The 72,089-nt window shown below is 38.6% G+C and overlaps 1 protein-coding gene across 1 annotated transcript; it reads right to left on the minus strand.

The window, feature by feature from the left end:
* Positions 1–1,361: 1,361 nt before the first annotated feature.
* Positions 1,362–45,184, minus strand: ZBTB8A (zinc finger and BTB domain containing 8A). The gene is made up of 5 exons (XM_010976065.3): positions 45,043–45,184; positions 35,392–35,495; positions 8,049–8,872; positions 5,920–6,089; positions 1,362–2,040 (listed from the first exon to the last, which is right to left on the minus strand). The coding sequence occupies exons 3-5, from the start codon at positions 8,869–8,871 to the stop codon at positions 1,708–1,710; spliced, it is 1,326 nt and encodes a 441-aa protein (XP_010974367.1). The 5' UTR covers position 8,872; positions 35,392–35,495; positions 45,043–45,184; the 3' UTR covers positions 1,362–1,707.
* Positions 45,185–72,089: the final 26,905 nt, after the last annotated feature.

Raw genomic sequence — 72,089 nt, forward strand, 5'->3', positions numbered from 1 at the left:
CAATGCATACTAACCAGTCTTGAAGCAACTGGAAATTTACCATCAGGGGAATCTTGAAGAAAATCTCAGAATTACGTACCATAAAACAAAATGGTTATTCATCTATTTGTAAAAAATATTTAAATAAATGAACCATTTTAGCCCACAAATTGTTATCAAGGACAATCATTAATTAAAGAATAAGAGAAAATAACATAAAAAGTATCTGGAGGTATGTCATGGCAATTAAAAATACAGTATAATACATGGAGCCTCTATCAAAATTAAATAAAACAAGCTTAATTGTGATAACCTCCCAAGACCTTTGTGAAGGTCAGTTCTTTACTTCTGGTATTTAGATTTTATCTTTATAATTTGACTGTAATTTTGAAATGTTTCATAATTCCTATAGGGGAGGAGTTTAAACTCAACTTTGTATCCTAGGAGAAAAGTTTGTTTTGAAAAATTATATAAACAAGATAAGCAAAAATGTTTAAAGAACTTAAAGAGAATAACGTGTTCAGATAGTTTTATATATAAAATTTACATATAAATAAGAAAAACATCAATAGATACTGTAGGGACAATACTTAGCACTATTTGAATAACTCTAGTTCAGGATATTATATGTTGTTGAAGATGATTAAATTACTCTTCTTTCATACTTTCTAATTTTGATAGGCTTCTTTTTATAATTATTGCAGATTGGTGAGGTTTGACTTCATTTCTTCATCATTTCAGGAGACAATACAGGGAAAGACAGATGAAAGACAGTTTAAAATCAAAACCTGTCCAATCACCAGACCCACCACTTAAACTTTCTGACCTTTATGTCTTCATTTGCAAATCAGAGACAACAATATTTACCTTGCTGATTAGGTGGGAAAATGTGTGAGAGAGCACTTTATAAATAATATAGCAGTATAGAAATACTAGAAATTATTCTTAAGAACTGGTAAGAACCTCCAGTTTTCTTTTCTTTTTCTTTACAAAGAGAGCTATATTGATAAATCTTCAAAAACTACCTTGACAGTATTAGTTTTCTGCTTTAAGAAAATGATGTCTGTATATAATCTCTGATCAGCCTCTTTTAGGTTTTTTTTTAATACTGACTACATAAGAGTAATTTTTAACTTAATGACAAAAATGTCAAATATGAATGATTTCAAATATTTTAGATTTGTCTTCTGCCATAATCCTAAAGTATTTACGATACTGGAATAATGATAGGTCGTTTAAGATCTGAATTTAATAGAAAGACTAATTAGTTTAGTCAGGTAGGGTACCAGACCCTTAAATGTGCTCTTACCTGATTCCCTATGAAAATTCAATATTGGTAATTTATATGTTTTTGAAACACCTTCAAATTATCTTATATAAAATTTGGTTGTGGTGAATTTACTTAAAATATTTTCTTTGAAAAGTTTGCTAAGTAGATCTTCCAATTAAAAAAAAAAAGATATCTCTGTAATAAAAGGAAGACAGTTAACTGTTCATCCATCATGCCAGCTCAAGCTAGGTCTTTCTCTCCAGTGCAGCAACAGATTTTAGGGCAACAAAGTTCAGAATGGATACAATGGCCTGTTCACAAAGCATGCAAGTGGTATCAGGTCATTACTTTTAAGTCAGTTTGATAATCTGTTAACCAGACTGTGACCATGGAAAGCGAGAGATACGGCAAGTCAATGTAAGTTGCAGACATGCCAGCTCTGTTGGTTCACATTCTAGCTACCTAATGTTGGGCTTTATTTCCTTTTCTTCTTCTTCTTCACTGTCATCCACCTGTTGTATGACCAGATCAGCCGACCCATCTTCTACAATCTCCACGTATGATCTATTCTCATCTTCACCCAAGTGCCACCTGGAATCCTTATCTCCATCTGATGGGGACATGAGATGCTGTTCAGCTTCCAAATCAATGGGGAGACTGTCTATGCCAACTTCAGCAAGGCACTCGTTACAGAGTCTGTAGCGCCTGGTTCCTTCCTGTACCACTTGACCTGTTAGATCAGTCACATGGCGTTTGCATTTTCTGCAGATTAGTTTGCATGCCTGGTGAATCTGTGCAGAGATTTAAATAGTGTTAAAGATTTTTCAAAAGCAGGACAGTTTGATATTCTAAGTACCAGTTCATAAACTTAAGATGTTCAAAGCCAAGCATTAATATTAAATTAACATCTAGTCATTAGAAAAAGATCACAGGTTTTTGTGATAAATTGACGTTACAGAAATATTAAACACCAGCTTCATCTGAAAAATGTCTGTTTTTATGATTAATATTACATACTTAATTTCACATATCCTTTAATCCAATATTTTTATATCTGAGGCAACAAGGGACACCTTCCCAGAAAAATAATAATTGCAAACAATATAAGCCATGTACTATTCTAAGGATTTTACATATCTTACTTCAGGGAAAAAAGCTCATTTCATGGGAGTATTAATGTTTTGTTATTTTGCTAGAGAAAAAAAATCCCAAATTAAAATTTATCAAAAAAATTTTTTTTGATATAAGGATTACTTGCTACTTTTATTAATGAAAGATCTAGTAGAAAGAGGACTGGACAAGGAATTGGAAGGCAGGTTCTAATCCTGGTTTTGTCATTGGCTAATCTTGTCATTGACTGATCTTGTCATTTACTAACATGTATCTTGAAGCAAGTAATTTAAAACATTATAAACCTGCTTCAAGGGTGACTGTCAAATTATTTAACAACTGGTCAAGTATGGGCACCACCCAAACAGAATAGAAGCCTGACTATCAGAATGGACACTGGTTACAACCACCCACTATGGTGGTTCTGCTACCTGTCAGCCTATTATTAGCTCTGACTGCTTCCTTATTACTAATGGGGATACATACCAGGTTTTGAGGATCAAATGAGTTAACATGTGTGAAATGCTTTGGGAAGAAGTTGTAATTGATGAATAATCATATATTATAGTTAGCAATAAATAACTGTTCAATAGCTGTCAAAGCAGTAGATTACAGATTCTAATCTAAAAATTATTACAATTAATTAATTGTATAATGCCAAATTAAGTTTTCAGCATATTCATTTAGATAAAGTCAGAATGGTATGAAAGCAGGCCAAAGTACAAACACAGGTAGTCTCAAAAAGCTCAAGGAAACTAATGCAGTCTGGTAAAATATCTAAGAAAATGTATGGAACCACTACTCACTATAGTTACTATCTTCTGCTTAACCACTGACATATTAATCAGTAAATGTTGAAAGTACACAATTTGAATGTAGCTTTATTTCTCCTGAGATAGTATCAGTATTATGGTTATCCTATGTGGCATTGACACAGATTCATGTTCATCACCCACCTGCCCAATACCAATACAATTATGAAGACAAAGAAATTAAGTGAAACACTACAATGTTAAAACTGAAAACATCATCATGAACTTATTTTAAAAATACATATTTTCTAGCTCAGAAATAATCTAAAAAGAATGATGTCTTAATAACAATGAGCACCCTAGGTGTCCAAATTTTGGTTTCTAATTTCATTCCCCACTAAAAGGCACCAAAGCTCCTTTGAGAAGTGGCTGATTCCAGTTTTGTGGCAGAGGAAGTTCGATATGAGCCTCAGGCTCTTTTGGAGCCAGAGAACAAGGACACTTAAAAAATGTAATGGAGGTGTAACAAAAGGACACAAGAGCCAGCTTCAAGTGTCCCTACTACACAAAATTTGAAAATCTAAGTATCAAAAAGAATAATAATTGTTATGGATCCAAACGCAATGAACCAATGAAAATTCATGAGACTATATGCTATTTAAAAAAGTCAACCAAAATTCATGTATCATTTGAGGCTACTATTAAGTCAACTCTTTACTTAGAACATTGGTAATTAAAGGGAAATAATTAACATTGATCCTGCTTTTCCTATAGGAACCCTATTTCAAAGTAACCAAATAGCCCCAGGTGATAAAGGAAAGCTTTACTTTATAGAATTCTAGCTAATAATATAAAAGGAAGGATAAAGTTGATCATTCGACAACTCCAAGTAAAATCAGTAATTTGGACTGAGATTACTAATTGGTATTAATACCATTAAATGAATGGTTGATGGGGAAATGGATAATCATATACCACTAAAATCGTTCCACAGAGATTCCTTTCTAATCACAAGGCAATGGTGGGATCATGGTATCATCACCCTAACCCAGTGATCAATCCTAACAACATGAATGATGGGTCCACCATATATTATGTGTCTCCTAATGTGACACAATATGAAGTATACAATTTTGTCCTTGATGAAAGTATTTAACTAGAACCCATTAAGACTTTAGATAAAACTTATAGCTTATAGAAAATGCATGGGGGATAGGAGAACAAGCTAAATGACACCATGTAGAAGCAAGCAGAGAAATCCAGAGGTAGGATATTTTGTAAAACAACTGGCTCAATATCTTTAGTAAGTCAGTGTTATTAAAAACACAATAATAAATGGGTGTGGGGGGTACTATGCTAGCTTAAAAACATATTTAAGGGACCTAACAATGAGCTGAGTTCTGGATTGGATTCTGGCTTGGACAAACCAGCTATAAAAGATATTTTAGGAGACTATGGATAAAATTGAACTGTGTAATACATAAGATTTTATTCAGATGGAAAGGTATAGATTATTCACTAAAGAAAGGTTACAAAATAGCATGCACAGTATGATATTTTGGTAAAAAAATGTAAATTCACCTGATAAAGTGTTAAGAATCGTGATGTCTAGGTGGTAAAAATATGGTATTTTTATTTTCTTATTCTTCTATTTTCTTTTTATAATGCATATTTATTGCTTTTGTAATAATAAAAGGTTATTTTAATTTTAAAAAATCTGGTGGGGAGGGTATAGCTCAAGTGGTAGAGCACATGCTTAGCATGCATGCGGTCATGGGTTCAATCCCCAGTACCTCCTCTAAGAATAAATAAATATTAAATAAACATAATTACCTCCCCCCACCAAAATAAATAAATACATAAATAAAATAAACTGAAAAAAATCTAGTTTTAGAGATTAATGAAGGCAGAGAGCATGTCTGTTTTGTTCACTGCTGTATACCCTTAGAAAAGGGTCTGGCACGTGGTAGGTGCTCAATGTATCTTTGTTGAATAAATAATTATAAAGTAATGCATCAAGTGACCCAATATCCTTCAAAACTAAAAGAAGCTCTATAAATGGGGTAAAAGTATGAGTAATAGAACATAGATTTTGGAAAAAATTCGTGCTGCAAGATCAACAGCAGAGTAATTCCAATGTCACCACCATAATAAACCACCAGAGCATCAAACAGAAAATCCCTGAGATTTTTCTGACTACTGACAGTCCAGTCCGTGCTCGGGAGTCGCTCTATTGCCCACCTTACTCCTTTCCTTGAGACCAGAGAAACTGGAGAGACTCTAGAGGGTAGGGTGGAGAGAGGTCAGACAACAGAAACTAGCCTGAGAGCCTACCAGATAAGGATTCAAGAACCACTAGTAGATGCTGAGTATCTGAAGTGGTTCTGACCTAGACCTTTAAAATATTTTTAAAATTTATATTGTCTTTGGCATTGAAAAGACCGGGATATGAAAACACATTAGGAGGTGGGTATAGCTCAGCAGTAGAGTGTATGCCTAGAGTGCATGAGGTCCTGGGTTCAATCCCCACTCCATTAAAAAAAAAATTAAAAACACATTAGGTTTTTAGTGAATTGAAATGGATATTCAAAAGAATATCTCTTACTTCAAGGTTTCATAGGAGAATAAAAATCTCTTTTAAAAACTAAAATTATGCATTATGTGCAAAGTGAAAACATTAAATTGGAAAAATTTTTTAATATAATTGTAGAGTTACGTGAAAAAATTTCCCTCAGTAACTTAGATTATCCTAAAGCAGATAAATGCATGTATTTCCTAAGAAGTAAAATAATGAAAAATCATACATACTGTTCGAAAATGGCTACTTAGATGGTCTAGCCGGCTAAATCTTTTCCCACAAGCTTGACAGGGGTAGGGCCTTTCTCCTGTGTGACAACGAAGGTGGCGTTTGAGGTCTGCCTTCCGCTTCACCACATGTGTGCAGTATGGGCACTTGAACCTCATCCTGGGCAGGTCATCTGTCAGGAGACAGTTTGATTAAATCATATAAAACTTAGTAGTCACAATTCTAGTAACACCAAGAATCCAAAAGGGGCAGATGAGTCCAATCTCAGAAAGGCAGGCAAAAAGCAGAAGAAAGAAATTTTATAAAGACTAGATTGTCAGTGTAATCCGAAGTACAGAACTATAACTTCAGGATTTGAAATATTTATAAAGTCTGGGTAAATTTAGACTGTCCCACTTATGTTTTTATTTAATGTCATAGGGTCACTAGATTTTAAATGTAAAGCGGTACTGGATTTTAAAACTGTAGACACAATTCAAAAATAAAAGTATTTAATGTTTAAGCTTTTAAGTAACCTGTTTTATTTACTATATTTATTCCCCTGCCTTTACTTTTTATACAGTTGTACTACTTTTAAAGGTGAAAAAGTTTCAAGGCTCTTGTGTTTTAAAACTCCTACATATTCAAAATGTTAGTTGTGGTTGGAGGCAAGCCTCATCAGTTTAACAGCTGTTAAATTCAGCTGTTCATTATTGAAGTGAGATTTAAATAACCTAGAATTATAAAAGTGCAGAGCCCAAGAAAAGATAACTTTTTTTGCAGTTTTAAAATACAACAAAGCTTTCCCATTTTTGCTCTATTATATCTGTCTGCCTTGGTCAATGGCAGAGCTCATCAGGGTTTTCAGTAAGCTCTATAATATGATGTAATTTCATATATTTTCAAGTCAATATCCTACAGGAAAATGTGATTAGTAAAAATCAATCAGGTTACCTATTATTTTTAAGTATGCTATCTACAACCAAATTATTTTCTAAAATTTATATGACAACCAGGAAAGTGTAAATATTGATTGGCCTTTAGTGATATTAAGGATTTGTCAATTTTGTGCAGGTACAATAATAATGGTATTGTAGATTTTTTAAAGACTATTTTAAGGACACGTTCTGAAATATTTACAGATAAAAACATATGATATCTGAGATTTGCTTAAAAAATGGGAGGGCTCAGGGGTAGAGGCACAGATGAAACAAGATTGGTCATGAGTGGGACTAGGTAATGCGTGCATGGGGGTTAAATATACTGTTCTTTTTACTTTTATATATGTTTGGAATTTTTCTAAAATTAAACAAATCTAAATATATACTCTAAATCTTATAGCCTACAGGAGTTTAATTTTATCATAATTTTCCTTTAAGTTCACATGTAAACTATTAAACATTTGCTGACTGAATGATTGGGGGGAAAAGCTGGATGATATGTATTTCTTTCTGGCAGTGGGATGTGATTAGGTTTAGACCCCTCAATGTATTGCTAATCCCTGTTCTCTACTTCAGTTTTATGGGAGTGAAGGGAGGCTAACTCTGAAACTATCAACCTATATAATCTCTCTGCATTTTACTACTATTATAAAAATGAGATGCCTCACGCTGTTGAACATAGAATTATGGTATCAATGTTGTATGCTGTATGTTAAGTTTTTCAAATTATGTATTTATATCTTAATAACTTCAGATTTAGTTTAATTTCTTTTACTGGGTCTGTGAACCTTTGCAAATATGCATGGTTGCTGTATTTAACTTTTCTGTATAAAAATACTCCTCCCAAGTGGATACACAGGGGAAAAAAAACTATTTAAAGTGAAAATACATATCTTAGGGATTGAACCACTTAGAAAAGAGCTTTAAACATTTAACAGTAATCTAATCACCCACAGCTACAGTTTTGAAAAATCATGGATTTTGATCCTCAGTTGTTTTGAGTTCATTAAATTTATCCAAAATTACTTTTAACTTAAAATTTTTAAATTTATGTTTTATGAATAGATTTCATTAGAGAAGTATGACTTTAAAAAAAATCACTTGGTTCAACTGCCCATAACACCTAAAAGTAAGGGCATGTTGAGATAGGACTGATTTGTATAGGAGTCTTGGGGGGACTGATTGAGGGGACTGATTCTCTTTTTGGGTACCTGGAAAACTTCTCGATGTGACATCAGATCCTTGACCATACTGATAGCCAATAGGAGTAGAGTCCATTTCTGCATCCATCTGTGCCTGTTCTTCAGATTGGGAAATGTGGCTGGAAGAATCAGATGTTCGTGCCTCTCGTTTGCTTGACTTATAATGAGCCATTTCAGAAGGCTGTGACAACCTCAAATGTTTGGACTTTTTAATGGAATCTTTCCTTTGTTCATGTTTGGCCAGAGGCTGTTGAGTATTCCTTTGGGAAGCTGGATGGTAATTATACTTACTCCAGGATTTCCCACTTATTACACCTGTTCCTTGATCTGGGCTTAGATGAGGACGTGGAGAACTGCTTCCATCTTGCCAGCCACCGCTATAAAAAGTGGAACGCTCTAGACCATTAGAATTGGCATCTTTATCAGAGAGGCTGAAATAGCGATCTTTTTCTTTCTCGCTAATGTCTAACGAAGATTTAATAAAGGTCTTACATACACTAATGACATCAGTCATTTGAAGGAAGCTAGCAGCTGACATCACTTCTATGACATTCTGACCCGTGAGAGAGAGCCTGCCGGAATAGACGAAGTCCAGGATAACTGTGAAAGTGTCGGGGGAGAAAGCCTGAAATGTAGCTGTGGTTGGCTGACTCGTCTCCTTGGAATTCTGAGAAAGAAGCATTTTAAAGTAGCCGCTACTAGCAAATAATACATTCCGATGGGCTTTGAAGACCTTGCCTTCAACCAGAATACTGCAGTCACAAAATACGTCTTGCCTGCGCTGCTCATTCAGCTGTTGCAGGAGGTGAGACTGATGGGAGGAGATCTCCATTCTAAAGAGGAAAAGACATGGTGGTTACCAAAACCGGAGCAACACTGCTTCTCTGAGATGAGTCAAGTAAAACAAGAGTCAGAAACCTCATCTTTTTTCCATTAAAAACACTTTCTTCTTAGAGAACATAGTCTCCATGACACAGAAGATAATAGGTTTCAGTATATCATGTAGTACTCTACTGTTAGTTCTTTGATTTTTTAGACAATTATCTATTTAGTCACCAAACATGAATGAGTACCTTCTTTAAGTCTGGCCTTCTGCTACAGGCTGAACTAAACAGGCTTAATTCTTACTTTTGTGTAGTTTTTAATCTAGAGGGGGTATCAGGCATTAGACACTCATATGAAGTTATAAATGACAAGTTAAGTGCTAAGACAGAAAGAGAGTGCTCTTCGTATGAGAGGGTAAACTAACTTAGACTGGGCTGGAGAGGGTTAGGGAATACCTCTCTGAGAAAGCACATTTAAGCTGAGACCTCAAAGGCGGCTAGGAATGAGCCAAGAGAAGAATGAAGGGGGAAGACTTCTGATTCCAGCAAAATGGCGGTCTAGAAAGTGCTGAAACGTTCCTGCCACAAACCTCTAGAGATGCTGGCTAAAATACAGCCCAAACTAAAAGTGTATGGCTGGGTCTGCAAAAAAGAAAGAGAAATCCCTAGATGCCGACATTGGGGAGGGAGCAGAGCCGGAGCAGCAGTACAGCCCAGTTATCACCAGTCATGGAAACTGGAACCCTCTAAGGGTTCAATCTTAATGAAAAAGGACTTGTAAACTTTGCCCCTGAGTGTAGGGAAAAGACACAGTTTGTCTCTGCAGGGTCTTTGTTTGGGAAGAAGAAAGTCCCTAGGTGAGATATCAAACCCAAGGCTGTGCTTTGTGAGGTTCTAAAGTCCAAATTTATTTTACCTGCTTGGTGTGGGAAACTTCAAGCTGAAAAACTAACATGAGAATTAGTGTTGGGCTGGTGGTATCCATAGGAACACTTTGCAGAAGCAAATGCAAAACTGCTTCTGAAGGAAGCTCTCAGAACCCAAGCAGGTGGGAAAGCAGGTCTGCTTAAGCTGAACCCAGTCATTCGCCTCTCTCTACATAGTGGATATTGGAGTTCCAATATCGTACCACCACGATGTCTAATACTTCCTATCTTAAAAACAAACAAGCGAACAAACCTGCCTTTGATTTCACGTCTACTTCTGGCTACTACTCCATTTCTCTGCTCCCTTTACACAAAGTTCACTGGAAGAGTTTTTGGTCTTTTTTTTTTTTTTTTTCTTTTTCTGTCTTCACTCCTCCCGTTCTAATCAGGTTTTCATTCCCATTCATCAAAAACCATTTTTTTGAAAGATCCATAGTAACCTGCATGCTGTCAGATCCAATGGTCACCTCTTTGTCCTCATTTTACTGATGCAGTGGGTCACTCTCTTTAGCCTGAAACACTTGTTCCACTTGGCTGCCAGGACCCCATGCCTTCATGGTTCTTCTCCTATTGTCCACTCCTCAGTCTCCTTTGCTGGTTCTTCCCTTTTCTAAACTTGAAAGTGCAATGGGATTCAGGACATGGGGCCCCCAAACAGGGCACCTTGGCATATTGAGTATTTTGAACTGAAGGAGTTGAGTAAACAGCAGAAACAGGAATGTCACTCTGACACCCCCTCCCTGCTCCCCTGCAACAGATCGTAAAACCCTCAGGTGAGAGGTGTCTTCCCTATCCCCAGAGGAAAGGAGCATCCTTAACTCAGAAGACAAGGGACACTGAGAAGAATCTGAACAAACCGGCTTTGCTGAGTGTCCCCCAGTTTACTATATTTACCTCTTATTCCTTAATCAACCACATTCTTCCATGACTGCTCACTCTTTTTTTTTTAAAGGATGTTAATTTTTTTTATTGAAGTATAGTCGATTTACAATGTTGTGTTAATTTCTAATGTACAACATAGTAACTCATTTATAGCTCCCTGCTTTTTTATGGGGGGAGTAATTAGGTTTATTTATTTACTTATTTTATTGGAAGTACTGGGGATTGAACCCAGGACCTCGTGCATGCTAGGCACACGCTCTACCACTGAGCTATACCTGTCCTGCCTTTCATATTCTTTTCATTATGGGCTATTGCAAGGTATTTAATATAGATAAACAACAAGGCCCTACTGTATAGCACAGGGAACTGTATTCAAGGATGTTACTTTATAAATTAAAAAAAAATTTTTTTTGAGAGGGGAGGTAATTAGGTTTATTCATTTATTTTTTGAGGAGGTACTGGGGATTGAACCCAGGACCTCAAGCATGCTAAGCATGAACTCTACCACTTGAGCTGTACCCTCCCTCTAATGATGTTAATTTGTTATGTTTCTTTTTTTTTTCCCAAAAAGTTTATAAACTTTTATTCTCTGATTTTTGCTACTAAAATGTCCTAAGAGGACATGTCCTGGAGAATTTTTTTATGTTTCTCACGACTGTCCACTCTTCATTAAGCCTAGTATAAAAATACTTGGGTCTGTCTCTTTGGGTCATTTCCTTTTGAAGGCTTCTGTGTCACGTAAAACTTATATTGAGTAAATCTGTCTTTGTTAGTTTAATTTTCAGACGCAGCCAGGAAGAAGGTCAAGGGAAATTTTTCCTCCCCTACAGCTGGAATGTCCCAGGGCTCAGGCTCAGACCTCATCTCTGCTTATATCATTCCCTAGGTGAGCCCATCCAGTCTCATGGTTTTAAATACAACTTTGAGCTTATAACTGACAAATTTACACATCTAGCCCCCAACCTCTTCCCTGAACCTCAGACTCATATATGTTTATCTGCATCTCTGCTTAGATGTTTAATAGGTATCCTAAGCTCAACATATCCGGAACCATACTCTTCATTCACCCTCATCTTAAACCTGCTTTTCCTAGTCTTATCCGTCTCAGGAAATGTTAAGTCCATTCCAGTTGTTTAGACCAAAAACATTAAGAGTCATCTTTGACTGTGTTGTCAGTTTAACTTTCATAACAAATCCAAAATCCTACTACCTCTGTCCACTACTGCTGTTACCACTTTGATCCATCCATCACCTATCACCAACAGCCTCCTAATTAGTCTCCTTGCAACTTCAGTCTAGGCTGAAGACAGCTGCCAGAGTGATCCTTCTAAAACGTAAGTGACATCATGTTATTCCTCTGCACAAAACCCTCCAGAGGTTCCCCATCCAACCCCAAAGTTCTCATGACCTAAAAGGCCCGCCATGATCTGTATTCGGCATGATCTGCATTCTCCCCTCTCCCGGTACCTCCCTGCCCACATCTTCTCTGCTCTACACACTGCATTTCCAGCTCCAAAGACCTCTGCTCCTTCCCAGACATTCAAGGCATGTTCCTGCCATGCAGCCTTGTACTTGTTATTCTCTGTGCTCAGAAATTCTTCCCCCCAGGAATACACATAGCTCACATTCTCACTTTTTTTTTTTTTAGGTCTCTGCTCAAATGTCACCTTATTGGAGAGGCTTTCCTTTGCCATTTTATACAAGCACCTCCTCCTACTCTCTATCCTCTTATTTGTTTATTGTCTGTTTTCTCCTACTAGAATTTAAGGTTCAAGAGAGCAGAGACTTTGCCTGTTTCGTTTACTTATGTATCCCCAGCTCCTTGAACAGCACTTGAGCACACAACAGATGCTCAATCTTGCTGAATGAGTAAATCAAAAATATTAAAAGATAGAAGGAAATTACTTTTTGTGAAGAAGAATCAGCATGTATATAACAAGCAGGGAATTAGAACCCCAGGAATTTCAGAAAAATAGAATAAAAATCTAACAGGCTATTAAACAAGTATGTTTTAAAATGGTCAAAGAGATAGAAGGTGATATAGACTAGCATATAGTTGTGTAGGAACTAGAAACAGGTAGCTTGACTTGGAATCCTAACTCTGTCACTTGATAGCTGTGTGACCCTGGGCAATGTACTTAATCTCTGTTACCTTATTTATAAAATGGAACCAAAAATAGCACTTATTTCACAGCATTACTGTGAGGATTGAATGAGTTGAGGTATGTATAGCACTCAAAACAGTATTGGGCATGTGGTAAGTACTTCACAAATGTTAGCCATTCTCCTTTACTTTGTTTTATTGTTATCTATATGAAAAGGGGGGGAAAAAGAGGTAGGTTTGAAGAGGAATCAAATGAATTTAATATATGAAAAATATAATTAATGAAATTAAAACATTTTATGTTACAAGATAGCTGCCCTATCTCCAGCCACATGTCCACATTCCCGGCAGGAAGAATATGAAAAGACAAAAGGCAATTACCAGCCCAGTCTATCTTCTTTTTTATCAGGAAAAAAACTAGTTTTTCTGGATGCCGCATCCAGGGAACTTAACACTTGCAAATCAATGGCCAGAACCATGTCACCTGGTTTTTAGGTGTGCACTCCCACTAATGGTATATATATCAGTTTCTACTTCTCAATTTTTATCAACACTTAATATTATATTATCAGATGTTTAAATTTTGTGGATATGCAGTAGTATGCTACTGCTTTTATTTGTATGGATTGAACAACTTTTAATGTTTTTTGACCATGATTCAGTGAATTTCCTTGCTTATTAAAATGCTGTTAAGTAACACTGCATAACAACTAACCACAAAAACAATGTTATACAATAGTAAGTATTTATTTAGCTTACATGTATGTGGGTTGGCTGATTTAGGCTGGACCTGGATGGGACAGCTTGTCTGAAGTGGTTGTGATAGTACATGGACTTACATCTTCCTCCTGAGACCAGTGGGCAAGCCTGGACAAGTTCTTCTCATGACAATGGCTGAAGTACAAAAGCCCAAGTGAAAATACATGATGTCTCTTACAGCTTAGGCTTGCAACTGGCACATTGTCACACATATTATGTTCTAATAGACTAAAGCAAATCACATGGCCAAATCACAAGGGGAGAAGAAATATCCTCTGGTCTGTTAGTGGGAAGAACTGCAAAGTCACTCAACAAAGGGTGTGAATATTGGTAAGGGGTGATGAACTGGGGCCAATAATGCTATCTACACAATACCCTTTCTTATTTTTTAAATTGGGTCATCTTTTTCTTACTCATAGATATCCTTTATACATCCAACATCCTAATCCTTTATCAGTTATATGCTTTGCAGATAACTTCTCCCATCTGTGGTTTGTCTTTTTAACTCCATTTGAGGTGATTTTCATTAAAAAGCAGCTTTTAGATTTAATAGAGTCAAATTTGTCAATTTGTTAAAGTGTTTTCTATATCTTGTTTAAGAAATCCTTATACCAAGGATATAAAGATATTTTTTAAAGTTCTACTTTTCACTTTTGGGGCTTTAATCTACTATTGATTTTGCATACTGTATTCTAACTTTTTTCATATGGATAACCAATTTTTCTGGCACTATTGAACTGCCAGTCTTTTCCCCTTGGGTAGTAGGTTGAGTACTGTCTCCTCAAAATTAATGTCTACCTAGAACTTCAGAATGTAACCTGATTTGGAAATAGAGTCTTTGCAGGTATAATTAGTTAGGAGGTCATACTGGATTAGGGTGGGCCCTAAATCCAATGACTGTGTCCTTATAACAAGAGGAGAGGACACATAAATACACACAAGAAAGAAAGCCATGTGAAGTAAGAGGTAACAGATTAGAGTCATGCCTTCACAAGACATGAAAACCTGGAGCCACTAGAAGCTGGACAGATCCTCCTCTAGAGAATTCAGAAGGAGAATGACCCTGCTGACACCTTGATATCTGACTTCCAGCCTCCAGATTGAGAGAATAAATTTCAATTGTTTTAAGCAACCCAGTTTGTGGTACTTGTTGCAGCAGCCCTAGGAAGCTAATACAAACCACATGGAATTGCCAATATGCAACTGGTTTTGACCAATAAAGACAGTACTTTCACACAGTAGACCTAAACCTTGGATTTAAAACAAATGAGTGAAAGCAAAAAATATTTATTTCTGTATTAACAGAAGAAGCCGTAGCTATTTAAAAGTTGTTAGTTTAATTGTTTCAGTGGATGCTTCTGTTTACGGGCCTGTTATATAATTTCCCTCTTGTTAACTCATTATTCTATTCCTACTACTCCCCTTACTCACTCAATACCTTTTTCTGGTAATAGCTCCCCAATTTTTCTTAAGAGGATCACCCCTTCACCTCTTTGGTTCTTATGGTTTGGGAGATACCATCATGACTTAATCACTCCAGAGGTCAACCTGTGACCTTGACCTGGCAGATGAGAGCACTGTGGTTCCCATGGCCAGTTATTGGTTTGGGGATGGACACATCAAACAAGCAAGAAAAGGAGGTTCAATCAAACCAAATCTTAGCATGTTTATTGAAGCAACTACAAAAGAAGACCACTTTTATGAGGATATAAGCCTGGAGCTACTGTAGATGTTCTGCCACCACCAGGAGGGAGCTTGTAAGAGGAATGATCAACACTGAGGAAAGCAGAACAGAGAAACAGAAAAGCCAGATCCTATCGACACTCATTTTTTCCTAGACCAGACACGGGTCACTTATTTCTATTAAGGGCCAGACAGGAAATATTTTAGGGTTTGTGGGTGTGAGAATGTGATTTATAATAAATATATATTTTGGACTTGGTCCATGGTTCCTGGCTCACAGTTCCTCAACCCCTGGAATTTCCTAAGCAATAAGAGCAATGGGAGCATCTTTTGTTATATTTGGTCTTTTGTCTGCAATTCCTGAAGTCACTTCAGAACCATAAAAATGAAAAGGGTACCTTGCTATTTATAACAAGCCCCTTTCAAACACAACTGAGTTTACGCTAGTAAGGTGACTTTTGGAAGTCCCCTAAAGATTGGGGGGGTTGCCAGGGGAACCAACTAGGAAATTAGATGAATTAGATTAGAGGGTTGGAACTTTCAGTCCCACCTTGACCTCTGAAGAGAGGAGAGGGCCTGGAGGTTGAATCAATCACCAGTGGCCAGTGATGTAATCAATTGTGCCTATGTAATGAAGCCACCATAAAAACCCAAAAGGATGGGGTTCCAAGAGCTTCCAGGTAAGTGAACCAGAACTCAACCAGCTGCTGGCCCCAAACTCCATGGGGACAGAAGCTCCTGTATTCAGGATCTTGCCCTATGTAACCCTTCATCTGGCTATTGATTCATATCTTTAATATCTTTTGTAATGAACCAGTAGCCTAGTAAGTAAACTGGTTTCCTAAGTTTCGTGACCACTCTAGCAAATCAATCAAGGACGGGGTCCTGAGAACTTCTGATTTATAGCCAGGTGGTCAGAAGCATAGATAACAACCTGACTTTTGATTGGCATCTGAAGTGGGGGCAATCCTGTGGGACTGAGCTCTTAACCTGTGGAATCTGATGCTATCTTCAGGTAAACAGTGCCAGAACTCAGCTGAATTAGTGTTGGGAGAATTGCTTAGTTTGGGGGAAAAACACATAGATCATAGTGGGTCACAGATCTCTCTCACAACTACTCAACTTCACTGTTACATTGTTCAGTTCTGCCACCAGAGCACAAAAGCATCCAGACAATATGGGAATGAACAGTCATGGCTGTGTTACAATAAAGCTTTATCCAGCAATTCCACGCCTCGATATATAACCAAGGAAAACAAAAACAGTAATTCAAAAAGATAAATGCACCCTGTTCATAACAGAATTATTTACAATTGCCAAGACATGGAAGCAACCTAAGTGTTCATCAAGAGATGAATGGCTAAGGAAGATATGGTATGCATGTACAACAGAATACCACTCAGCCATAAAAAGGAAATTTTGCCATTTGCAATAACACGGATGGACTTGGAAGACATTATACTAAGTGAAATGAGTCAGACAAAGACAAATACTGTATGATATCACTTATATGTAAATCTAGAAAACACAACAAACTAGTGAATAAAACAAAAAAAGCAGACTCACAGATACAGAGAACAAACCAGTGATTACCAGTGGGGAGACAGAAGTGGGAAGGGAAACACAGTGGTAGGGAATTAAGAGGTACAAACTATTATGTATAAAATAAGCTGCAAGTATATATTGTACAACATGGGGAATATAGCCAATAATAATAATAACTGTAAATGGAGTATAACCTTAAAATGAACAAAATTAAGTAATTTGCCCTAATATATACAAAATCACATAGCTTGTATAAGGCAAAGTCTGGATTCAAATGCAAAAGTACTAATATTCTACTTTCTTTCTACTTTATAAAATACTTCTCTTATTCTGTGTTGATTTGGATTTAAATGTGCTATTTCATTTTTTTGCTTTAAAAAATCAACAGAATAAAAATAATTAAAACGTTTACTTATTTTATCATAATAATGATTAGTAATTTAGAATTTAAAGTAAAATAAAGTAATTTAAATGACCTACCAAAAAAAGCTTTGTTTACAAAATCAGCCACAAGCTATCTTTGCCAACCCCAGCCCTAGATCTAGTCATGTCTTAAGCTATATCTAGCCTTAGACTTTTCAGTTACTTGAGCCAATAAAGTCCTTTTTCTTAAGCTAATTTGAGTTGGCTTTCCTTTTAACCTGTAACCAAAGAATCCCAATTTATAAGTTATATTTGAAGATTCTGAGTTCTTTGGTAATTGTCATCCAACTATTAGTGCAACTTTTCTTTAAAATCCACTCTTAACCCTGAAAGGAATCTAAGTTGGCTTCATAGAGGAAAGATTAATTGATGTCCAAGTCATTGCCAGTTCTTTTTCAGACATAAAAGTGTTACATAAACACTAATTCTATTCTTAAAAGTTTTAGTAAAAAGTTAACTCCTTGGGGATGAGGCAGATTTTTTTTAGCTTAAGTTTCCATAAGAATTTGCTTTCCAGGCACTATGTAGACATTCAAAGTGAGCATCAGTATTGTTAAGAGTTGCAAACTGTAGTCACTGTGTACAGATTTCAACAGGCTCCTCACTGAGAGTTGATAGGGAGTAGGAGGATGTTAACAGTGAAAGTAAAGTAGAAAATTATCTTCTCCTGACTAGAGAGACTTGAGCACTGCCTTTGACAAATAGAAGAAACAACAGAGGACCTCTGAAAGAAAAGGCTGAGAGCAGTGGCAAATGACTTCAGCAGCAGACTGTGTCAAAGGGCCATCACAAGAATCTTCCCTAAAGTGAAATACCCCAAGTTGGCAGCTGAGTTTCTAGTACTATATATTCCAATACTGAAAAGGAAAATATAATTTAAATATAGGATTGAGAGTGACTTCCAGGGGCTTATGAAAAGACTCCAATAGATAAAAGGGAAAGGGCATTTCAAACACAAACACACACACACACACACACACACCCCTAGGTAACACACGTATGGCAGGGAGGAGAAAGAATAATCAAGGATGACTCTTAGCTTTATGGGCTGAGCACTGGCAAAATGGAGTTGCAATTTGTTGAAGTGGGGAAGACTGGGAGAAAAAACAGGTTGTAGGGACTGGTATCTGGAACTCAACTTTGGACAAGTTAAGTTTAACATGTCCTGTTATTCATCCAATAAGAGAAAGAGTGGGCAGCTGGATATATGAGTAGAGTTGAGGAAATACAACCAGGCTGGTGGTATAAGATTGGGACTCATCAGCCTATAGATGATATTGACAGCCATGAGGTTAGATGTGATCACCAAAGGAGGAAGCCACATATAACAGAGATGAGTCCTTGGCACTCCAACATTTAAAGAACAGAGAGATGAAGAGGACCAAGCAAAGATACCTAAGAGGAAAGCCAGGAAGATAGGAAGAAACATATCCTGGAGGTGAAGAGAGTGTTTCAAGGAAGGGGTGATCAATTGTGTTAGTTTTGGTAAGATGAGGACTAATAGTTGACCACTGGATTTATCAGTGTGTGTGTGTGTGTGTGTGTGTGTGTGTGTGTGTGTGTGTGTGTGTGTGTGTGTGTGTGTGTGTGTGTGTGTGTGTGTTATGGTGGCTTTAAGGAAGAATGGCGGGGGAGGGTATAGCTCAGTGGGTAGAGTGCCTGCCTAGCACACAAAAGGTCCTGGGTTCAATCCGTGGTACCTCCACCAAAAGTAATAAATAAACAGATAAATCTAATTACCTCCCCCATCAAAAAAATTTAAATAAAAAAAGGGGAGCATGGGATGAGAAACAAGCACACACAATTCTTTTCAAAGAGTTTTGCTGTAAAGGGAAAGAGAATAAGGGAGGAAGCAATAAGGGGAAGTAGAGTCAAGGCTGAAGAATTTGAATATTTTGGAAAGAAACAAAAACTGAAGAAATACATTTCCCGATGAAGCAGGAAGGGGCTGAGAACGCACTAAAATGGTTACCATTAGAAAAGATAAGTGAGGGGTTGGGAGAGAGGGTACCCTCTTTACAAGAGGAAGAGAGAGTGAAAAAGTGTACAGTATGTAAGGGAAGGGGATGATATGGGAGCTCATTATAGATGACTTTGAACTGTAAGTAAAATGTCACTATTTGTAAAAATGATGAGGATGGGGGAAATGTGGTAGAATTACGGTAGTTAAATATAAAAATGTCTATTTGATTTTCAATCTACTCTGATTTATACTTTTTACTCGAATCACAAGATTAAAGTATCACAACACAAGCTGAGCTTAGCAGATACTCAATAAATATTCAGCTGATTGGTGAAAACTGTTTCATTGCTAGATTATAGCAACTGACAGGCAGGAGAAGTTGCCATTTTTACCTTAACCGACCCATCTATGGCTGAATAAGTTTGTTCTTTCCTCTTGTCAGGAAGCAGAGCTCTCAAAACTAAGGCAATGGTTTTGGTTTCTGGACTGATCCTTTACCTATTGCTTACCTACTTAAGCCCCACAACTGCCCTTCTGTATTCCTCTCTCTTCTGACGGGGCTGAGAGTCTGCACCCTCATGACCCAGGATCTCTCATCAGTTAGCTTCCTGTGGGATATGCTGAATGGACCATAATGGAAATCAGAAGACCAGAGGAAGAGAGAAATTTCCAGCTTCTAGCTCTCAAAGTTGCTGGTGTTTTCTGCAACAACAGCAGGATGCGATGATCGGGGACAGCAGCTCAGGCCGACGCAGATTATTTTTGGTGGTTCCAGCCCTGATAGAGGTGGCAACTCTTCAGCAGATACAAGACTGACTGTGTCTCCAAAAGTGCAGCAGGCAATTTACTCTTGTGGGCTCAGCTTCAAGGACTTGTGAACTCTGAGCCCTTGTGATTAACAGCTTGTGATCTCTGAGTGTCATTTCCTTCTTTCTTTTTGTTCCTCCATCCCCCATCCTCATGTGAGCCCTTCCAGGCCTTCCCACAGCTTGTAATTTCCTATATTACTTTATCTGTATCTGGAATATCTAGAATGACTTCCTTTTTCTGGATAGGACTCTTACTCTATAATCATGGCAACAGAAAGTGTCCCAGGAAAGAGACCCTCCAAAATAGGATTTGGGGACTGGTTTGCTCACTGTTTGAGCTTGAACAGAGTGATGACCTTTTGCCAATGGAGATGGAAATACTGGTAACTCATGTCATGTAGTCACACTATGATTACCTACCTTATCACCTGGGTTTGCTTAGGGTGAAGTCCTATTGACTTTGGGAGACCAAGTGGCTGCTGCATTTGGCCATCATGATGTAATAATGACTACAAGGACCTGGGAGGCTAGCTGCTTCTGACTGTATTGGAGCACTTACAGAAAGGAAATGACAAGCTCCAATCTTTAAATTCAACTCAAGTCACCATCAGAGAACCAGAGAACTCTGACCCTAAAGGAATTTCTTTGTGAAGCCACAGGGTGCATATACTAAAAATTAGACCCCAAATGTAACTGAGTGGGTTGCAAAATTACAACGTGAGTTGATTTTACATCCTGACCAACAGCCTTATGTGATGGGTATTGATTGTGAAGGAGACCCTCAGACTTGGAATAGGAACATTTAAATAGATTCAGATAATCTGGGAAACTTGAGCCTCTAAATTCCCATGAGCCTCCCTTGCCAGGGAAGCAGCCTCCCCTTCTTTGTCTAAGGAGACTAGCCTCCCCTTTCTTGAAGACAGTAGTAACTCATCTGAAGCAATTACCTTCCAAGGTGATGCCAATTTTCCTCAGACACACCTCACCACCCTTCATTGCCACCACACCATACCGGAGTCAGATCTCAGCATTTCCCAGGAAAGGTAATTCAAAAATACCATGCAGGAAGAGATAGTTAGTTGAAGTACTTAGGAATGGCTCTAAAAATCTGTTTCACAGGCTAACCACAACTTGAACTCAATGAGACTGAGATGCCAAAAATTCTGGCATAATGTGGAGGGAGAAACTCAAATGTCCAGAGGACACTTCACTAAGATATGATGGCTATCCTTTGTAGGATGGGGATGACAGAGGGAGAGGTCTTCACTGAAACGGGGATGATGAGATCCCAGAGTGGCAAAGGCCAAGTGACAGTGGTCAAATGTCAGAGACAATGTGTAAACAATTACCATAATGTGCAGAGGGGGTAGATCTCTGGTGATGGCTAACTGATCATGTTGTCTCTAGGAACTGTCCAGATGAACACTTACTAAAGTATTAAATTGGCCTATATAACAAAAAACCAACCAACCAACCATCAGAAACTCTAGGCCTATTGGGCAGCAATCTGATCTGGTTTACCATATTGGAGCATGACAGGCTACCATCCATACCTCAGACCTAGGCTGCTTTACAGAACTGGATTATAGAACATTTAACTGAAGAGGAGCAATACACTATCCACAAACACACACTAGACATTTCCTTCAAGTCTTCCTCAAAGGGATCTGAAGTGATGTCCTAGTAAGTCATTACTAAATGAATGGAAGTGAAGCCGTTTACTAGGATGACAGAACACTGGGAAAAGGGAAATAAGTATCTAGAGCTCTCAGGGATTACTAGATATTGGTTCTGCAATGGCATTAATTCCGGGGTACCAAAAACACTGTTGTGATGCACCAGCCAAAGTAGGGGCTTACTGAGATCAAGTGATAATGGAGTTCTGGCCTGAGTCTATCTCATCCTACGCCCATTTCTCCAATTTCTGAAGTACAGTGCCAAAAAGCCCTACTTAGCGACTGGCAAAAGCCCCAAATTTGCTCCCTGATCATGGTGTGGGGGATATTATAGTAAGAAGGAACAAATAGAAATTCTTAACTTTCCCTCCCCACCAGGATAAACCAAAACCAATACTAAATCTTGCAGGTATATGCAGAGATTAGTGCCATCATCACAGGCTTCAAAGATTTGGGTAGCAATTCCTACCACTTCTGCATTTAATTTGCCTATCTGGCCACCTCTGGAAGGTGGATGGGTCTTGAAGACTGATTGAGGATTTTAGTATACTTAATCAGTGGGTAATTCTGATTGGAGCTGTTGTTCCAGATGTGATCTTTCTATTGGAGCAAATCAACATAGTACGCGTCACTTGGAATATGGCCACTGACTTGAAGAGATGCTTCTGTCTCTATACGGATTAGCAAGAAACATAAGCAGCAATTTGCTTTCACCTGTCAGGGATAACAGTTCACTACACTGATGATATTAGGCTGACTGGACATAATGAACAGAAAGCAGCAAGTATCCTATACCTTAGGAAGATAAATGCATGCCAGAGGTGGGAGACAAACGCCATGAAGACTGAGGGTCCTGCCTCCTTGCTGACATTTTGAGAGGTCAGATTATCTGGGACATGTTGGGATCAGCCCAATCTAAAGTGAGTAACTGCTGTACTTTGTGCCACCCACCATAAAAAGACAGACAACATGCTGCAGGAGTCTTTTATTTTTGGAGGCAACTATATAACTCATCTGGGTCTGATACTCCAACCTATATACTGAGAAATTCATAAGATGGCCATTTTTCATTGTGGCCCAGTGCAAGAAAAGATCCTGCAGAAGGTCCAGGCTGTAGTGCCAGCTGCTCTTCTATGTAGGCCTATGACTCAGTAACTCCAATTGTGTTAGAGGTCTGTGGTAAACAGGGATGCTGTATGGAGTTTCTGGTGAGCCTCAGTGGGAGAATCACAGCCCTTAGAATTTGGGGGAAAAAATCCATGACCTCTTGTATGAGTCAGGATTCTGCAGAGAAACAGAACTAATAGGATGAATATACATATAAAAAGAGGTTTATTATAAGGAATTGGCTCACATGATTAAGGGGGTTAACAAGCTCCAAGACCTGCAGTTGGCAAGCAGGAGAGCCAGGAGAGCTGATGGTGCAGTTCCAGTCCAAGTCTGAAGGCCTGAGACCCAGGGTGTAAGTTCCAGGGCAATGGTGGCAGGCTTGAGACTCAGGAAGAGCCAGTGTCTCAGTTGGAGTCCAAAGGCAGGGAAAAAAACGCCAATGTCCTAGCTCAAAGCAGTCAGGCAGAAGGAAATATCCTCTTATTTGCGGGGAGAATCAGCCTTTTATTCTATTCAGGCCCTCAACTGATTGGAAGAGGCCCATGCACATTAGGGAGGGCAACTTGCTTTTCTCAGGCTATCAAAGCAAGTATTAAAATTCACCCAAAACTTGACTATACTTCAATCAAAAAAAAAAAAAAAAAAAAAAAACTCATCCAAAATCATTCTCACAGAAACATCCAGAATGTTTGGTCAGATTACTGGGAACACTGTAGACCAGTCAAGCTGACACATAAAATTAACCATCACACCTCTCCAGCAGCTAGCTGTTCTCTTTTTGGAAAAGAACTTTTGGAATGCCACCTACCAGGCCCTCTTAGAGCTTGATGCCTGGCCGTGGGACATCAAGTGGCCATGCCTGAGTTGCCTTTCCTGGGTGTCACTGACACACCAAATTGCACACTTGGGCATGGATATCAAGCACTCCACTATCCGGAGGAAGTGTTATGGACAAGACTGAAGTGAACGGGTCCCGTATACACAAGTAAGTCCATGAGCAGATGGCACAGTTTTGACAGCACCTACTCCTAGTACATTGCTGCCTTTCCTCAACTCACACGTTTGGTCCCATGGTGAGTCCCATACAATGAGTTGACTGATTTAGAGATGATTTTGCACAATATGCTGGCACCAGCTAGAAGTGGATGACTGAAACATCACTACTCTAATCAGGAGAGTTCCTGAAAGATTCTGGGAAGGAAAAATCTCCCAGTGAGCATCTGGTTGTCCACTTCGCATGGACAAAGAGATAGACACAGGTACAGATTTTACCCTGATTCATGGACAATGGCTAACAAGTTGGCCAAACAGTCAAGGATTTAGAAAGAACCAGATAGAAGATCTGGTAAAAAAAAAAAAGGGGAAGAGGCAAGTAGATATACCTCGGGTATGAGATTTTAGTGTCTCATGTGAATGTTTAAAAGGGTACCCACTGCAGAGGAGACTCTCAGAAATCAGGTGGACAAGATGACCTGTTCTGAGGCTGTCAGCCAGCTGTTTTACCTAGCCACCATGAAGCATGCTGTGTACTCCATCACCCAGAAGCAGCCTGCCTGATAAAACAGTGGAATAACTAACTGAATATTCCATGATGGCCCCATCTGAGTGATGATACCTTGAGAGATTAGGGTGCTATTCAAATGGATGTGGTATATGCTTTTAGCCACTGACCAATATATGACACTATTTTTTTCCATAGCTAGAATCCTCACTTCTAGAAATCAAGGGATGAAAGTAGCAATGCCTCCTTTCACTTTTACCTCTAACAGCCCACTTACAGAATTTCTGCTTTCTGTCCCTGTAGAGGTCTTAGCTCCTAAGATAGGAATGTTGCCATCAGGGAAACATTGCATGCTTCCATTAACTTGGATCATGACTGACCTAAAAGAGGAATTAACATCACCCATTTTGAGGAGACGGTGAGGGTGTCTTTGTTTGTATGAAGGATAGTTGCATAGTGGAAAGCAGATTTGTGAGCTCGTTTAGAATTTTAAATATGGGAAGAGTGGTATATATGGATGCCAAGCAGCCAAAGAGGGTGGACTATATTGGTTATTTGCCTGTCTCTCAGCTCAACACTTGCCATGCTCTACTCTACTCTATACTGATGTAATTGGAATTCTGCAAATGATATTTCCCAGGCTTCCTTCCTTGCAGCTGGCTTCCTGTTAGATTCCATCAATAGAAGGCACTGACAGGAGATCAGTAAAAGGAAAAAAAGCTTCCTGCTTTGGGAAATGCAGCAGTTTCTGGTGGTTGCTGGCTGTTGGTGTAATGGCAGCTGGAGTGGGTGATTCTGGACTCCAGTAGACTTTCCAGCCTTTGGGCTTTCCATCTCTGATAGAAGTGGTACCTCTTTGGCAGATCCAGAATGACTGTGACAGCAACTCCAACTGTCAACTGTTGCACAGCAGCCAGCATAGACTAGTGAGCTCCAGCTCAGGGGCACAGCACCTTCTGATCTATGATTAGAATTCTTCTAGCTCCTCTGGCCCCTCTTTTTCTTTTTGCTGTTCCAACTCGTCTTAAACTTTTGGAAAGAATTTCATGTATTAAATTTCCTCTCTTTGAAATACCCAGAGTGGTTTCTGTTTCCCCGAGTAGACCCTGACTGATAACATTTCTGGTCCCCAAAACAGACAAATCAGCTGTCTAAGAAAAGGATCTATTGAGACTTGCCCTTCTGGACAAATGGCATATAATCTTCCCTCTCAGCTTCTCTCTCAACTTTTACTTCTTACAAACAGTCATAGTCGATTAGAAACTGCATTTATTTTGTTGTTGTTAATGTTGTTGTTTTGTTTTTGTCATTAACTTCTTTAAGCAAAATTTTAAACACTCACCAAAGCAGGGTAGATAATATAATGAATGCTTGTGTATTTCTTACTCAGCTTTAACATCGATGAATTTTGCTAATTTCGTGTCTTTGTTCATTTGTTTGTTTGTTTGTTTGTTTGTTTGTGGGGGGGTGGTAATTAGGTTTATTTATTTTTTTTATGGAGGTACTGGGGATTGAACCTAGGACCTAGAGTGCTAGGCATGCACTCTACCACTGAGCTATACCCTCCCCTTAATTGCATATCTTCTATCTGCCTCCATTCCCCCTCCCCCAAGAATATTTAAAAATAAAACCATAGGCATCAAATCATTTCATCCATAACATTTCATGTGTACCTTTTACATGAGCCTCCTTCCATATCTGTTATGATAGTTGGACTTCTGTTGTCTTTTGCCTGCACAGCATCCCTTTCTTCCTCAGCATAAGATTCTTCTTTTTCTTTTGGGAACTGCCTTCCACAATTTGGTGATGCTATTAATCCCTTGGCCTTCCTGACTGCATGGACATATGAACCAGACTGGTCAGTCCGAATGTGTTATGGAAGCTAGAGAATGAAGGTCTCACTACATGAGGGCAGAGGACTTAGGGATCATGTAAGCCTAGAACTGCAAAAAGCTATCTTCTGTAAGTGGGAAAGCGCACCTAAGAATGATGCTAACACAAAAGAAAGCCAGACAAAATTGTTTTAGAGAGAGTCCTGATGATATATTATAACTCCTGAATCCAGCTGTGCCTAAAACCAATGCTCTCTTGGATTTTTAGTTACGTGAGCCAATAAATTTCCTTTTCTGCTTAAATTTAAGCTTGACTTCTATCATGTGTGACCAAGAGTCATTTATTCCTAATTTGTGACACTCTCCAAGCCTGCAGCAATAGCCCTTTCAAGAATACTCTATTTAGCAGACAGAACTATATTTCTAGAAATGGGAACATTAATAGAATCTGTGCAATTAAGGTCATCATATCACTAAAGCATAGTTTCTGGTGTTGCTATTTTGCAGTTATTATTTCCCTTCATATCCGTTGAAGTCCTGGCATGCCTCCAGGCAAAGCTTCTTTCAACTTTATTCATTCAGATAGTTGTGAGTCATTTCTTCTCAGGCTACAATAGCTTTTATGATAGTTTTCATGATGTCAGTTTTCCACCAATCTCTAATTAATAGTTGACCAGTTTCCTGAATGTGTTTCCCTGGTTCAAACCACTGTAAAACATCTATTTTAACATCCAAAATAATATTTCTGTTTAGTACTTTTATAGTAATTTTAGCCTTAACACATCATTATAGGTCAAAATCATTCAGCAGAATGTAAAATAATGACAGAAAGTGAGACCATGGTGAAGAAACACAGATTAGTGAGGCTTTTCAAACTCAGGAACATACTATTTGCTAAATCAGCTCTCCTTAGTGCTAACTGAATTGAACTGGCTGAGCAGTTATTTTTTTATGTGCACTAACCACAATTCAGTACTGTATCAAATTTATAAATACAAACATATATAAAGATGAAGAGTACTATAATAAATTAGTGCTCAAGGAGTTATGTCTCTAATGAAGTTTCTTTCATGTTTAATATAACCCGGTTTCTAGCCAATAGTAGGCTTCAAAATCCCAAATCTCCCAGAAATTATTATATAAAAAGACTGAATCAGGGCTAGAGACTGAGGCCTTCACATTCTCATCATGTGCCCAAAGATCCAGCTTTTGCTCAGTCCTTACATGATCAAGTCTCTGGAGCACAGACACAACAGGGATACTATGCTAATAGAGGTAGAATACATTCAGAGTTATGTCATACAACTGCCAAAACAAAACATCTAGGAATATCACTAGAGAAGCATCAAATCAGTATCCAATCTTTTACTATCATATCCGATCAGTTAAAATTAATTCCTCTATTCTCATCGGAAGCATGGTAATGGGTCATGACTGTACAATTTTTTGCCGCTATAAATAATGCTGCAATGAATATCTTTGGTCACATATATAATAGGATATATGGAATAATGTGATTCCTAGAAGTGGAGTTGCTAAGTGGGTACAGACAGAATGCCTTCCCAAAGCATTGTATCAATTTATATCTTCACCAACACTAGATGACAGTGTCCTCTTCTTCCATCACTTCCATTAACTCTGGATATTATCTCTTTTAAATGCTTTCCCATCTACCCTTAGGGAGAAATATCAGGAAACTATCAATACTATTATTTAACATTGTCCTGAAAGTACTAGCGAATGGATTAGGCAAGATAATTGATACAAAGTATGAATACTGGAAAGGATGAAAGTTATTTTTATTGCAAATGATATTATATACCTTTAAATAGAAAGGTAGAATTAGAAAACTACTTTCTAAAGTAAAATTCTTGGGCTTTTGTCATGTTGGAGTATTTGGTACTAGACTTGGCCTTCTGCTATAAACAATCAGAAAACTAGACAAAATACATGAAAAAATTGTCTTCAGACAATGAAAACTGGAAAAGTGAGCCTGTGACCCCAGAAAAAGGGAATCAAATGAGGAAGCCTATTATCACTTTGGCTTTCTGCATTTTGATACAGGGAGAGGAATTCAAACTGGACTGAACAGTTTGTGTGTAAGAAGGCTGAGGTGCCGGGAAGTTGTAGGGCAAAGTACCAGAGGAGGCAACTACACAGACAATGAGATCAATAAATGTATACAGGAGTATTCTAGAGTCTGTGCTGAACACTAATGCACGCATGTGCAGGGAGAAACTACAACAGTTCAGGTAAAGAACAACTGGGGAACTATGAGCAGAAAAATTCCCAGAGCTCACACAGGGTTGAGAGACAATTAAGTTTTGACCAGCCAGAGTACAGATTCTTTACTGAACACCTAGGGTATTTAGTAGAGACCCCAGAAGAATAACACCTTAGTAGAAGGGCTAACCTAACTCAACAGTAAAGATCACTCTAAAAACTGCCCCAAAGCTCAAAAACAAGCTTCAAAATCATCAGACTGATCCATTTACAACTTAACTAACAAATAAACCAAAATTCAAAAGCTTTTAAAGAAAAACAACAAAATTCAAATACTCAAAAACATAATTGCAATGACCATCACTCAAACAAAAATCACTAGATATGTGAAAAAGCAAAAAAAAAAAAGTCACCCTAAAATCAGAAGAAAAATTAGTCAACAGAAACAGATCCAGAAGTGAAACAGATGCTAGATTTAGCAAACAAGGATGTAAAAAAGTTATTATACTTAATAAAATTTTATATTTAAAAATCTTGGGTTTAAATTTAATTTAAAATTTAAAGAAAAACATGAAAATACTGAGAGAAAGTGATGATATTAAAAAAATCAAAAATTGTCTAGAAATAAAATACAATATCTGAAATTTAAAATTCTTAGGTAGGCTTAATAGCAGATTATAAACTGCAGAAGAATAATCCATAAATGTAAAGAAATAGCAATGGAAATTATCTGAACTAAAGTTAAAAAAAAAAACAAGCTGACAAAAAATAGTTTTAGTAACATGTTAAACAATATCAAACTGGTCTAATATATTTATAATTGATGTTCCTGAAAAGGAGGGGCAGAAAAAATATTTGAAGCCAAGAGGAGAAACAGAAATATACTGTTTTATACAAATCGCCAATAAGCACATGAAAAAATGCTCAATAGCACTAATTATCAGAGAAATGCAAATCAAAACTACAATGAGGTATCACCTCACACCAGTCAGAATAGCCATCAATAAAATGTCCATAAACAATAAATGTTAGAGATGGTGTGGAGAAAAGGGAGCCCTCCTACACTGCTGGTGGGAATGTAATTTAGTGCAGCCATTTTGGAAAACGGTATGGAGATGCCTCAAAAAACTAAAAATAGACTTATCACATGATCCAGCAATCCCACTCCTGGGCATCTGTCCAGAAAAAGCTCTAATTCAAAAAGATACACATGCCCCAATGTTCACAGCAGCACTATTTACAAAAGCCAAGACATGGAAGCAACTTAAATGTCCACCGACAGAAAGTTGCGGTATATTTATACAATGTAATACTACTCAGCCATAATAAAGAATGAAATAATGCCATCTGCCACAACATGGATGGACCTGGAGATCATCATTCTATGTGAAGTCAGCCAGAAAGAGAAAGAAAAATACCATATGATATCGCTTATATGTGGAATCTAAAAAAAGATACCAATGTACTTATTTACAAAACAGAAACAGACTTATAGACAGAGAACACACTTATGGTTACCAGGGGAGATAGTGGGTGGGTGGGAAGGAATAAATTGGGAGTTTGAGATTTGCACTTCTTGGGGAGTAGTAGAAATATTAGGTATCTTGATTGTGGTAGTGGATTCATAGGTGTATACATCTATCAAAATTCATCAAATTGTATATCTGAAATATGTGTAGTTTACAGTACAGAAATTATACTACAGTAAAACTGTTTAATAAAAAAATCAGAGCTTATTACAAACAGTAAGAATTCTTACACAATTTTTTTTGTTTGTTTCAGATAGAGAGACAGATTAATACGCAGAATCCCAGGTATGTGTTTATCGGGTCATGATGTAAAATGTAATATTTCATACTGCAGGTTTTGGTTAAGAAAAAGAGAGCGAGAGAGAGAGAGAAATACTGAGTTAAGCTGTTCAATAACAGAATTTGCCCCCTTGCAAAGTAATGAGTTCTGTGTTGCTACTGAGGTGGAGGCAGAATGTCATTATCTAGGGTGAATATACTTGGGGAATGTAGATGATTTCAAGAATTTATATTTTTCTTTATATTTGTTTACATTTCTAAAATGATTGTACATTTCTTTTAAAGTGATTTAAAATAGTTTAAAATATATATGAAACGTATTTTACAATAGAAATTAGAAATCTAAAATGGAAATGAGATGGTTTCTGTAGGTTTATATCTAGCACCATTTGTCCTGGAATCCAAGGCAAAAACAAAACAAACAAACAAAAAAAGAGAAGCACAAACAATTTACATAGTGTTCACATCATTTCCCCAGTAGAAATGAGCATTCTTCTGGCACTAACTTCTATGAGGAATTTGTATGTGAATTCTTAAATGAGGACATTAAATGTCATCACAAAGAATATCTGGATTAATCAATCAACTTCCTAATTGGTCTCCTTGTCTTTTATCTTTCTCCCCTCAATCCATCCTGAAGTATGTTATCTTTCTAGATTCTCCTGTTTAAAAATTCTTTAGTAGTTCCCTCTTGCCTACTAGATAAAGTCTATATTTCTGTGAATGGATTTAATACCCTTTGGGACCCAGCTTCTGCCAATCTCTGCATGCTCACTCCTGCCACCTACCTCATCTCCCATTCTTAAGCTATATGCCATTCCCAGGCACATTAGACCCTTCATGCCGCCAACCGTTTGTACATATTGTTCCCGTGCTACGATAAAACCACCCATTTCAATCTCAGAAACTCTTACCCCTCCTTTAGAGTCGGCTCAAACAGAGCCTCCCTTGGTAAGCTTTCCTTGACTTCCCCGGGCTCATGTTAATTGCTATTTTCTCCATGCCCCACTGTACGTTATACAAGTCTATCATGGCAATTGCTGGAATGCATTTTATTTGCCTGTTTGGATGTGTGTTTCCCTGCTACACTGTAATATCCATTTGAGCAGAGACCACATCTATGTGTATGCCCAGCCTTAGTTTAATGTTTGGGATGTGGGAGACATTCAACAAATATCTTCACTGGTGTCCTTACTGAACTAACAAAGGTTCCTCTAAAGTCAAGGACATGCTATAATTAATTCAATGAAAACATTTCAAAGGCAAACTAAGCTAATGTGCTTTGAGCACATTGTTCTTTGGAATGTTATCTTGACACGGGGTTCAAGCTGATTAGCTATCACACTTTTTTGTGTCCCCATTGTGTACTACATATAACTTTACTGTGACGCCTATCACACTAATTTTTGTGTCTATCTTTTCCTGTAAACTTTTTGAAGGCAGGTAATGTCATACTCATTTTCTTTTTTTAATTTCCATTTTACGGCACAGAGTTAAATGTTTGTTGGTGATATAAAATATATCCATTTCAGCTGGAAATTTAGCATCCTAATAGAAGTATCCCAGTAAAGTCAGCAAAAGAACAAGGATGTCCACTGTCACCACTACATATTATTTAACACTATTCTGGAGACATTAGCCAATGCAATTAGACTCGAGAAAGAAACTAGAGAAAGGACCACTGGAAAGTAGGAGGTAAAATTATCATTATTTGCCAATAATATGATTGTATACTTGGAAAATGCAAGAGAATCAACTGTAAAGTTACCACAAACACTCAAATAAATTACATCTGTGTCTAAAGGCTGGCATTTTGGACTCTACTGACAAAAGGCCAAAGTACCTTGTCGCTACACCCGCAAACTACAAAAGAAGCTAACAGGAAATGAATGTTCTTCTGAATGTTGGAACTGCAAATAAAACGACATCTTAAGAACCTCAAAAAAAAATTACCACAAGCAAAAAGTATTCATAGGGGAAAGGAAGCTATAAAATTAATATTAGAAATCAATTAACTTTTATATATAGCAAAAAACGCCCACACTAGGTTAGAGATATAATGAAATAAGACTCCCATTTACAATAGCATCAAAAATACAAAATACCTAGGAATAAATTTAACAAGAAATGCACAAGACTCAAGAATAAAACTAAGGGACACAAGAGAAGACTATGGAAAATCAAACCCTCTGTAAATAGGAAGATTCAATCCTAGTATATCACCCTTGAGGGATGGGTTAGGTTTGGACAGATATGGAGGGAGGGCAAGGATGAGAGCAAGGAAAATGAATCAAAATCAACTGGGTATTTTCATTAAAAAAAAGAAAAAAGAAAAAAAGAAAGAAAATAGGAAGATTCAACATATTAAGATGCCAGTTTTTCCTAGTTATTTTATAATATAACATGATCATAATAGAAATACTAACAGGTTATTTTAAGATCAATACAAGTTGATGCTAAAGTTTTTTGGAATAAATATGCAAGAATAGCCAGTTAAATTTGGAAAAAGGAGAACAAAGGAATTAGCATCAACAGATACACAATTATATTATATACTCCATCAGTAATTAAAACTGTGATGCTGGTGACAAAGAGAAGGACAGACCAGTGGCGTATATAAGGAAATCCAGAAATGTACCCCAATGTATGTGGGAATTTAATGTATGATGAACCAGTGATGAAAAGATGAGCAATTTACTAAATGGCATTGGGACAACTTCTAGTCTTCTGGAAAAAAAAATTTAACTGGCTTTACACTTCCCACCTTATATCAGGATAAATTCTATATGGATCAAAGACTTAAGTATGAAAACAAGGTCATAAAAGTGCTAAGAGAAAATATGGAAGACTTCATAAACCCAGAGTGGGAAAGGCCTTTATAACCATGACTCTAAATACAAAAGCCATAAAATACAAAACTGATACATTTGATTACATAAAGATAAAACAAACTTCTGTATGGCAAAAAAAAACCACCACAAAACACAGGCAAAAGACAACATGGCAAAAACATCTATTAGAGAAAAGGGCAATCTCTACAATATACACAAGGCTTCTAAGAAATTGGCAAGAAAAAGAAAAATAATCTGACAAAATGAGACAAAGGACACTTCACAGAAAAATACAAATGTCCCTTATCACATGAAAGGATGTTCAACCTTAGCCGTAAAAATATAAATGCAAATTAAAACTACACTGTTGTTTCATTTTTCTCCTCTCAAATGAGCAAAAAATCCAAAAATTTGATAACATTGATAAGACTGTGGGAAAGCAGGCACTTTCAGTCTTTACTGGTAGGAATATAAATTGGTATGACCCCATGGAGGGCAATTTGCAATAACTCTCAAAATTACAAATGCATATATTCTCTGATCAGGCAATTTCTGGGAATTTATCTCACAGGTATACTGGTACCTGATCAAAGTGACACATGTGCATAGCTATTCACTGCAGCACTGTTTATGATAGCAAAAGATTAGAAAAATGTCCAACAGTAGGGGAGGACAGTCATATGGAAAGATGGCTATGATACATATATGGTAACTATGACACATATAGTTAAGTTTTGAAAAAGCAAGAAAGAGCGTGTGTGTGTGTGTGTGTGTGTGTGTGTGTGTGTGTGTATGGGAAAAAATAAGCAGAAACTCTGGAAGGATTAACAAGAAACCCAGAATAGTTGCCAATTGAAAGTGAGATATAAAAAAAAAAAATAATGTGAGGTGGGACCTGGGAGACAGAAGGCAAAGATGGAAGGGAGACTTTATACAGTAAACTTGTTTAATATTTTGAGTTTTGAATCATACGAATATACTCAAAAATAAACATTTCAAACTGTGTCAAATGAGTGGGTGAAATATTAACTATCAGTCTCACTCACGTTTAGCTAGATCTAGGTTGTAATTCAAGATTAAGATATCTCAGGAGCTCTCAGAGTAATGATACTCTGTGTCTACTTAAATCAAGATTCATGTGCTCCATGAACAAGTGACAAGATGGCATTGTATTATGAAAAGTCATGAGGTTGTATTTCTTGGGAGAAAGAGAGAGAGAGAGGAAGAGGGGGAGAGAGAGAAAGACAGAACAAACCAAGCTACTTCCAGATGAACAAACAGCTGCACTATTGCAACTGTCAGTCTGGTTACCTGCCTGAACACAGTGATGATGGCAGGAATGGAAGATGGAAAATACACAGAAGACTTGAATAGGAAATAAATCCGTGGGTCTTGATGGCTGATTGAAAAATCCTACTACATATGTTCAGAAAGTCCCACTGAAGTCACCCAGATCTTTCACAACTCCTATTCAATTTGCATAATTGTACCAAAGTGTACCACAATTTGTAATTGGCTGTGGAAGGCTAGAGAGACAAAAAGAGAACACAGTGATTTTTAAAGCCTAGGTGTTTTGTAGTATCACTAACAAAAGTTAGGAAGCCAGGAGGAAGAAAGCCAGGTTTAGAGCACAAGCAATGACTTAGGTCTGAAGTACATCACGTTTGATGTGAGTCGGAAAATCAGGTTGCTGTGGTCAGACGGCCACTGCACGTGCTAGTCTGAAGTTCAGAGGAGGGGAGGGACGTGTCCCCAACTGTGGAGCACAGTGGGGAAGAGAAGCCAGTGTTATCAAGAATCACAGGGAGACTCAGAAGAGAACGTGTACACCAAGGGTGAGGAGCTTCAAGAAGCAGTGAAGAGGTCAACATGGTGAAAAATGAAAGGGCCACAGGCAATAATAATAGTAGCAATATGCATTGTCTCCTTAATCCCGACACACGATAACCTATCAGACAGATGGTATTATTAGCCCCATTTACAGAAAAGGGTATTAACCCAGACAGTGACTCCAAAGCTCCAAGATGTAACTGATGGGCTAAACTCCTTCATCACCGTCTTGGGGAGAGCTGGAAGATCACAGTTCTGACACTAGTTCTACCAATAAATCAGCTACACGTCCCTGGACTAGTAACTTGACCTTTCTAGGCTCCATTTCCTTCTCTGTAAAGTGAGAAGATTGGTCTAGAAAATCTCCAGCTCTTATGTAATCTGAGTCTTTGATTAAGGCAGAATAGAAATGTTACATACACAAGAGAGGCAAAGAATTAAAAATTTAGCCATAAGTGAACAGGGAGATCTAGCCAAGAAAATCAGAATATTGAATGTTTTATGTAGTGAATTTTCAAGCAATAAACCCATACTCTGAAAAATAAAATCTGTAATTGCAAAACTCTACTTTTTATTTATATATTTAAGTTAGGTGTAGTATCAAAAAGTAAAATTTTTCATACCTGGAAATTTACAAATGCTGCTCTTGAAACCCTGCTAAGTTGATTGAATGGAATAAAAAAGTGAAGATTCCAAGTCAAACACAGTCTATGTATGAAGGATTGTCCTGTAGAGAGAGAAAGTAGCTATTTATAATGAACTTTTTTTATAAGAGACAGACACATCTGCTAAGGTACATAATAAATATTTAAATAAATTATATGGAAGAATTTATCAGGTATCACTTTTTAGCATATAGAAATAGATAATCTGGCATAGAATATTAGTTAATGGAATTTATCTATCTATTTATAATCTGAACCTTAATATTAAAATCTGCAATAAGAGATTTCCAAAATTAAAATACATTATGGCAAATTGAAAGCAAACATACTTTCTAACTTTGAGAATAAAATAAACTTCTTAAGACAACAGCTATTCAAAGGCAAGCCAACAAATGAAATACCAAGACAGCAACATATGTTCTATTACCCTTTTCCTGCAAATGGCATCAATATGATTTGCAAAAAAACCAAACAGAATAGCTTTAAAGATTCAACTTGTAAAATTAAACATTTCTTAGAAACTGTATGGTTAAGAGGGAAGTGGGAAAGAAAAATTCTACTACATATGTTCAGAAAGCCCCACTGCAGTCACCCAGATCTTTTATTCAGTTTGCCAGATTGTACCAGAATGTACCACAATTTGCAACAGCAGCTTAACAACTCTTGTATTAAAAATGTTTCAGTTTCTACTATATTCCAAACCTTTTTCATTACTAAAAAAAAAAAAAAAAATCTGTTCAACTCTTTTGTTCATTGACCACAAAGTTGTTAATGTAGAGAGTGTTAAGGCTTTATGTCCATAGACAGTGGAAAAATGAATTTAATGCTTTTAAAAATCAATCGATTCAGCTAAGAATTCCCGCTGAAATAATTTTGACTAAATTAATGAAATCACTTTTTAAAATAATAAGAGTTTTTTTCCAATTATGAAAGTATAAAGAAGAAAAAAACTTTTAAATGAGTGCCCTGAAAACACAGCCAGAGAAGAAAGAACTGCTCAAATATACTTTAGTTAGTAAAACAAATGCATCAACTACCCACTCATGAGGAGGTCTGAATTCTGGCAACTTAAATCATTCAAAACACTGCTGACCTAGAAGCTTACAAAAAAAAAAAATTTCAGCAGCCACCAAAAGAGAAAATAGCCAAGATGATCTGAGTATTCCATAAAGTGTAATGTGATTTCCTCTTATGACTGGCAAAGTTTATTGGAAAAAAAAAAAAAAGTCCCACATCTCTACAGCTGGGAAGAATGGGATTTTTAAAAACTTAAAGGGATAAAGAGCCAGCTGAGAGCAAAAGGTGATGGAGCTGGGAAGAAGCAAACCTCTGAGAGTGGGTTATCAACACTACTTACGTGTTACATTTAAAGTACAGTAAAGAATAGAACTGGCTATGAAAAGGATTTTAAGAAACATCCAAAATTAAAACAGCAGTATCTAATTTAAGGGTAAACTAGGACTTTGTAGTTGGGGGAACAAAATAAACAACTTTTGAGAGCAACTTCTTGCGACCCTAAAAGCTCACCTATCCCTAGTCTCAGTGAGCTCGGAGGGCACTCAGCAAAGGGTTTTTACTTTGATAGCTTTAACTTCACTATTTCAACAGTGCTACTGATGAGCACTTACTAGTATTGTCTAGTGTACTCGATCTGTACAGTGGCAAGCAAAAGTTAATTCTGTGGCTTTTTAAGAGAACTGACTTCTGAACATAGAGTGTGCCTGAAACAGTTTACATATACTGATGAAATGTCATTTTTAGGGATAACCACCAAGTTCTACCCTAGCAGAAATTAGTTAAGAGGAGATTTGTGTATTAAACCCCAGCATCCTTTCTATCTATCTATCTACTTCCTTCTGGAAAATTAAAAAGTCCATTTCCCAGACTCCTTTACAGTTAAGTTTCCCCATGTGAAACGGGGTCCATCCATCAGATGTTGTGCTGTGAGATTTGGAAGGAAGAAATGAGGCAGGAGCCATTTTTCTGCTGTTTTGGCTGTTAATGCTGGCAAGCACATTTATGGAAACATTGGGTTTTTCTGCAGCATTCCAGTCTCCAGAGCCTCATGGCTGTCGAGAGACAAGTTTGGTGGAGGCATTCATCGCTAGTTGGTGCGTGTTGAGGGGCAGTTTCCGAATAGCAATTTTTTGACCCTTGAATTGCAGTGAGCAACGTCATTCGGCACTTAGAAGTGCCATTGGTGGCCTCCTGACTCCCTTCCCTGGAGGGCCTGTTTGGCAGTCTGGTCCTGGGAATAATTTCTGAAGGCCCAACCTGGAGCCCTCTCCTCCTAGCCCTTCCAATGATTTTGTAAGCGTTCAGTTCCCTTTAGAAAAGGAATTAAAATGCTGGAGTGGTTTTTCTTTCCTGCAACTGGGCCCAGATGACATGTTAGCACATCAGTTGCCTCAAAATGTAAGCAGAAGTGTGAATAGTCTGTCTGTGAGCAGTAGTACTGGGCAGTGCTTGAGGGTACAGGCTCTAGAATCAGATTGCCTCAGTGCAAATTCTGGCTCTGCCACCCATTAACTGGATAACACAGGAAGTTACCCTCCCTGTGCCTCAGTTTCTTCATATGTAAAATAGGACTAGTAATAATATCTATATCTTCTAGAGTTATGGGACAGAGTAAATGAAAAGATAATCTAAGTAAAGTGCTGACAACAGTGGCTGGCTTATAATAAGCCCTCAAGCTTATTTTATTTAGCTATTATAATAATAATAATAGGAATCACTATTATTAATTATGCAGACCACTTTAAAACACATGCTTTAACTGAGTAGAAAATATAAACATTTTAGAATTTTATTACCACACATTTTCTTGTGTGGCCTAAAGAATGCCAACTTAAACAAAAGTAGACACAAAAAATTTGACTAGTTCCATCATATCTGTGTACCCAGAGAAAGTGATCATTTCAAAACTACAGTGTACCTGAGGATAGCAAACCTCCACTCTAAGGTCAACTAATTAGTTAGTCTAACTAGTTATTGTAGACCTCACCCTAAGGAAGAGTTATTCTTTAGAAACAATTTTTGCCATTTTCCATTTCAAATGTTACCTCATTAATTATGCTCTACGAACCAAGGTGTTTGTTGTTTTTGTTTTTAGTGCTCACAGATTTCATTACAGCGACAGTGGTGGCAGTGGCAGCCTCAGCCCAGCCCACCCTCACCCACTATTTCTGGCCCAGAAGAGGGACAAGGGGAGGCTCATGGCCCAGCAGAACTGATGGGGGTAGTGTGGGGGAACCAGGACAGGGATCCAGGGACATAAACTCTGTACAGATACTAAGGGCTACTGCCCCAAGGCCCTACTGTGCCAGGGTACCAGGTGAGGCAGGGTGACTGACCCACACACTCACAAGATGTTTGTTATTTAGATTTTTTTTCAGCTTCAATAAGATGTAACTGACAAAATTATAAGTTATTTAAAGTATACATCAGTGATATACATATACGTGGTGAAAGGATTCCGCCCATAATTAATACATCCACCACCTCACATATTTTTATATATATATATTTTTTTTGGTGAGAACATTTAAGTTCTACTCCCATAGCAAATTTCAATTATACAGTACAGTGTTATTAACCATAGCCACATGTTAGACATTAGATCCTCAGACCCCAATCATCTGACAGCTGAAAGTTTGTGCCTTTTTACTAACCTTTCCCTATTTCCCCCACCCCAAGTCTTCAACAAGTACTTTCTACTCAGTTTCTATGAATTTGACTTTTTTTATTCTACATATAAGTGATAACATGCAGAATTTGCCTTTCTCTGTCTGGCTTATTCCTCTCTGCATAATGCACTCAAGTTCCATCCATGTTGTCACAAATGACAGGTTTTTTTTTTTCCTCAGGGCTGAATATTATTTTGTTATATATATGAACCACATCTTCTTTATCTATTCATCCATTAAAAGACACTTAGGTTGTTTTGTTATTCAGCTTTTTAAAATGTTATCACAGAGGTGATTTCATGAAAATAGGATCGTACTTGACAAGACTTCCAATCTGAAAGTTTAAAATTTTAGTGTTTAGGCTTAGAATACTATTCTAATGTACACATTATGAAGGTCTTAGGTAAAATTATGGTCTGGTTTGGTTTGCTGAAGTGTCTTCTGATGATGAAAAATACATTGCAGATTTTGGAATAAAGCTTCCCCCAAATATTCTGAAATTGTAAGAACCTTATATTACGCCTTATCCAACAATGGCAGTGAGATAGAGAGACCAAAGGTATTCGTTATACCCTCGATGGTTCAGATGTTGCTGAAAGTCCAGGACTCAAAGCAGTGGAGATTTTCTGAAGGGTTAGAAAAGCAATTGAAAGAAAGCTACTTCATCTTTTGATTCAGTAATTACTTTTACATTGTTCTGAATTGCATAAGCTATACATGTTTTCCTACTTTTTAAGAAAAAAACCTTTTGGCGGGTCCTCTGTGGGCCTCTCATAGTACCCATGCCAGAGAAAGTTGCAGCCTTGAACCACTGCCCAGCCCTCTCACCTGTGTGGGCTGTGAGCACTGAAGAGGGTTATACAGTGTAAAACAAGAAAAAAAAAAACTCTTTTTTTCTATTTTCATGAGAAGGTCAGATATTCAAACTGAAATGTGAAATGTATTCATTCAATACATATTTGAGCACCTACTCTCTGCCGGACTTATCCCTGGCCCTGAGAATACAAAGATGATGCCATGTCAAAGATGAGTGCTCTAGAACACCTCAGTGTCTGTCAGCAGAGAGAGAATCTCAGAAAGAGAAAGAAAGAAAATACTCCTAGGAGAAAAGAAAGAACTCCAAGGATTTTGCTTGGGAGTGTTCAGAAAAGTTTTCAAAAGGCTTAACAGTCAAGTCTTGAAGGATGAGTAAAAGTTCATACATGAAAAAGAGAACAATAGGCATTCTAGACAGAAGCACCAAGGGCAAAGACACAGACAGGTATTGAAGAGCACAACCTCTTCAAAAGAGGCTGGAGACTTAGGGTCTGTGGAGGGATAGTGGAAAATTAAAAGAGAGAAAAATATGTAGGTGCCAGATCCTGAAGTCCCTCCAATTTGTAGGTTTGGGGCACTTCTGAAGGATTTTAAGGAGAGTTACATAGTTATATGTCCACTAATGACTAGCAATGTGACTTAGTCAAGTTACTTAACTCTAAGCATCAGTTTCCTTTTTATAAAATGGGGACATTGACTGTTAAAAGGCTCTCAGGAAGTCTGTTAAGAGGATTAAATAACAGCTAAGACAAATAAGATTAATAGCAATAAGAAATAAATTAAGACAAGTAGCAATAAGCACATGAAGATATGTTTAACATCTTTAGTTATTAGGGAAATGCAAATCAAAATCACAATGAAATATCACTTCACACCTACTTAGGATGACTACAATAAACACACACATACACACACGAAAATAACAAGCGTGGAGAAATCAGAACCTTCATGTACTGCTGGCGGGAATGCAAAACGGTGCCCTTATTTTCGAAAACAGTCTGGTAGTTCCTTAAATGATTAAATGTAGAGAACTCTGCAATTCCACTCCTAGGTATACGTCCAAGAGAAATGAAAACATATGTCCCCATAGAAACTTGGATACAAATGTTTATAGCAGCATTCTTCATAATAGCTAAAGGGTAGAAACAACCCAGATGTCCATCAGCACTTGGGAAAGTGGATAAACAAAATGTGGTGTATCCATACAATGGAATGTTATTTAGTCACAAAAAGGAAAGAAGAACTGATTACCCGGACAACACGGATGAACCTTAAAAACGTCAAGCTCAGTGAAAGCAGCCAGTGATGAAAGACCATCTATTTTATGGTTTCATTTATATGAAATGTCCAGACTGGGCAGATGATGGAGACAGAGGTAGATTAGTGGTTGTCAGGGGCTAGGGAGATGCAGGAATAGGGAGTGACTATTAATGGGTATGGGGTTTCTTTACACAGTGGTGAAAATGTTCTGGAATTAGAGAGTGGCGATGGTTGCTCAACTTTGTGAATACACTAAAAAACACTGAATTGCACACTTTAAAAGGGTGAATTTTATGGCATATGAGCTATATCTCAATAAAAATAAATGGCTAATATTTGAATGTTTACTAGGCACTGTACTAAGCACTTTACACTACATTATCTTATTTCAGTCTTCACGATAGCTTTATGAGGTAAGTGTTTCTATGATTCACATCGACTAGATCAAGAAATGGGAGCACAGAGAAATTAAAAGAAAATCTCCCAGATTCCACAAGGAGCAAGTGAACAGAGATTGGAATTCAGGCTGACTGACCCCAAATTGGCACTCTTAAGTCGTGCACACTTCTTCTGACCATCATGTATGCAAAATGCCTAGCACAATGCCTAGCATGCAGCCAGAGCTCAATAAATATTAGGTATTATTGTTATGATGATCCAATCTGTATGCCCAGAAGAAAACCTAAGGCAGCATGGAAGAAGAGAAACAGTGGGAGAGGCAGGGCCAGGGAGACCAATTTAAAGGCTTAATGTAGTTGTCAAGGCAAGAAATGGGGAGGAATTTAACTAAGAAGGCAGTGGAGACAGAATGAATAACAGAAGTGATAACAGGAATTTTTCCAAGAAAATAGGACTTGTCCTATAAATTGGGATCAGTTACAACTTGATCATATTTACATCTACATTGACATAACGTGCATTCATATTGTACTCTTGAGTCTTCAGGAAAGGTTTAAGTCTTCCCAAAATGTGTGCTTAAGTCATGACAATGGGCAATATGTTTTAGATTTTCTTTTCAGTAGATTGACCTCATAAGTTGCAACAGCAGATTATACTTATAAATTCATGTAGACAGTCAAAATTCAATTTGAAATATTTTAAAAATCTGTAAGAGTTAAATTATCTATAATGATCCTAAGAATATTAAAGAAATCAAGATTCCCAACAAGTTCAAAGATATTTAAATGTGGATGGAAAAGACAATTACATATTGTAGGAACCATTAATTTCAAGGGTCTTTAGAATTGGAGGAAAAGACATATATTGCCACAAGTAGACTAAAGATTTAGGTAACAAGTGTAACTCAAATTAAGGTTGTAGGTTAGAAGACCATCTTTTTAAGATATATGGTCATTAATCTAGAATTTAGTGTGTCCTATCAGGGTGACCGATACAAATTTCATTAGCCTCCTTAGCAAAAATCCCTGGGCCATAAGGAACTTCAGCAAACTGGCATGGTAACTGTTTTCTTTGGTGGATAATCTTTTAACCCTGTAAAGGTTTAGAATTAAGTATAAAAACATTTCCGAGAATCAAAATCACAGTTGAGAAAGTCTCAGTGAGAAATGGCATTTAAAGTAAAGTCCAAAGAGGGAAAAGAGAGAGTCGTGTGGGCATCATTAGGAAGGGTGTTCCAGGCAGCTGGAACAGCAAGTGCAAAGGCTCTGAGATGAAACAGGCAAGGAGGATTGGGCAACATTAAGGATGGCTGGAGAGAGCAATGAGAGATGGAGTCAGAAAGGAAGGGCAAATTGTGAGGTAGGTAGGACACCATGGGACCAATTCCTGTAGGGCTCTGTAGACTACTTAGGGGACTTTGGCTTTTGGTCTGAGTATGATGGGGAGCCACTGACCAATTCTGAGCAAAGAAGTGACAAAAACTTCCCTCAAGGGGATCAAAAAACTTGCACTAAATCCTTTAAATATTATAAATATATAAACAAATGTTAAAAACGTAATAAATATTATAAACAAATAGCACAGGATGACTAGTACACTATCTTACAAAGCTTTTGCTGGGCTCCAATCATTATCAACAGCAGAACTAGTGACTTCAAAGCCATGAGATAAGGTCTGGCAGAGTGCCCTCTTTCCCGAGGGGCTGGAAATTTACGCGACCTAGAAGTTTAGATATTCATGATGCCTCCTACTGACATTCTATAGTCTAACCCAAACGTGCCCATTTGGTAAAGGGTGGCAGGTTAGATTCTCACTTCCCATTTACCCCTTGTGTGGCCAGTGGGGCTCTGAGGAGTAAAGACATCTGAGCTCTGGTTATGGGTGAAGGGCTCCTGCTCCAGGGATCCCGCAAACCCAACCATATCTGAGGCTTGGGGATGACTAGAGTACAGAGTAGGTTTGAGCCTTGGTTCTTCTATTGGGGATTTTAGACTTGTTTCTGATAAAGATCAGTTAAGGTTTTTTGAGCAGGGGCGCGATATGACTTGCTTTCTGGAAGACTCTGGAGGTGACTTTAGGAGGAAATGAAGAGCAAGAACAGGAGTCAAGGGCGTTGGAAGGCTGCCACAGTCCACCTTCTGGCTTAACGCTTAAACGCTTAATGCGTTTCCTCATCTGAAAAGTGGAATAACCACTAGCCTGACTGGGTGGTTGTTTTATGTGAAATTAAGTGTAATAATTCATATAGGCAAATGCACTCCATTTACTAAAGTTCTGCAAATACAACCGTTTATTAATAGAAGTAATACTGATGTATATAGTTTAAAAGCCCAATAGGTGAGAATCTACCGCTTCCGAACAAGTCTTGGACTAAAACTAACACAATGTTATATATGTCTATTATATCTCAATTTAAAAGGAAAAAAAAAAAAACCACGCCTTTGAAAGATGTGGAGCCTGGCTACTGGCACAATCAGCAATAAATAAGCGCATTTGAAAGGGAAGGGGCGAAACGGCTAATTAACTTATAAAAGACGCCGTCTGCATAGGTAGAACGTGCGTATGTGTGGGTCCGTCATAAAACAATAAGTATAACTCAATTATTTGTTAGGTAGAGTAAGTCTGCCTCCGGTTCTAAGCCCGGATCTGTCGCATCACGACATAAAACCAAAGAATGGAGGATGTACGGAGAAACTCGGACTACTGCCCAGGCAGCCACCATCCCGATGAAGTGCCCGGAGCCGCGGAGGAGAAGCCCTGGACCTCGGCCGCCCCATTCGGCGGGCCGCCCATCACTCGCCAAGCAGCCGGAGCCCAGCCAGCCGCCGACCCTCCGGGAGTCCGCGGCGCCCGACGGCTCCAGACACGCCCGGCACCGTCCCCGCGCCGCCTTCCCGCCGCCGCCGCCAGGAGGCTCCGCGCGCCTTTCCGCCTTTCCCCGCGCCGCGGCCGGGTCGGGCCCCGCGGGCGCGGGGGCTCGGAGCGGGCGGCTGGGCGGGCGCGGGCGGCGACGGCGCGGCCATTGTCCCGCAGCCCCTCCCGGGCGCGCAGGCGGGGCGGGCCGGGCGGCCGGGCGGGCGCGGGAGGGGTGGCCGCACAGTCTGGGAGCCGGTGCGCCCCGCCGCCGGCCGCCGCCCGGAGGCCGCGTCCTCGGCGCTGGCCGCCCGCGCCTCCTTTGTGACCGTCTCCAGCCCCTCGGAGCCGGCGCGCCGCCGCCGTTGCTGCGCCCGGGGCTGCAAATGGCGCCCGCTCGCCTCTGCGCCTCCCGCCGCTCTCCGGGCCGGGGGACGTCTGGGGGCGCGGTGCCCGGGCCGCATCCCGCCGCCGCCACCGCTGCCCCGGGGGCCAGAGCCCGCGGCGCCTCCGCCCGCAGCGAGGCTCGTGGGCCCGTCCCGGGCAGCCCCGACGCCCCGCCCGCCCTCCGCCCGCGCCGTGCGCAGCCACTTACCGCGGGCCGCGGCGCACCGGCGGGTCGCGCGCGCGGGCTGGGAGAAGATTCCTGGTTCTCGGCAGGGAAATACCCCCTTTCGAGGCCGTTCCTTTGCGCCCTAAAACAAGTAGCCCCAACGTGAGAGAAACAAAAGGTATTTGCTGACGTGGGCGTTGGACAGAAACGCCCGAGGGCTGGGGACACAATTAAAGGGGCAACGCACAGATTTCAGGCACCAACCAGCAGCTTCGCCCACTCCCCCTGCCCTTGCCTACACCCCGCTGCACCCTCCAGAGACACTGGGGTGCCCAGATCCCCTAGCAGTTGACTACGGAATCATTATTTAGTCAGGAGCTTAAATTTTAAATTGTACTTCACGTTGGGGAAGGCGCCTCCGGAGGGCAGAAGGGCTGGATTTCTAGGATCTGGGGAATTTGGTTTAGGAAAGAGGGAGGGACTTAGGCGTGCCCGCAATTACTGTATAAGTACATGTGACATTATTGTACTTAAGTTAAGCAACGTCAAATGGAAGAGATCTCCACAGAATTTTTCCCTTTATTGAAGCCCTCATTTTAGTCGGGGATAACCTTTTCTAAATCTCTACAGGGCACAAGAATTTTAATTTGAAGAGGACAACCCAAGAAGGTGAGATAAGAGAAAATAATTCTTCGTTAAGTTCAGAAAAAATATAGAACTAGTAAGATTAGCAGGTTTCATTGTACATCAAGCCTTTCTTCTGACATATTTGTGTCCCTAATGTTTAGAATACAGGCATCAGGTTATGTATTTGCTAAAATCTTAAATCACTGAATTTTCATTTTTACTCAGAAACATTAATTCTATAAACTAAATTAGTTTCCTAGTTCCTTATGCTGAAGTCAAATACTGAAAAGTACTGTGATATAGTAAAACTGAAAAAAAAAAAGACAATTTGAAAACATTTAGTTTTTTTAATGGATTTCTCTCATGTCATTTTCAGTCATGCTGGACAAAGTTTATTGCTTTGGTTTCATCAATAAGTAGCTATGTGTTTTTAAGGATTATACTCTATTAGAAGGATACAGAATATTCACAGCTATCTCTTAATGTCACTTTTGTGTTACTCTTGAGTTGTTTTGCTGTTTAGTTGCATTTCCTCACATTCTGAACAGGTAATTGAAAACATGTTCGAAAACCGTGAAGTATCAGGAGTGCTGGATGTACTCAAACTATTCTGCTAGCGTCCCCACTGACAGTTCTCCCAGAAAGACCTGGGCATTGTTATAGCAAAAGATTTTATTTTAGCCTTAATTAATTAAAACACACAAAAGAGTTCTACAAACTTGTTTCTCAAAAGATCACATCAGATAGATGATAAACTTTTTGCTGCAAGGAAGAAGTAATGGGAGTTTTTTTCCCTCAACTTCCCCCTCAGCTTCTGAAACTCATTTATATATTTGGAGAATTCCTTACATTATGAGTAATTGTTGGGAGGTAGAGTCTAACTTCTGCAACAGAATCTGGAAATGCCAATAACTTGCTTCCCCAGAATCTCTTGCAGCTAAGACAATGGCCATGGTCTATACTTCGATGCACCCACTAGGGGCTTTGAAGAGGGAGCTGTGACACCAAGAAGCAGAAACCTCAAAGAATCTTTTCTGGCAGTGGTGACAGTTGCAGCAAAATAGTATCTCCAGTTACCATAGTGGTAGTGCCACTCACTAGTGGCAGCATCCACTGTCCAGTGCTAGTGCTATCAGGCCAACCGAGAGCACTGTTAGTATCTTCACCAGGCCAGTTCTGTGCTACGACTTGGCTGTTGTTTCTGCCTGGTTAACATGGGTTCCAGCCCCTCTGCTCTGCTCTTTCTGTGATTCTGTGAACTTTTAATGCATTCATTTCTGTTTAAATCAGCCAAGGCCAGTCTCTGTACAATGAAGAACCCTAAATAGTACAAAATGTTGAAAGGTATTTGGACATGTGAAATGTTGTCATCAATGTTGTATAGCTGGGAATTAAAACCATGGATACGGAGAGAGAATATAAAGTAAGAAGAGGAGGCTTAGAATCAAGCATCAACTTCATCATCTAGTGGCTGGCTAGAGGAAGGTGAAACTGCAAAATAGTCTCAGAAGTGACTAGAGCAGAAGGAAGAGATGTGGGATAGGGTGGTGTTATAGAAACTAGGAGAAGAGAGTAATTCAGGAAGGAAGAACCCGACAGTAGTGCTGAATACCTCTCTTAGCAGTCTAAGAGAAAATAGCTGTTAGATTTAATGACTTAGAAATCATTGACTTCAGAGAATGTTATTAATCTTGAAAGATGGGAGCAAAATGCAGATTAGTGGACTATGTAAGGATGAAGAAATAGAGGAGGTAAGAATAGACACTCTTGAGAAATTTGGTTGTAAAGGGTGATATTTCAGTTACTATTGCTGTGTAACAAGCCAATCCAAACTTGGTGGCTCAAATCAAGAGCTATTTTATTATGCTCATGGATTCTGTGGGTCAAGAATTTGACAAGTCACAGCAGGATGGCTTGTCTCTGTTTCACAATGTCTGGAGTCTCAGCTGGGAAGACTCAAATGGCTGGGGGTGACTTGAACTGCTGGGAACTGGAATCATCCAGAGGTTTCTTCACTCACAGATGTAGCACCAAAGCTGAGACTAAAAACTAGGCTCAGCTGTGCCTGTCATCTGGAGCACTGCGCATGGCCTCTCCATGTGACTTGGCTTCTTGCAGCATGGTGGCTGGGTTCTGAAAGGGAGTATCCCCAAGAGGGAGTGTTCCAAGAGAACTAGGAAGGAACTGCATGGTCTTTTATACCCATCTACAGAAGTTGCATTGCCTCCTTTGCCATATTCCATTGGTTAAAGTAGTCACAGCCTACTTACATTCAAGCAGAAGAGGGTAAGCTGCTATCTCATAGTGGAAAAATGCTAGAGTATTTGGGGCCATGTTTTGAAGCTACTACAGGCAAAGAGAGAGGGTTATTAGCCAGAAAGGGAAATAGGTAAAAGACTTTAAAATGTTTAATGGTGATGGAAAGCATGAAGATGAGAGAGAGATTGAAAATACAAGAGGAATAATTATCAGTGGCTGAATTTCTGCAAATTCAGGGAGAAGATCAAAATCTCTAATAGGGGAATAGTCTAGGATCAGAAAATGATAACACAGCTATCCCCATTGAAATTGGAGGGCAAAGAGAAGAGTTCTAATATGGTGTTGAATATGGAGAAGAGTAATGTTGTGTTGGTTTAAAAATGCCTGCATATTCTTTCACACTGCTCCCTTCAAGAGGTAGATTCCCCTCTGCATGAGTGTGAGCTGGACTTAGTGACTTGCTTCTAAAGAATAGAATAAGGCATAAATGATAGTGTTAGATTTCAGAGTCTTGGTGATAAAAGGCAAAGCAGCTTCCTGCTTTTTCTTTCTCTGTCTTGGATCAGTTGCTCTGGGAGAAGCCAACTGCCTGAGGATGCTCAGGCAGCCGTGTGGAGATGAACAGAGGCTTTCTGCCAACAGCCATGTGAGTGAGCCATGTTGGTGTGTATCCTCCCACCCTAGACAAGCCTTCAGCTGAGTGCAGCCCCAGCTAACAGCTTGACTGAACCCTCATGAGAAACCCTGAGCCAGAACCAACCAGCTAAGCTGCTCCCAGATTCCTGACCCTAAGAAACCTTGCAAAGTAATCAATGTTTGTTGTTTTAAGCCATTCAGTTGTGCGGGTAGTTTGTTATGCAGCAATAGACAACTTACACAGATTGTGGTGCCTCAAAGTGCTACATAAGAAAAACCTAAAAATGTGACTTTGGAACTGGGCAGTGGGTGGAAGATGGAAGGACTTTGATGTGAGTGTTAGTGAAATATTGAGCTTTTTCAAAAAAAATAGTAGAGTCCTGATGGCCTTTGAGGAAGCTGTAAGTGAGGAATTAAAGGAAAATCATAAAAAATCTTACTGGACGTTGTTAGAAATGGGATCCTTTTTATGTTGGCAGAAATTTAGCAACACTATTCCCTGCACTAAGGTGAAAAGTGTAAAATGTACCTACTGAATGGAATGACCTAGCTAAGGAGATTTCCAAGCTTAGTTTTGAAGAAGTCACCTGGTCTCTTGCCACTTCAAATATACATGAAAGGAGAGAGATAAACCAAAGCAAGGACTATAAAACAAAAGGAAGTCAGAACTTGCTGGTTTTGAATATTCCCAGACTCTCCAAGTGGCAAATGATGTTAAAATGGCTTCTGGAATAGATTATATCCAGGGCAATGCCAGGAAAACATAGTCTAAAGATGAAGTCAAGGGAGTAGATGTAAGAGCCTTTGTTAATATCTAGGAGAGATCTAAGGTGGTACTTTGGAGCACTGTTCAGTTAGATTAAGAAGAACTCTGAAGATTTAAGGATGTGATTCATGGATCCTCTCAATCAAACAATAGAATTCTAAGAATCTTAAGAGCATTGTTCCTCAGCAGAAGAGCATTGTTCCTCAGAGAAGGACTTGAAGATATTTGTGTCAGTACATTTTGTCTAATGGAATGAACCCCAAGATTAACAAGAGACCACATTTTTAAGAGAGTGTTCAGAGGAACACTATTGTTGGACTTGGAGTGTCAGAGGCAATACAAAATAAAAAGATACCTTCTAGATTCCCAAAATTCTACTGGTAGAATGCAATGAAAACTATGCAGTTGCAGACATGGGCCATCTTTTGTGCAAAAGAAAGAATTACTCAGAGGGCAGAACCAAGAGCCCAGAAGGTAGAATCAGGAGCCATGGATGATTATCCCAAGGCCTTGAGTCCTAGTCAAGAAATTTCCAACATTTGCCCAGCTGGGTTTCAGAATTGCTATGACCAGTGACTCATTTGTGCCTGTATTTCTGCTCTTTTTGAACAGAATGTCTATAGTGGTTATCCTATATGTACCACCATTGCCTGTTGGGTGTGTATGTGGTAGATAGCTTGTCTCTTTAGTTCATGGGTCTTCAGATCAAGAGGAGCTATACTTTAGGAGCTGTACTTAAGGAACTACATCCTTGGGTGGATGTGGATTAGAGTGGTCAGAGACTGAATGATATGGAATTTTAAACCAGTTCCTGAAATGTGAACTGGAAATTAATGGACAGAAAGGAAGGGAGTATATTTTCTGAATTTGGGGAATGGTTTATGGTCTTTGATTCATTTGTATTAGATTTGGCTGAGAGTGACAGAAAACTCAAGTAGCAATGGCTTAAGATGGAAGTTTATTTTTCTCTCACATAAAAAATCTGAAGGTATCATCACTGACCCATTGTTTTTTTTAGCAGCATGTTGTTTAGTCTCCATGCAGTTGCTTTTTTTCCTCATTTTTCTTTCTGTGATTGATTTCTAGTTTCATGCCATTGTGGTCAGAAAAGATGCTTAAAATGATTTCTAGCCTTTTAAGTTTATTGAGGCTTCTTTTGTGTCTGACTATGTGGTCTATCTTAGAGAATGCTCCATGTGCACTTGAAAAGAATGGATATTCTGTTTTTTGGGGAAGTAATGTCCTAAAAATATCAACTAAGTCTAACTATTCTATTGTGTCATTTAGTATCTCCATTGCCTTTTTGATTTTCTGTATGGAAGACCTATCCAATGATGTTAGTGAGGTCTTAAAGTCTCCTAATATTATTGTATTCCCATCAGTTTCTCCCTTTATGTTAGTATTTGCTTTATGAATTTAGGTGCTCCTATATTGGGTACGTATACATTATCACTTTTAACTTTAAGTTCATTTAAAAAAATTCATTTTAATTACATATTAGGATTACTATATTCTGGATTCTTTTGGTTCATGTATGCCTGGCATAGCTCTTTCTATCCTATTTTTAACTTTTCCTTTTTTTGTTTTGTTTTATTTTAAATATATACTTTGGTAAATTATATTGTTGGATTTTAAAAAACTGTTCTGAGAGTATTGGTATTTTAGTTTCAAATTTAATGCAATTACATTTGTTGTATTTACAGTTAAATTAGGATTTACTTATTATTGTCATATTTTATGTTCTACATTTGCTTCATGTTTTATTTATTTTATGCTATTGTTGTTGTCCTTCCATATAATCCATTGGATAGTCTGAATTTTCTTTTCCTGATTTAAAAACTATATATTTTGTTTGTATTGTGGTTGCCCTTAATTTATTTACTATATTCATGCTTTTTTTAACCCTTATGGATAATTAAATATATCAATATCTGTTTCTTCACCTAAACAAGAAAGTACCCTCATGTCTTTTTTTAACCCCCCAATATTGCTATTATTTATAATAGATGTTTTTCTCTTTTTATCTTATTTGACATAAACCTTTTTTCTTTAAAAACTAAGATAAACTTTACCAAAGCATTTGAACACTCTTATTTCTTCTATCTCTTGTAGTATCTCCTGGATTTCTTTCTCATCCTGAGTACTTTCTTCAAAATGTTTTCAATTATCTAAAAAAAAAAAAAATGACATGAACGAACTTATTTACAAAGCAGAAACAGACTCATAGACATAAAATACAATCTTATGATTACCAAAGGGTGGGGAGAGGGACACATTAGGAGTTTGGGATTAGCAGATACAAACTACTATATATAATATCGATAAACAACAAAGTCCTACTGTATAGCACAGGGAACTATATTCAATAGCTTTTAATAATCTATAATGATAAAGAATATGACAAATAATATATATATTATATATATAAAACTAACTCACTATGCTGTACACCAGAAACTAATACAACATTGTAAATCAACTATACTTCAATTAAAAAAAAAAGAGAAAAAAGATTCTTTCAGTATTTGTGTGGCAAAGCACCTAAGGCTTAGTGTGCTGGAAATATGTTTATTATACGCTAGTATCTGAAGGACAGTTTGACTGGATATAAAATTCTAGAATCAGAGTTCTCTTCCTTCTCTACTTCAAAACATGTATCTCTATTCTTATCTTGCATCTAGTGTTGCTATTAAGTAGTATATCAATTTGCTCTTATTATGAAAGCTTTTGCAATTTTCCCTTTGTGATCTTCTTACATTTTACATTTGATATTCTTAGATTTTGTTATAATGTGTCTAAGTGTAGATTTTTTTCTTAATACTCCTGTTTAACACTCTATGGGCCCTTTTAGTCAAACACCTTTCAACTTTCTTTAATTCTAGGAAGGTTATCTTCATTATTTAAAATATTATTTATCCCTGTCCATTTTTCCTCTTCCTCATGGAACACCTAATTTTCTAGATCTTGGCATTTCTACTCCTCTCCTCCATGTCTCTTGACTTTTCTTTTCCTTGCTATCTTATGGGAATGGTCCTCAATATGACCTCAAAATTTACTGGTTTTTTTCTTCAGCCATATCTATCCTATCTCTTATGTTCTTTCAAGTATTACATTTTTAAATTTCTTTCAGGTATTATATTTTAAAGCCTAGTATTTCTTCTTGGTTCTTTTTTATGATTTCTCATTATTGCCTCATATTGTTAATGTAATCTGTTCTCTAAGTATATTTATCATTCCTATTTTAAAATTTGGATCCTTCTATTCCAATAATTCTTAGATTATATGTATGTAATTTTGTGTTTGCATGTGATTTAGTTTATTGTTTTTCTCATGATGGTTGTATTTTGGCCTGTGAACTCACGTCCCCTGGGGGTATTGGCTACTCTTGTCTGCTGTGAAGTGCAATGCTTCTCCAACTGTGGTGAAGAATCAGATTGCTTTTGTTCCCTATCTTTTGCAGGCCTATTTATTATACAAAACTTTTTAAATGCCTGCTTTCACTTTTTGTACTTATTATAGACCAGGGACATCCCTCCTTTAACCATACTTTGACTATTATTGTCCTAATACATATTGGGAAAGGGTATTTGTTCAGGGTGGTATATTGTATTAGACTTTCCATCTATTCCCTTCCTTTACTCTGAGAGGACTGTATGTCATCACCCATTGCTATGTGACTTTCAGTGCTTCTCTGGAGACAGAGCGCACTTCCCTGCCCCATTGACTGGTTTGGTTCTGTGACTTGCTTGGGCAAATGGAATACAAACAGTGACAGCATGCCAGGACCAGGAGCTTTAAGAGGCATCAGGTGTTTCCACCAGCTCTCTTGTTCTGCCACTCTGCTGCAAGAATAGTGACCCAAATAGGGGCTGCTCTTCTAGCCCAGCCTATGCCCTAGAGTGAAGCACACAGAGCCACAGAAACTGACCTGCAATTGCCAACATGTAATGTAAGCAATAAATATTTGTTTGTTGTTGTAAACCAAGGGTTGGCAAAATACAGTCCCCGGGCCAAATTTAACCTACTATTTTGTAAGGCCTGTAAGCTGAGGGGTTTTTTTTTCATTTTGAAAGGTTGGAAAGTAATCAAAACATGTATATATGGTCAATTAATTTATGGCAAAGGAGCCAAAAATATGTAATGGGGAAAGGGCAGTCTCTTCAATAAATGGTGTTGGGAAAACTGGACTGCTACATGCAAAAAAAGAATGAAACTGGACCACTATTTTATACCATATACAAAAAATCAACTCAAAATGGATTCAAAATTTGAATGTAAGACCTAAAACCATAAAACTTCTGGAAGAAAACTCACAGGCAGTAAGCTCCATGACATAGGTCTTGGCGATGAGTTTTTGGATTTGATACCTAAAGCTAAGGCAACAAAAGCAAAAATAAATAAGTGGGACCACATCAAACTAAAAAGCTTCTGCTGAGCAAAGGAAACAGTGAATAAAATGAAAAGGAAACCTACCAAATGGGAGAAAATATTTGCAAATCATATCTGATAAGAGGTTAATATCCAAAATATATAAAAATGCATACAACTCAATAGCAAAAAACCAAACAATCTGATTTTACGATCAGAGGAGCTGAATATACATTTTTCAAAAGAAGACATACAAATGGCCAACAGGTACATGAAAAGGTGCTCAGCATCACTAATCATCAGGGAAATATAAATCAAAACCACAATGAGCTATCGCCTCACACCTGTTAAAATATCTGTTATCAAAAAGACAACAGAAAACAAGTGTTGATGAAGCCTTAGAGAAAAGAAAGCCTTATGCACTATTGGTGGGAATGTAAATTGGTGCAGCCACTATGGAAAACAGTATGGCAGTTCCTCAAAAAATTGAAAACAGAACTACCATATGAGCCAGTGATTCCACTCCTGGGTATTTATCTGAAGGAAACAAAAACATTAACTCAAAAAGATAGATGCAGCTCCATGTTCATTGCAGCATTGTATACAATAGTGAAGACACGGAAGCAACCTAATGTCCATCACTGGAAGAACATATGAAGAAAATGTAGTGTACATATACAATGGAATATCATTCAGCCACAAAAAAGGATGAAATCTTGCCATTTGTGACAACAAGGATGACCCTTAGGGCATCATGCTAAGTGAAATAAGTCAGAGAAAGACAAATATCATAAGATCTCACTTATAAGTGGAATGTAAATAAAACAAAACAAATGAGCTCATAGATACCAAGAACAGATTGGTCATTGCCAGAGGCAGGGAGGTAGGGGTGACGGGGTCAAAGGTACAAACTTCCAGTTATAAAATAAATAAGTTATGGGGATGTAACATACATTATGGTGACGATCATTAACAATACTATATTGGACATTTGAAAGTTGCTAATAGAGTAGATCTTAAACATTCTCATCACAAGGAAAAAAATTTGTAACTGTGTGGTGACGGATATTAACTAGACTCGTGGTGATCAGTTCACAATATATATAAATATTAAATCATTATATTGTATACCTGAAACTAATATAATGTATGTCAATTATATCACAATCAAAAAGTTATCAAAAGAATATTTTTCAAATTTTAGTGTTCAAATATTAGAGTTCATAACATTTTATCAGAGCACAGTCACATTCATTTGTGTATATCTGTAGCTGCTTTCACTCCACAAGGGCAGAGCTGAGGAGCTGCAACCCTCTGTCCCACAAAGCCCCAAGTATTTACTATCTGGCCCTTTACAGAAAAGTTTGCCAACCTCTGTTGTAAGCCACAGAGATTTTGAGGTTCACAAGTCAGCCAAAATGATTAATATAGTCAAGATGAGATTAAGGAGAGAGAGGGGAGTAGCCCTGGAGAAGGGAATGCCAGGCACTGCAGAACTTCTCTGGGTCATTTCCTTTTGCCATGACTGTGAACAGGCAGCCCTTTTGAGCTTTTACCTTCCAGCTCTTCAGGAGAAGCAGCCTTGGGATGAGATGGTCTCTTAGTTTATTAATTCTTTAGCCTCGAGTATTCGGAAAAGAGGCTGGCAGAGAGAATGCCCACATGCTGTAGTCAGCCCACCCTCATCTCTCATCCCCCAGCAGGGCTTGGCACTGCCTGATCCTTGTCCATCTGTGCTGATATCCTGGGTTTTTTTTGCTTTTTGCATTGCATCCTGAACCTGCTGAAAGTATCTTTAATTCTCTGGGCCCAACTCAGAGTTTCAGTCCTTTGCGTTACTTGGCAAATGGATCAGAGAAGCACCCGAATGTGCTACATATTGCCTCCAAATTTCATATTCCTACAAGTGTGCTCCTCCTCCTCCTTCTTCTTCTTCATTGAAGTGTAGTTGTACAATATCAAGGGTACTTATTAAGGATAGGTGTTGGAAAGGCAGCAACTTGCTTTTTACTTTAAAGGAAACATCCTTACATGCCTTCGTCCATTGGAATCTGGAAAGTTCACTGAAATGTCAGGCCCCTGAATTATCGTGGAGTTTATCTTACATCCTCCGACCTGTAGGTGTTTTACCAATGCATCTGGGTACTTGTTCTTTCTCTTCACCGGGTCCTATTGCTACCACATCATCACTGAAGTAGCAGGCATCTTGTGTGACCACATTACCCAGGACAACTAGCCATAGGGAAATCTCTATGGAGGGCTAGCCAGACTGCCAGCTAAGAATGGTGATGCCTGTGGTTGGGCCCCAGGATCCAGAGCTATGATAGATCATTCCACCCAAGGGAGCTGCAGAGAGTCAAAGATGATTCCCAAGCCAAATCCTTGGAGACAACTCAAGGTTAAGCCAGGGAAACCAAGTTCAGGTGGTAGAAATAGGATAGATATGGATGTTGGAACAGACTGGGAGCAAGATAAGGCATAAACCCTCACATATGAGTGGTCTCTTGGTTGAATGTAGGATTCTTGGATCCTCCCTTTTTTTCTCCAAGGCCTGTAATGTTCCTTTGCCTTCTAGATTCCAGTTTTGCTAATGAGTCGTCTGATGCCAGTTCAATCCCCTTGCCTTGGTAAGAAAACTGTTCTACCTGGAAGCTTATAAAATGATCCTTGATCCTTGGAGTTCAGAGATTTCACCAGCATTGGTTTTAAAAAATCCGTTAAAACTCAACAAATTTGTTTGTCACCTACTGATCAGTCAACAGTAAATTTTTTTTAATTAAAAAAAATCCTTTACAATCTATTCACTGATGCAGGATTCAAATAAAACACAAAGTAAACGAAGTTTGTCTTTATAATGCTCCCATCCTCCTGCCTCTTTCGAGCCCTCCTTCTGCCCATAATTTTCTTCCTCCCAATCATAATTAAAACTCTCATTCTCTAACTTTGTTGCGTGTCAGTTTGATTATTTTACTATAATGCCTCACACCAATTTAAGAATGACGTTTAAATTTTGCAAATTTATTTGCATTTTAAAAGAGGAGGTGTTTAGGGGGAGGGTATAGCTCAGTGGTAGAGTGCGTGCTTAGCACGTGTGAGGTCCTTGGTTCAATCTCCAGTACCTCCATTAAGAATAAATAAATACAATAATATAAATAAATAAACCTAATTACCTCTTACTTGGAACCTCCAATCTATAGCCAGTTGATTAGAAGCAGAATACAAAACAAAACAAAAGCAAAATCCTCTTGGGGAGTGATGGAAATGTTAGCTATATTGATTGTGGTGATGGTTTGGTGTATACATCTGTCAAAACTCATCAAATTATTCATCTCAAATATGTGTAGCTCACTGTACAGGAATCATAATATAATAAAGGTGTTAAAAATAAATAAATAAAAGAGGAGATGTTTAAACACAATCATTCTCTAATTGGCAGAAAAGCGGGATCAGTACCTTTTCCAACCACCAGTATTGTCACCAACACGACTTCCTCCCTTCTTTAGAATCATACTTTCTTCCTTAAAAATAAAGTATGTGCAGTTCCTTGCAGCCTCACCTCATTGTTCCTCCTGATTTTGAAAGCAAAACTCAGAATACATTAGAAGCAACAGAAGATATTAGAAGGGCTCCCTGGGGTTTGCGACAGCTGACTTTTGATGTCTCAGGCCTCAAGAGGAGGATTTTCACCTGGGGACATGGCCCCAGGATTGCTATTATGGAAGAATTGTTTCTTCAGTGTGGTACAGGCAGGGGAGGAGCCTACTGGAGCATTTCCACCGCTGTGAAGGCACCTGCACTATAATATTGGTATAGGGGAAAAGAGAGAAAGGGCATCTGACGTATGTGGTCACTCTCCCAGGGACTGCTTCTGACTTCCAGAGTGACCCCTTAAAGGAAAATGGGAAAGGACTATCTCAGAAGTTGTGCAGGAATATTTGGCTTTCCCAGCACCAGGTCGCGTTCCCCTCCTCAGTGCTTGCAAGCACTATGCTTTGGCACTTAGCAAACCATATTAAAGTTCTCCTTTAATTCCTTGGTCATCCCCACAGACCATAAGATACTTGGGGGCAGGGCTGTCTCTCATTCACCCAAGTATCCCCAGCACCTAGAAGTACTCAATAACCATTAGAATAAAGAACAGTGGTCAGGGCTATTATACTGTGTGTGTTATATTGTGATTATTTTCCAGCCCCTAAAAACATTGGAATTTCCTAAGTGATAAGAGCAATAAAAGTGTCTTGATATTTATAATGATATTTATAACAAACCCCTTTCAACCACACTTGAGTTTATCTTAATGGGGTGACTTTTGGAAAGCACCTAAAGATGGGGGCTGGTTACCAGGGGAACCAACCATGTGATTAAAGGGTTAGAATTTTCAGTCTCACTCCCTGACCTCAGGGGAGGGAAGAGAGGCTGGAGGTTCACTCAACTGACAAAAGCCAATGATCTAATCAATCATACCTCCATGAAAATCCAAAAGAATGGGGTTTGGAGTGCTTCTGGGTTGGCAAATACCTACAGATTCGGGAAGAGTGACACACGCAGAGAGGGCATGGAAGCTCCGAGCCCTTTCCCACATAACTTGCCCTATGCATCTCTTCCATCTGGCTCTTCCTGTGTTACATCTTTTTATGATAAACTGGTAATCTGGTAAGTAAATTGGTTTCCCAAGCTCTGTGAGCCACTCTAGCAAATTAATTGAACCTGAGGAGGGAGTCTTTGGAACCTCCAATCTACAGCCAGTTGATCAGAAGCACAATGACAACCTGGACTTGAGATTGGCCTCTAAAGGCGGGGGGGCTGCTGATGGGGGTGAGGAGCAGTCTTAGAGGACTGATCTGATTCTATCTCCAGGGAGATAGTGTCAACATTGAGTTGAATTGTGGGACACCCAGCTAATGTGGGAGAATTGCTTGGTGGGGCTGGAAACCCCACACATCTGAATTGGTATCAGAATTACAAAGAAAAAGGCATGGTTCCCACCCTCCTAGAGCAGGAATTTGGGGAAATGGAAGTCCACTGGGACTGGGTCTTAAAGAAGAAGTAAATTTCACCAGGGTGAAGTGTATACGGGTGTGTGAAGTGAGGAAGAGATAAGAGCACTGAAGAAAACGAGAAGACATATGCAACATGAAAGGGAATGGTGCTGTCAGGGAGTAATGCATATGATGCAAGTAGGAGAGTGAGGTCACCTTTGAAGATGATGCCAGTTTGGATGCGTTAGCAAATATGTGACTCCCTTGAGTTCATATTTTCAAAATTTTTCATTATGATTGTTTAAAGTTTTTTTTTTTAAGTCTGATCATTTTAAGTAGTATATTCTGCTTGGTGGAAATATTCTGTTTATTTGATAATAGCCATTCAAGGCTGGAAACATTTATGCTTACTTTTTTCAGATCATGATCTAGACCTGCCCTGTCTGATAGGATAACCTCTAGTCCCATGTGGCTATTGAGCACTTGAAATGTGGCTTAAACAAATTGGTTGTCCTGTAAATGTAAGCTATATATCAAATTCCAGAGACTTAGTAAGAAGAAAAGAATGTAAAGTATCTCTCTAATGATTTCTTATATTGATTGATTACATGTTGAAGTGATAATATTTTGAGCATATTGAGTTAAATAAACTATATTATTAAACTAATAGTATTAACATTCATGTTATTTACTTTTTCTTTTTAAATGTGGGCCCTAGAAATTTTAAGTTTTTATTTTTTAATTAGCATACAGTAAAATTTACTCTTTCTGGTGTACAGTTCTCTGAGTTTGACAAATGCCTAGAGTCAGGCAACTAATACCACAATCAAGATACACAACAACAAAAACAACAATAACAAAAAGACATACAACAATTCTCTTACCTCCCTTGTGTTGAATCTTAGTAAACACTCCTCCACCCCCTCATCTCCTGGCAAACACTAATCTGTTCTCTGTCACCATAGCTTTGCTTTTTCCAGAATGACATATAAGTCAAATCTTACAGTATATGGTCTTTGTAAAAATTGTGATATATATATATATATATGTGTGTGTGTGTGTGTGTGTGTATATATGACATAAAATTCACCATTTTAACCATTAAGTGGTAGTCTTTTGAGTCTGGTTTTTCTCACTTAACATAATGCATCTGGGATTCATCCATGTTGTTGTATATAACACTAGTTCCTTCCTTTTTTATTGCTAGGTAATATTCCATAGTATGGATTTATCTATTCACTAGTTAAAGAACATTTGGATTGTTTCCAGCTTGGGGCATTTATGAAAAAAAAAGCTGCTATGAACATTCACATACGGATTTTTTGTGTGAACCCAAGTTTTCATTTCTCTTGGGTAAATACTTAAGAGTAAATACTTAAGAGGGTTTCCAAGGTATATGCTAGGTTTGCACTTAACTTGATGAAAATCTGCCACACTGTTTTCCAAAGTGGCTGTACCATTTTTCGTTCCTACCAGCAGCATATGAGAGTTCCTGTGCTCTGCATCCAGTGCTGGGTAATTTTATTTTTAGCCTCTAATAAGTGTGTAGTGGTTTTAACTTTGCATTGTGGCTTTAATTTGCATTTCCCTAATGACCAATGCTATTGGCCATCTTTCCATGTGCTTTTTGCCATCCATATATCTTATTTGGTGAAATTCAAATCTTTTGCTCATTTTTTAAAAAACTGAGTTGTTTCTGATGTGCTTCATGATTATTTTTTAAAGAAAGCTTTAGCCCTGCCTCCAGTCTGTAGCCCTGCCTCCACGTTGAGATGTTGTAGGCATTTCACCTTGTTTTCTTGTGTTTTAAAGCATGTAAGGGACCTTTCATTAACATCATAGAACTCCTGAAATTCAGATTATTCACCAGAAAAGTTATCTTTTAATGGTTGGCTGCTGACAAGCCCTCACCAAAAGCCTGTTTTATATGATTGCTCAGAGGATCAGAGGAATGTGCTATTTGTTCTTCTAGATTTTATAAGCTCTATCTCTGAATCAAGCTACACACTTAAGACGATATGAGTTTATGATTTAGTGTTGTGTACTTGGGGTTTATTGATGGTCCATATTAGAAACAGCCCTTGTGAATTCTCTAAAACTGCCAATAAAGAATTTGCCCATGATATTTTTTCAATATCCCTTTTAGAGCGAGCTGTTTAATACATTCTTTTTTAAGTTTAGTGCCAGAAAAACTTCCTTTCTCTTGACAAATAGCCATCTTTCTTATTATTATACAATGACAACTATTACATTTGGCAATCTTTCTGCTTATATTTTGGCTAGAAAACTCAGAACTGTATTTAATATTCAGTTATACTCACCACCTTTAGCTTTAATTATCCCTCTGCTCTCCATGGCTTTTCATTGTTTATGCTTATTTTATGGTTTTATATAAGGTCCTTTATCCAGATGATATTGTTTCAGTTATTTTTGCTGTATAACATCCATCCCAAACTTGGTGGTGTAAAACAACCACTATTTTATTGGGCTTATTGATTCTGTGGGTCATGAATTCTGAAAGGGCACAGTGGGGGCTACTCTTCTGCTCCATCCTGTCTTGGGCCTCAGCTGGTGACTAACAGCTTGGAGCTAGAATGGCTGGGGTGGTAGGAGTGACTCCAAAACGACTTCTTCATGCACATGCCTGAGCCTGGACTGGAAAGTCTGAAGACTGGGCTCCAGTGAAGCAGAGCATCTATGTACATGGCCTTTCCTTGTGGCTTGGCTTTTCACTGCATGGTGGCTGGGTTCCATGGGGGAACAAACCCAGAGGGAGTGTCCCAAGAGCCAGCATTCCAAGAGAGCTAGGTGGAAGGTACATGGCCTTTCTGAGCCTCAATACATCATTTCTGCTACATACACTACTTGGTGGAGCAGTCACAAGCCCACTCAGATTCCACAGGAGGGTATAAAGACCCCACCTCTTAATGGGATACGCATTGAAATAATGAACTGCCACTTTCAAAAACTACGGACATAAATTAAAAAATAATAAACTCATGGCTGTCTTCAGTCAAAGAGATCTAAATAGAAGGTGTCTCAGCATTTATTCCTGCTCAGACCACATGGCTGGGGTCAGGGAGACACAAGATAGGAGAGGCCTCCTCAGCTCCCTACCATCTTCCCACATTTGTTACAGAGCCATTTTTTAATTGATTTTTTTTTATTGAATGAAAGATTCTTTAAATTATATAGTGCTTTACAGTTTTCAAAAGTTTCACAAACATAATTTCATATAATCCCATAATAACCTTTTTTTCCCCTACTCCTAAATTGCTTCTCCCCCTTCCCTCTCCCCACTGGTAATCACTAGTTTGTTCTCTGTATCTGTCAGTCTTATAGAGCCATTTTTTAAAATTCACCAAAGCTTCTGCAAAGAGGAAAAGCTGGCTAAAATTAGATATATTACTAATTTGGTAACAACAAGATTATTTTGGCCCCAAATAGTATTTTCAAAGGACTTTAAGAAGCTATTATTTTAGACATGAAAAACTGATGAAAGACACCTTCTTTTTAATGACAGTGAGAAGACATCTTTTCCACTAGTTGAGAATAAGAAGTTCAGCAAATGTCTGAAAAGAGACAAATCTAACCACCATTATTCCTTTTCCTCTTCCTCCTCCTATTCCCTTCCCTTCTTGAATTATTTGGGAGAACTTACTTTATTAAACACCTAAAGTGTGCTAAGTATTATTGTTGTCACTCTCATAATGTTCCAAAACACAAATTTAGCAGCTACTTTAATACTGTGATTAAAAAACAATATTTCTGGGATTAGTAAACTTGTTCTGTAAAGGACCAAACAGTATTTTATACTTTGCAGGCGATACGGCCTCTTCTACAACTTCTGTTCAACTCTGCTATCATAGGGAAAAACAGCTATGGACAATTTATAAATAAATGTGCATGACTGTGTTCCAGTGAAACAATTTATGGACACTTACATTTGAATCTCATCCAATTTTCACATGTCACAAAATATTATTCCTCTTTTGATTTTATTTCAACCACTCAAAATTTAAAAACCAACTGTAGTTCATGGACAAAAGCAGGCAGCAGGCCAGGTTTGGCCTGTGGGCTGTAATTTACTTACTCCTGCAAAATCAAAGGAAAAAAAAAGAAAAACAGGGTACAGAATTGTATTTGCAGTATAATTTCCTATAACTTAAAAGAGGCAACCTACATGTAAAGAAAAGTCTGAAAGTAAATTTATAAAATGTGTTTTTATATGTGTTTTTAATGCTGAGATTGTGGCTGATTTTCCTCCCTTTAGCTTTGGTAGTTTCAGATTCTATTGATAGGAATATTTTACTTTAATGCTGGAAACAAAATTTTTTGAAAAATAAATGTAGCATTCCCCTGAACAGCACATACACCAAAAATCATGAAGAGGGAGAAAATTTGAATGAATCCTATGGTGTTGGACTGGAATTTGAGTTATATGACAAATTATATGTCAAACTATCTATCTATCTATGGAAATGTCCACTGAGAGACCCTGAAAACAGCAACACTTCATAAGCAATGAGCACACCTCACATCCAGATCTTGGTTTCTAAAAAACAGTTCTCCACTAAAAAGAACCAAAGCTCCTTGAAGTCTCTGATTCCGGGGCTGGGGCAGGGAAAAAGGACATGATGAGCCTGGAACATCTTGTGTAAGAAAGGAATAAAGTGGTCAAAATACAAATAAGACACATCAAATGGATACAAAATGCAGCCTGAATGGGCCTTCACTAGCCAAATCCGGGACAGTTTAAGCATAAAAATAAATGATAGCAACAGATTATAGCTTCATCAATAAAACAGGGAACCATGAGTACCTACGACTTAAATAAGTAGCTGAGGGAGATTAAGACGTACAAACTTCCAGTTGTAAAATGAGACATGGGTATGAAAGGTACAGTGTGGGGAATATAGTCAATAATTATGCAGTGTCTTTGGATGGTGACAGATCATAACCAGTCTTACCCTGATCATTCTGAAATGTACAGAAGTATCAAATCACTGTATTATGTAACAGAAACTAACATTGTGTTAGAGATCAATTATACTTCAGAAACTGGTTGTTACTCATAGAAAAGGAGATTAAATTTGTGGTTATCCTAGAGGAGAGTTGGGGGTTGGGGGAGTGAATTGGATGAAGACGGTCAAAACTAAAGAACTTCCAGTTATAAGAGAAGTAACTACTAGGGACAAAAACATACAACACGATAAATACAATTAACACTGCTGTATGTTACATGAGAAAGTTATTAAGAAAAAAGATCCTAAGAGTTCTTACTGTTGCAGAAAAATGTGTTACAACTCACTGGTGACACCAACCTGGAACCCGAGAGTTGGAGAACTCAGGTTAATTACACCACCAGGCCCAGCATATTTAACACTCTGAACTCTGGACTCCATCCGTAGCTTTACACAGGCTTTTTATAGGCTGCCAGTTTTACACTTTGCAACACCATATGCAAATAAAGTATAACAGAAGTTGACCAACCAGGAACAAGTTTTGTGGAAAGAGACCAATCAGGAGTGAGAGAACTAACCAATCAGGAGTGAGCTCCATGCAAATGAAGTACTACAAATGGACCAATCAGAAGTTAGGAAAGCAGACCAATCAGAAGTGAGAGTAATAACCAATCAGGAGTGGAGGAAATAACCAATCAGAAATGAGCTCAGGGAACCAATAGATTTTAGGTGTAAGTTAGACACTTTAGAGGCAAAAAGTGAGATAGAGGCCCTGGGCCAGGGAACCGGACAGTGTTGGGAGGAGAGCCACGGCCCTGCCTAGGGGTCCTGCCGGTCTTTTTATGGGGCTTCCTGCCTCATTACCACAAGGAAAAAATTTTTTCTATTTCTTTAATTTTATATTTATATGAGGCCATAGATGCTCACTAAACTTACTGCGATAATCATCTCATGATTTATGTAAATCAAATCTTATACAATGCTGTATGTCAATTATATCTCAATAAAACTGGAAGGAAAAATTAAAGAATAAAATTTTAAAGGTTTGATGAGAAATGAGTGATCTATCTTTACAAACGGGAAAAGCGTAACTACAGTGGAGAAGTTTGGCAGGCGTCATTTTAATCAAGGATCAAGGTGAACATCATCAGTAGTGAGACAAACTGACAAGCTGAAAGCGTGGGTCACTTGATGCGATGCTTTGAGAAGAACGCAGCATCATTTCTGAGATAGTCCTGCCGAAACGCATACCTGAATCTAGTCATGATGAGACAGACACACAAAACCAAATTGAGGGAAGATTCTACAAATTAGCTGGCCTGCCTCCCGGCCGTCCCATTCGGCGGTCCGCCCATCATTCGCCAACCAGCCGGAGCCCGGCCGACCGCCAACCCTCCTGGAGTCCGCGGCGCCCGACGGCTCCAGACACGCCAGGCACCGTCCCCGCGCCGCCTTCTCGCCGCCGCCAGGAGGCTCCGCACGCCTTCCCGTCTTCCCGCCGCGGCTGGGTCGGGCCCCGCGGGCGCGGGGTTCGGCGAGGGAGTCTGGGCTGGCGCGGGCGGCGACGGCGCGGCCATTGTCCCGCAGCGTCTCCCGGGCGCGCAGGCGGGGCGGGGCGGCCGGGCGGGCGCGGGAGGGGTGGCCGCACAGTCTGGGAGCCGGTGCGCCCCGCTGCCACTCGCCTCTCCCCGCCGCCACTCGCCTCTCCCCGCCAGCCGCCTTCCGGAGGCCGCGTCCTCGGCGCTGGCCGCCCGCGCCTCCTTTGTGACCGTCTCCAGTCCCTCGGAGCCGGCGCGCCGCCGCCGCTGCTGCGCCCGGGGCTGCAAATGGCGCCCGCTCGCCTCTGCGCCTCCCACCGCTCTCCGGGCCGGGGGACGTCTGGGGGCGCGGTGCCCGGGCTGCATCCTGCCGCCGCCACCGCTGCCCCGGGGGCCAGAGCCCGCGGCGCCTCCGCCCGCAGGGAGGCTCGCGGGCCGGTCCTGGGCAGCCCCGACGCCCCGCCCGCCCTCCCGTAAATACCTCCTGGGGTCCCAGAAACAATAACTAAATAGACTTTTTTAAATTGTAAAATACCTATAAAGTTTATTGTTTTAAAGTACAATTCAGTAGCATTAAGTACACTCACAATGTTGTGCAACAATCACCAATATCTAGTTTCAGAACTTTTTCATTACTTCAAAGAAACCTGCGCCTATTAGCAGCTGTTCCCTCCTCCAGACTCAGTTGCTGGCAATCTACTCTGCTTTTTGTTTCTCTGTATTTGCCTATTCTGAGTATTTTATATAAACAGAGTGATAAAATACCATGTGCTTTGTGACTGGCTTCTTTCACGTAGCATGTTTTCAAGGTTTGTCCATGCTGTAGCATGTATCAGAACGGCATTCCTCTTAATAGATGAGTAATAGTCTATTGTATACACACACCACATTTTGTTTATCCTTTCTCCGTTAATGGACTTTCAGGTGTTTCCACATTTTGGCTATTATGAACAGATCTGCGGAAGAGTATTTGCCTACACCTTTTTGTTCACATACCTGCTCTCAATTTCAATTCTTTTGAGTACATAACTAAATAGACTTGTGCTCCCCTTCTAATGGAAACCTACAGCTACCTACAGTTTTCCTCCCATTAATTCTGGGAATTCCTGGAGCTGTATGAGGCACGCTCTGGAAAATTTTCGTATCTGCCTTGATTTTCTTGGTATAGCAGACACATGTCAATATTCCTGCCCTCTCCAAGGCTAAACTTCCTACTCCAAACTTCCAATAAAACATCCCCTGACCCTTCCAACCCCCATCCTCACCTCTGGCCAGAGCCCTCCTCTGCCCAAGGTACCATACAACACAAAGTAACTCTTCCTTTGCTGGACAGAAACTGAGGTGTTTTCCTTTGGGGGAAAGGTAGGGGCTGGGGCAGTCATTTAGAACTCATGAATGGGCAGAAGAAAAACTAATCTTCTGCGAATAGCTCAGGAACCTCACACAGGCACAGAGAGAAGCAGACAAGGAACATGAACAAGGACCGTAACAGCCCCAGCCCTTACTTTCTTATTTCACGTGCTGGCTTCCTCTCCTAGGACGCTCATAAAGTCACTCATTTTAATCTTGAAACAAATCCTCATAAAACTGTTCTCAAACTTTAGGTTGTATCAGAATCCCCCAGGGACGATGCTGATGTTGCTGGTCCTAGAACCATACTTTGAGAACCATTATCTTAAGCTTGCTTCAGCGCCTGTTCCTTGAAGCCAAGAGTGCCCTGACCAAGACCAGCCCTCGTATGTCTGTTGCTGAATTCATGGGTGCCTGGGAAAGCTGACATCCCAGCTGCCTCCGGTGCTCACCATTAGAGCCTGTCCAGCTAGATTTAACCTCTCTTGCTACTGCCTGTGAGCCACAGCTGTGCTGAGAATACATCAAGAAAGTGCAGAGCTACAGAAGTGTAGGGCAGTCAGTGCTCCTGCCCTCCCACAGGGCCTCAAGCTTTAACATCAGATGTTCAAATCAGTGAAGTTTGAGCTCCCAGCATCTCACCAAGATCTTGGATCATGCTCATTTAGCTTCTGCCTGTAGCTCTCACACTGAAGACTCAGGTATACTGAGTTGCTGGAGTTGAAACAAATGACTCTCTTTTCTCGTCAGATTCTTCCAGGGACTTCCCCCAAATCTTCATATGTATCCCTCCACTGACCCCCATACTTACCAGACATGTTTAAATCCTTGTGATATTCACAGATTGGTTCATATATACAAGACTGGTTTAAATCCTACTGCTCCTTTCCAGATTGCTGGGACTTACAACACCTCCATGGTCTCTACATAAGGAATAACAGATTTCATGCCCCATCCAACATTCTGAATCACAGGTGGGCAAACTCTCTGTAAAGCAAATATTTTTTGGCTTTGCGGATGAAAGGTGTCTGTTGCAACCACTCAACTTTGCCCTTACAGTGCAAAAGCTGGCATATACAAAATGGAAAGAATGGATGTGCTTGTGTTTTGATAAAACTTTATTTGTCAAAAACAGGCAGCAAGCAAATCTGATCCAATCTCTGCTCTAGACAGTAACTTTTTTGCCTGTTACTCAATGAAGTTAATGAGTCTTCAAACAGATGGAAAATGTATTTAGTGTTAGCAGGTCTATATTGTTATGAGGGAATTTTTTAAAAATCTATAGGCTATAAATGCTTTTTAAAAGTGAGCCCAGCCCATCTTAAATAAAGCCCGCCTTACATTTTTTAAAATGTAAAATGATATCAACACATTGCTAAAATTGAACCAACTTCCTGTCTTCAGAAGATAAATATTTGAAACTGGTTAAGCAGAAATAATTTTTAAAACAAAAATATGCATACAACTTAAAGATCTATATTAAAAATGGAATGCCAGAACAACAGAAATGATAAGTCAGATCTAGAAAAAATAGATTATATGCACCAATTTATTACTTCATTCTGTTTTAATTTTAATTCTTTACATATAAAAAGTAAAAATAGCAAAACAACACACAACATGGACAATACTGAATCATATAAACAGATTTGGTACATAACTTTAACATAAAGACCAATTCAGTTCCAAAAAGCAGAAAGTTTCCCACTCAAAAAAGGTATCAGTTGCTACTGTCTTAATGCTCAGGATCATTTCCAATTTCATGTTTTTTTTCTTGATAGCAGTTTTGACAAGTGCCTTTGTTAGAGGAACTAATCCACTTGGAAAGTTGGCAACCAAAGATAAAGTCAGTTTCTAACTATTTTCTTCTAAGAGTTGTTGGAAAGTATGTGACTGTGGAGCTAAGAGCTTAGAATGGTTGTGGCTCTTCTGATTTTTGTATTATTTGCCATTGCTTTTGTTTATATTGTATCCTGCATTACCCATTCATCAAGCAGTGGGTCTGTATTCTTTCACAAAATCTGAAACGACCTGGCTTGGAATGCTCTGCCCAGAAACTGTCTCATGTAACGAAGTAATTGGTTTTAACCCCCTGGGAGAGAGGTGGGGAAAGATGTTTGATGGAAGCTTCTTCTGTTCAGAGCTCTATTTAATAGTTCTCTTTATTTTGTGGCATTTTTTCTTAACTAATATTATAGTCATAAAATTTCATACAAAATAATTGCCCTGAGAGAAACAGTTAATCAAGTTTAAATTATGAAGGAGTATTAACTCATTGATATGAGAGGATCAATCTTCAACGTATTTCATTCTTCCTAAAGAAACTTTTAACCATTCTGATCTTAACTATTCTAAAACTTGCAGTTCTCTAATTTAGGTCAATTTTAAATCTAGGAGGTACACAAAATAGTTAAATTACATTTGTTTCTGAAGACAAAATGAGCAATAAAGGAACAAAGGACTTTTTCTGGAACCCTGTTTGAGGCTGTTCCTGTTCTAAATTTGTCACCAGGATGTTTTAATCTTGACTTTTTATAAATCAAAACAAGAATTTAGTTTGAGACTATTTCCAGTTTGCCCCCAAGGCTAATTTAACCAAATTAAAGATGATTTGCATTAATTTTAATCCCAAACTTGATAGATATTTCATTAACACCAGGATCACCGCTTCTACGTATTTTTACATCATCAAGTGGCTAATCTGTTTTACTAATAACCTTTACATATTATCACAGAACTTTAAATCAAATTAGCTTTTGCAGTAGATTTATTAAAATCCACTGAGTCAAGAAATACCTAAAATACATTTTCACTCAATACCATAATATTATGACTTAAAAATATGTGGGTTTTTGTTTCAAATATGATTGTCCTTGTCAGCTTCCCTGAATCATACCCAATTTATATTTCAAAAAATAGCTAGAGAGGTTGACAAATGTAATTTCAAGTTAATATTGTAATTTTTTTAATTTGAAAGTTTTTACAAAGTGAATACATTAAAAAATACTTGATACATATTAAATAAGTGGACAATAAAATTTTGATTTTCCATGTATGTGTATGTTTTGCTGATAGTTTATATTGTTTCAAATATGCATAGGTATTATAAGAGAAGAAATTAAATTAATGCCCCCATACTCAACATGTGATTTCCCCTCTCCCTGCCTAAGCATTTCAAGAATTCAGGCCAGGATCACACAAAGTCACGTTGAGGCTAAAACAGCATTTTCCTCGTCTGTGGTTTTAATCTGATGGGTACCCAAGGAAACAAATGCTGTCTACAGATGGTCTTTGCTGCCTGCCCAAACATACTTATTTGTTATCAGCATTGGCCTTGCAGGATCTGGTTTCTCATCCTAACTAGCTGTGTAGGAAATAAAAGCCAGTCATTTCATCTCTGTAAAATCTCTCTGGGCGAGATTATCTCTAAAATCCTTTCTAGTTCTCAAATCCTTTGATTTAATGATTCTGTTCCAAATCTATCTGGTTTGGGTATTAACTAGTTTGCATGGCCAACCAAGCCCCAATCCAGATGCAACAGGGCTCCTCCAGGTCTGTCACAGGAACAATACCTTTCTTCTATTCCATTACACTGGGTCGAGATAATGGGAAGTTATTTGTTGTTGTTGTTGTTGTTGTTGTTGTTTCTTAAATAAGAAAACCATAGCATCTGATGCATATTTTCTAAAGACTAGAATCTTCTGAAATGTTTGTAGTAGTGTTTTTACATACCTGAATACAACATGTGATTTAAACACTGTTAATGTCCAAACCACCATGTTCGGAAAATGCAGGAAATGTCAGAAACTATTTAAGTTGCTTATAAATTGTATCCCAAAGCTAGAAGTTTACTGGATGGGAAGGACCACAAACACAGTAGCTTGGACAAGAAAGTCTTCTTTGAGGCCCTAAGACGGCTGGGTGCTTTACCCAAGCACTTTCAAAGCACCCTGTCCTTGCCCCTATTGTCACACCCAAAACTGTGTTATTTAGTTGTTAGTCTCCCTGATTACACACTGCAAGTTCCTTGAGGGCAGGGATTGTGCTTGTTCATTGATGTACCCCTAGGGCCTGACACCCAAGGACTCCATAAATACTTGTTGAATAACTGTTGAATAAGTAACTGGCTACCCTCACTTATTGATCTGCCAGGAGCAACAGAAGCAGGCAAGAATAGCACCACATGACATAGTAATAAGAGGCACCATTATCAAAGTATGACTGATGGATGCCTAGAAATTTCCATTCAATGATGTCCCTATAGTATGTCATACTATACCTGCCTACTCTTGAGTAGCACCAAAGGATACAAGACATTTTGATGGGACCATTTTGACTATGTATCCAACTCTTACACATACCTCAGTAACATTTGCAAAGAGTGTACTACGCACAAACAGCTAAGCACAAAGAATGAATACTCTTCAAGGGAGGAAAAATGAGTTGGTGTGGGGTATATTTTAATAGGAAATTCCTCTGGCTACATTTTATAGAAACTAGATAGAGTATCTATTATGCAATTGCTCAGCACATCCTTTGGTAAAGGATTAACAGAACCTTTTCTCCTTCCTTGTGAGAATTTGACCTTGGGTTAACTTTCTAGCTCTGTTCCCCTGGCAACCTAATAAAGAGTAGTATATCAGCTATGTTGCTAGGCGACATTACATATGGTAGAAATGACCCTAAAGTGGTAAACAGCATCCAGACTGGGAGAACGACAGATGCCTGATGGAAAGCCACAGCTGTGAGCTTCCCTCACTACAGTGACTCTCGGAATACACGTGTCTCTTGCAGGGACCCTGGAAGCTATTTCTATGGAGTTGTTAATAAGAGGTACTTGCTCCCGTGGGACAAGAGGCTTTTAAGCCAGAAGAGCTCCCATACTTGCCTGATGTGGGTCTGTCTCCTTGTGCTGAGCCACATGGACAGATGCAGGCACTCTGACAGAGGAGCAACATCTGGCTCTGCCCTCCTGGCCAGCTGTGCTTCCCATCCTATGCCCTTCTCAGTGGGTCTAACATGGAAGTTTTTGAGTGTGAATGTTTCTGAACATTCATTTGAGCCTACGTAGACCCCTGGAGGGCACTACAGTCTGATTTGCTTGCTTTTTCTGGTGGTAGTAGAAGCTCCACAGAGAGTATGAATGGTGGAAAGATGTGAAACTGTCCAGTATGTTCTTTTGCTTCCAAAAAAAAATTCCTAATTATACCTTTCACAGTCTGCATGACAGTTAATCCACATCCATTACACATCACTAAGACATCTATCTCAAATTGATGCCTCCCTTTGAAATCCCCAAGCTTATTCCTGCTCAACTTTCTTCACCTAAGCACATAATCCCAATCCTAACCCCCACTGATTTTTAACATGCTACTAGAGGTCTGAAAAAAATCAAATGATAGATATAGAAATTGCTCCCCTAAACCACAGTTGTCCATGAAGAATTGGCAGTAGTAAAATTATCCATCTGGAGGGTCAGAGCTCATGCTAAATGCCCTCCTCAAGTTATGAAGGTTCCATATCATCTGATCACAATGGTGTGAGTTAATGTCATCTTTAAAACTAGGACATATTGGAAACCAACCAAACTACACCTGCCAAA

The sequence above is a fragment of the Camelus dromedarius genome, chromosome 14, assembly GCF_036321535.1.
Source record: "Camelus dromedarius isolate mCamDro1 chromosome 14, mCamDro1.pat, whole genome shotgun sequence".
NCBI classification, from domain to species: domain Eukaryota; kingdom Metazoa; phylum Chordata; class Mammalia; order Artiodactyla; family Camelidae; genus Camelus; species Camelus dromedarius.

What these genes read in the sequence shown, in the direction of transcription:
- ZBTB8A (XM_010976065.3), bottom strand. Translation starts at nt 8,871, where the DNA reads ATGGAGATCTCCTCCCATCAGTCTCACCTCCTGCAACAGCTGAATGAG. An exon ending in CACATCGAGAAGTTTTCCAG is followed by an intron (nt 6,090 to 8,048) that starts GTACCCAAAAAG and finishes GTCTCCTGACAG; the next exon opens with ATGACCTGCCCAGGATGAGG. An exon ending in TAAGTAGCCATTTTCGAACA is followed by an intron (nt 2,041 to 5,919) that starts GTATGTATGATT and finishes ATCTCTGCACAG; the next exon opens with ATTCACCAGGCATGCAAACT.